At 43.5% G+C, this 51,438-nt stretch overlaps 1 protein-coding gene across 3 annotated transcripts; it reads left to right on the forward strand.

Moving 5' to 3' along the window:
• The first annotated feature begins 1,281 nt into the window (after positions 1 to 1,281).
• On the forward strand, positions 1,282 to 46,492 carry acd (ACD shelterin complex subunit and telomerase recruitment factor). 3 transcript variants are annotated; one of them, XM_070897959.1, is made up of 13 exons: positions 1,282 to 1,490; positions 16,117 to 16,241; positions 19,160 to 19,250; positions 20,159 to 20,238; positions 20,324 to 20,368; positions 21,512 to 21,555; positions 26,170 to 26,351; positions 28,509 to 28,590; positions 29,601 to 29,687; positions 30,968 to 31,048; positions 37,019 to 38,112; positions 39,771 to 39,850; positions 45,796 to 46,492. In XM_070897959.1, exons 1-13 carry the CDS (start codon positions 1,290 to 1,292, stop codon positions 45,860 to 45,862), a joined length of 2,259 nt encoding a protein of 752 aa, XP_070754060.1. In that variant the 5' UTR covers positions 1,282 to 1,289; the 3' UTR covers positions 45,863 to 46,492. The 3 variants fall into 3 exon arrangements, with proteins under 3 accessions (XP_070754060.1, XP_070754061.1, XP_070754062.1); XM_070897960.1 differs by lacking the exon at positions 39,771 to 39,850; XM_070897961.1 differs by lacking the exon at positions 29,601 to 29,687.
• The last annotated feature ends 4,946 nt before the right edge of the window (positions 46,493 to 51,438 follow it).

Below are 51,438 nucleotides of genomic sequence, written 5' to 3' on the forward strand. Positions count from 1 at the left end.
CAGGTACAGCAGGCGGTTAAGAAAGCAAATGGCATGTTGGCCTTCATAGTGAGGGGATTTGAGTACAGGGGCAGGGAGGTGTTGCTACAGTTGTACAGGGCCTTGGTGAGGCCACACCTGGATTATTGTGTACAGTTTTGGTCTCCTAACTTGAGGAAGGACATTCTTGCTATTGAGGGAGTGCAGCGAAGATTCACCAGACTGATTCCCGGGATGGTGGGACTGACCTATCAAGAAAGACTGGATCAACTGGGCTTGTATTCACTGGAGTTCAGAAGAATGAGAGGGGACCTCATAGAAACGTTTAAAATTCTGACGGGTTTAGACAGGTTAGATGCAGGAAGAATGTTCCCAATGTTGGGGAAGTCCAGAACCAGGGGCACAGTCTAAGGATAAGGGGTAAGCCATTTAGGACCGAGATGAGGAGAAACTTCTTCACCCAGAGAGTGGTGAACCTGTGGAATTCATACCACAGAAAGTAGTTGAGGCCAATTCACTAAATATATTCAAAAGGGAGTTAGATGGTCCTTACTACTAGGGGGATCAAGGGGTATGGCGAGAAAGCAGAAAGGGGGTACTGAAGTTGCATGTTCAGCCATGAACTCATTGAATGGTGGTGCAGGCTAGAAGGGCTGAATGGCCTACTCCTGCACCTATTTTCTATGTATGTTTCTATGTAATGGGCTGAAAACTGACTGGACACTGAAGAGTGGCTGGAAAAGAATTAAGGGTGGCGACCAAAAGAAAGATTGAAGAAGTAGGTTTTAAGAAGATTATTGAAGTGAAGCAGAGAGATAACAACATGGAAGAGTTTAGGAAGACCATTCCTGATTATCGGAGCAAGATAGCTGAAGAGAGAGCAGAAGGGAAGGCGAGAGTAAAGGGAAAAGCTCCTGCGCTAAACAGGATGGCTTCTGTGTTGTCAATATTGAGTTTAAGGAAGTTATTTCTCATCTCAGACAATATTGCTTAAATTGGGAATACACAGTGGTATTAGAAATGTTTATATGAAACTTTTAAGTGTATTAAAATCAGAAGTTTCATTTATTAGTAAAATACTTAAAAAATAAAAAAAGAGCAGGAAGTACTGAAATTCGTCGTTATCAGTCATATTCCGTGCCATTCAATATGCTTAAATGGCCTGGAATCCCTTGTACATTAAGGAACCTTTATAAATGCACGTCAAATAAAACTGGACGTTCAATAATTATTCTCAGCTCCACAATCTTCCTGCTGGCTTTGGATCGATCCGCGCGCATGCGCATTGCTGGGACCCGGGGGCACTGCGCATGTGCAGCGGGAGTTCGGGGCCTGGCGGTCGGGCTTCGCTGTGGTGGGAACGGCGGGAGGAACATGTCGGCTGCTCCGGGGGCCACCTGAACATGAGATCCCACACCGCGCACATCGGACGGCCGTGGATTGTGGAGCTGCTGCTGACACGCGGAACAGCCAAGAGCCAACACAGGCCGGCGCCAGCTCAAGTCACTAAGGTAAATCAGCCGATATTGGGAGTCAACGAGCTATAGCTTAAATCCGGCGGCAGGTAGTCAGTAATGTGCCACACCAAGCTTTGTCACTTGCCCTCACTGAAAACCTCACCAACTAATCACATTTGTTTTAGTACCCTAGAATCTCTTGCATATTAAGGAACTTTTATAAGTCCCCTGGTGGCTGGTTAAAAGGTGGAGTTCTGGGAGCAGGCTTCTGATGTGCATTGTTAACTTGGCTCAGTTGGTAGCATCCTTGCCACTGCTCGAAAGTTGGGAGTTCAAACACCACAGCAGGACTTGAGAACATAATCTAGGATAACACTCCAATGCAGCAAATACTGAAAAAGTGCACTATTGTCAGTTACTTTTTTTTTGCCAAGCCAAACTCTGGGCATCTTTTTCTGCTGGCTCAGCTGGGCATTTGAGATCTCAGCACAAATTTTAAGAATTGTCCTGATGTCTAGGTGAATATTTCTTCCTCAAACAACAAACAAGAAGCTCATTATTTGATCATTGTGTCAGCAATCTTGGCTCTGGTAGCATCCACCTCTGACTCTGGTTCAAGCCCCACTCCAGAGGCGTGAGCGCATAATCTAGGCTGATACTTAAGTGTAGTACTGAGGGAACGCACACCGTCGAATAAGATGTTCAACCATCTCAGGTGCACATAACAGATCCCATGGTAGGTAATACATGAAAAAGAGATGGGGAGTTCTATTGGTGTCCTGGCCAATATTTATCCCTCAACCAACATCACTAAAACAGATTAGTTGGTCAGCTACATCCTGCTGTTTGTTGTAGGGCCCGGTTCATGTCCGGACCGGGGTCAAGCATGGTTGCGTCATTGCCCAAACCCGATTCTCAGTCATCCTCGCTGCCATGCTCCACCTCACAGTTGATAAGCTCCCCGCTGGAGAACCAGTGGGAGGCTGTTCAACCGTTGCCGTCTCCAGGCCAGGTCCAAGATAACTCCAACCTCTGTCGTCGACCTACAGTACGCTGACGACGCCTGCAATTGTGCACACACACAGGCTGAACTCCAGGACATAGTCGACGTATTTACCGAGGCATATGAAAGCATAGGCTTCACGCGAAACATTAGTAAGACAGGGGTCCTCCACCAGCCTGTCCTCGCCGCACAGCACTGCCCCCCAGTCATCAAAATCCACGGCGTGGCCCTGGACAACGTGGACCACTTCCCCTATCTCGGAAGCCTCCTATCAACAAGAGCAGGCATTGAGGATGAGATCCAACACCGCCTCCAGTGCGCCAATGCAGCCTTTGGCTGCCTGAGGAAAAGAGTGAAGATCAGTCCCTCAAAACTGTCACCAAGCTCATGGTCTACAAGACTGTAGTAATACCCGCCCTCTTGTATGGCTCAGAGATGTGGACCATGTACAGTAGACACCTCCAGTCGCTGGAGAAATACCACCAGCGATGTCTCCACAGGATCCTGCAAATCCCCTGGGAGGACAGACGCATAAACATTAGCGTCCTCGTCCAGGCCAACATTCTCAGCATTGAAGCACTGACCACACTTGATCAGCTCTGCTGGGCAGGTCACATAGTCTGCATGCCAGACACAAGGCTCCCAAGGCAAGTGCTCTACTCTGAGCTCGTCTGCGGAGGACGAACCGAGGGCGGGCAGAGGAAACGTTACAAGGACACCCTCAAAGTCTCCCTGATAAAGTGCGGCATCCCCGCTGACACCTGGGAGTCCTTGGCCAGACTGCCCTAAGTGGAGGAAGTGTATTTAGGAGGGCGCTGAGCTCCTTGAGTATCAGCGTCGAGAGCATGCAGAAATCAAGCGCAGGCAGTGGAAGGAGCGTGCGGCAAACCAGGCTCCCTGCCCACCCTTTCCCTCAACGACTATTTGTCCGACCAGTGACAGAGACTGGTTCTCGTATTGGACTGTACAGCCACCTAAGAACTCATGCTAAGAGTGGAAGCAAGTCTTCCTCGATTCCGAGGGACTGCCTATGATTGTAGGACCTTCGTGCATTCAAATTGGCTTCTGTATTTCCTGGCATTACAAAGTAAGTATATTTCAAAAGTACTTCTTTGGCTGGTGAAGTGCTTTGGGACGTCTTGAGGACGTGGAAGATGTCATAAATGCAACTACAACAATATGCATTTATATAGCACTTTTAACATAGTAAAATGCTCATAGATGCTTCACCGGAGCATTAGCAAACAAAATTTAACACAACCACATGAAGATATTAGCAGGTGACCAAAAACTTGTCAAAGAAGTAGGTTTTAAGGGGAGTCTTAAAGGAGGCAGAGAGGTTTAGGGAGGGAATTCCAGAGCTTAGCGCTTAGACAGCTGAAAGCACAGCCACCAATGGTGGATTGATGAAAATTGGGGATGCGCAAGAGACCAGAAATAGAGCGCAGAAATCTCAGGGTTGTAGGGCTGGCGAAGGTTACAGAGATAGGGATGGAGTGAGGCCATGGAGAGATTTGAAAACAAGGATAAGAATTTTAAAATTAAGATGTTGCCAGAATGTGAGCCAATGCAGGTCAGCGAGCACAACAGTGATGATGAATGGGACTTGGAACGAGTTAGGATACGTGCAGCAGAGTTTTGGATGAGCTCAAGTTTATGGAGGGTGCAAGTTGGGAGGCTGGCCAAGAAAGCATTGAACTAGCTGAGTCCAGCGGTAACAAAGGCACGGATGCGATTTCAGCAGTAGAAAATGAGCAGGGAACATAAAAATGGCGGACAGGAGTCAGCCATACAGCCCTTCAAGCCTGTTCCGTCATTCAATAAGATCATTGCTGATCTTCGACCTCAACTCCACTTTTCTGCCTGATCCCCATAGCCCTTGATTGCCCTAGAATCCAAAAATCTATCTATCTCAGCCATAAACATACTCAACAACTCAGCATCCACTGCCATTTTGGTAGAGAATTCCAAAGATTCACAACCCTCTGAGTAAAGAAATTTCTCCTTATTTCAGTCTTAAATGACCGACTCCTTATCCTGAGACTATTCCCCCTAGTTCTAGACTCTTCAGCTAGTGAAAACAAACTCTCAGCAACTACCCTGTCAATTCCCCTCAGAATCTTATATTTTTCAATGAGATCACCTTTCATTCTTCTAAATGCCAGAGATTATAGGAAGGGGCAGAGACAGACGATGTTACGGAGGTGGAAGTAGGTGGTCTTTTCATTCATGGGATGTTGGCGTAGCTCGCGAGGCCAGCATTTATTGGCCTTGAGAAGATGGGGGTGAACCGCTGTAGTCCGTGCGATGAAGGTACTCCCACAGTGCTGTTGGGAAGGGAGTTCCAGGATTTTAACCCAGTGACGATGAAGGAATGGTGATATATTTCCAAGTCAAGATGGTGTATGACTTGGAGGTGATGGTGTTCCCATGAGCCTGCTGCCCTTGTCCTAGGTGGTGGAGATCGTGGGTTTGGGAGGTGCTGTCGGAAATGCCTTGGTAAGTTGCTGCAGTGCATCTTGTCAATGGTACACTGCAGCAATGGTGCACTGGTGGTGGAGGGAGTGAATGTTTAAGGTGGTGGATAGGGTGCCAATCAAGCTGGCTGCTTTGTCCTGGATGGTATCTAGCTTTTTGAGTGTTGTTGGAGCTGTACTCATCCAGGCAAGTGAAGAGTATTCCATCACACTCCTGACTTATTTCTTGTAGATGGAGAGTATATGTGGTCAGAATGCAAGCTTGTTCTTTCCTTCATCTCATTTCTCCTTCTGGGGTCTTGGTGCAAAATGACTCAGCATTTCAAAGTGCTTTGATACTTTTCCAAGAGCTGTAATACGAAAGAAAGAACTTGCATTTCTAGAATGCCTTTCATGACCTCAGGACCTTCCAAAGCGCTTCACAGCCAGTGAAGTACTTTTGAAATGTAGTCACTGTTGTAATCAGGAACTAAATGAAAGCCTTTATTTTACTTGCCCAGCCTCTTAGCAGCAAAGATGTGAATTCAGGCTGGCCGAAGAATTGTGTTATCGAATCTAACACACAAAATTACGAATCAAAGAAATGCAGACCTAAGTCATCAATCTGGCAGTTTGCAGTTCTTTTTCTGCACATGATGCTTGATATTGTAATTGAGTGTTAAAACATTTATGTGATTATTTAATTATTTCTATGTGGGCTTTGATAGTCTTGTGCTTGTTCAACCATTGGTAGACTGTGGATGAGTGTTCAGATATCAAAATACTGATTCCTTGAAGGTCAAGTATGAGATGGCTGAATATGATGAGGAAAACCTTCATCAAACTGCCAATGGTTCAGATACATACTGGCACTCGAGACTAAGGAATGGGATTTATATAGCAGCACTCCCATCTCAACTGTCAGACAATTCACATTCTCCCCCATCTGTTGCAATTAGCTTTCCACAGCTCCTACAATTGCCAAGGAATTGGCTTTAGAATACAATACAATTCCACAATCAAATTATTAATGATATGTCTGCAAAAAAAAAGTGTTGCCTTCAGGCAGTGATGGATTTAACAAAACCACAGCACAATGGACAACATTATTAAAATGTAACTTTATGTGCTGTACAAATTAAATCAGTGAGCAGAGCAGTCTCCAAACAGGCCATTTTTTTGCAAACAATGAAATCCCTGGCATTCTAGATTTTCATTGTGGAGTCACTCATCTCTTAAAATGACGCAATACTTTGGGTGACAAGAAGATATGTTTATACTTCTATCCGATCAGTCACTTAAGTTGGGTAGCTGAGGACCTGTTGCCTGGCCTACAAGGATTGAAAGGGAGGAATGAGAAAAACTGCCAGAATATTTCATACTAACTTGTGGCTCATAATTTGCTTATGGGTTCTCTTGTGCTTGCTTGTGTAATTAACTCTCTGCATCAGTATGTAATGTAATGTAATTGGCCTGTCTCAAGATTTCTTGGCCTTGATTGGTGTTAATTTAAGTCCCTGTGATATATAATAAAATATATACATTACTTAAGCATAAATACACATTTTCCTTTTTGTCTCCTCTTATAGGACCCAAGTTTCCACATGATTTGCGCCTGATTTTTAGGAGCAACTGGTGGAGAACGGACTATCTTAGAAATTGCAATTCTCCACATTTTTTTTTCTGCAGTTCTAGTCAGGTAGAACAGTTCTACTTTGGAACAGAATTTTTTCTTCAAAAGGGGGCGTGTCCGGCCACTGACGCCTGATTTGAAAGTTTCCACAGTGAAAACGTACTCCAAACTAAAGTAGAATGGAGCAAGTGAAAATTTTTGTAGAACTGAAAAAACCTGTTCTACACATTAAAAAATCAGGCGCAGGTTACAAATTAGGCGTCCAGAACGAGGTGGGGGGGGGGGGAGGGAAGTCATTAAATTCTACAATAAATCCTTATTTATACTTCTACAAATATTATATAAATATATCCAACCTGAATAAACATTTATAAGCAAAGAAAAGATTAAATAAACCATCTTCCTACCTGTGTGAAAGTGCTTCAGGCACGGAGAATGCTGCAGTCAGCCTGAGGCGCCCGTTTTTCCCGCGGAGGGGGGGGGGTAGGAGGCGCCCGTTCTTTCCCGTGGGGGGGGGGGGGGGAGGCGCCCGTTCTTCCCGCGGGGGGGGGGGTAGGAGGCGCCCGTTCTTCCCGCGGGGGGGGGGGGGGGAGGAGACAGTGAGAAGGCTGCAAGTGCTGATGTGCTGATGGCAATGTGCTTTTATTAAAAAAATGTTCAAAAATTAAACAGCTACAAAGAACTACAAAAATGGCCGAGTGCCAATTTTTTTCACACTGAGCATGCGCCAACGCACACGCGTAGCGTTGCCGGCAGGAAAAAAAACTAATTTAAATAGTACCCGCCCCCTCCCACTTACAAAATCGGCGCGAGTGTAGGCTCCGCCCCCCCTGGGCGCTGCGCCAGGCAGACAAGGAGCTGCAGAATGCTCCAGAATCGCGATTTCTTTTTTTTAGGTGCGAAAAACGGGCGCCCAGCTCGGAGGGGCGCCCGTTTTTTATCGTGTGGAAACTTGGGCCCCAAATGTTGACTAGTAGCTCTAAGGTTCCACAGACGCCGGGCACTCTGTGGTACCTCACACAGGTGTCCATTATTCATTCTTGAGCTTTTGTAGTGCATTTTGGCTGGTATTTGACCAGAGCTGAGTCTGATCTGATCCACGCATATGCATTCGCAGCCATGATCACTGTATAGTGATAGGGAGAGTGCATTTGGTTAGAAGCCTGGCCTGGCCTTTGACCTCTAACCAGGGTTGAACCAACTGAGGTCCTCTTAATGAGTTTGGGGCAATGTTTAGACAGAGTCAGCCCAGTTCCTTGTAGAAGTGGGTCCACACGACAGAATTGCCCATGATGGCAACCTTGGAAGGGGTGGAGAGGGAAGGGGAGGTTAGACTCATTGTTGTGACCTCATATCTCTATAGCCTCCTCCAACCCTCCGAGATCTCTGCATTCCTTCAATTCTGGCCTCTCGCGCATCCCCGATTTTAATTGCTCCACCATTGGCGGCCGTGCCTTCAGCTTCCTAGGCCCTGGGCTCTGGAATTCATTCCCTGAACCTCTCCGCCTCTCTCTCCTCCTTTAAGACTCTCTTTAAAACCTGCCTCTTTGACCAAGTCACCTGCTCTGATATCTCTTTATGTAGCTTGGTGTCAAATTTTGTTTGATAATGCTCCTGTGAAGCACCTTGGGATGTTTGCTACATTAAAGGCGCTATATAAATGCAAGTTGTTGCTGTTGTCTGACTAAGATCATTTAATTCATCATAGACCAAGGAATTAACCTGGGTCCTGCTTGGTTAGAATAGCTGAATGAATAACTTGTTAAAGCATTGTGAAATGAATTGTATGCATTAAAATTAAAATATACACAAAAACATATACCATATGTTGAAAATTCTTCATTATATATTTATGCATGTAGTACAAGATGAAATGCTTATACTATGTGCCAAAATATAAATATCCCATTTTAACATAGAAACACAAAGAGCAGAAAATTAACAAATACTCTTAAGTATGTCAAAGTAAAATGTTAATAAATTCTAATCATCTATAACCGAATTCAATTTGAAATCATGGCCTTGCAAAATTGAATTGTAGTTTTGGATAAAGATGTGAAAGGAAATCCTATGTTATTTACCTCGATGAAAGGTTCTCACGGGATACAAATCTCGGCTTATGACTTAGGGCTCAATTTTTCTCAGTGGTTTGTGCCGTCTTTTTGCCATGCGCCGCTTTTTTTGCCATAAGTTAAAAAAAATTAAAGTTTCCCCAAGGAATGTGTGCCAGCGTACTCAGTTAATTACAGTTTTTTAAAGTTCAGTTTTTGTTACGTCATACCGGGTGTAACCTGATGTATGCGGCAATTTTTGTCAGTTATGTAAGTTTGCCCCCAAAAATTTCTCCTAGGTCGGCGTCTGTGACCACTCGAAAAACCTGGTGCGTTAAGAAACCAGCGCACGTTGAAAAATCGGCGCAGAAAGACGCCATTGTTTTTCAGCTACGTTTTGGAGGGAGTCAAAAACATTTAAATGTACATAATAAAGATGATTTTTGTTTTACCTTATGCATTAAATGGAAGTTTGGTGGAATTCTGTAAGTTTTCATTTTTTTTCAACTGACGTGCCACCACCGAATGTCTGCAAACAAGGGTCGGAGCGTCAGCCAGCAGAATCGGTCCCGCGCCCAGACATGGGCTCGGGGCTCAGCTGCAAAAGAAGCCCGGTGAAGGGTGGGAGGGGGGCTGTGAAAGGCACGGAAGGCATCAGAAGCCTGCACTGCCCATCAAATCAGGCCCGGGTGGGTGGGGCTGTGGAAGGTGGAAGGCATCAGAAGCCTGCACTACGCATCAAATGTAGCCTGGGGTTTGGGGAAGGGGAGGGGTAGGGTGGGGGGTTCCTGATCACTGCACTTGCTCAGACCTGGGTGTGGTCCATACAGATCTTGTGGGGATAGAGAACAAGGAATCTTGTCCTGCCTGCCTGCCATTTTGAGCTTCTTGCAAAGGTAAAATTTAAGCATGAGGGCAATACTGACACTGCCATACCTTGTGCATTCCTTTTGCATCATGGTGCTGCGAAGGAGACAATTGATTCAATGTTATTGCATGAGGAACCTCAGAGCCAGTAGGGTGATGGGCAGGAGGCCTTACCCACCTCGGGTATATCGAGACAGGCGTTCGTACCTGCACCTGAGTGATGCAGACTGTGTCAGAAGGCTGCGTTTCCGCAAAGAAGTTGTAACTGAGGTCTGAGAGTTAGTAAAAGCAGACCTGCAACCTAGAAGCATCAGGAGGACTGTTTTGTCAGTTGAAATGAAGGTGAAAGCTGCACTTTCATTCTATGCATCTGGATCATTCCAAGCTACAACTGGGGATGTGTGCGCCATTTCTCAACACGCAACACATGTCTGCATTCGACAGGTGACTGCTGCAAATTTTGCCCGGAGGAATGACTACATAAAGTTCTTCATGACCGTCCAGGCAATGTGTGACGGGGCTGTGGGCTTCTCCAGGATTGCTGGCTTCCCAAAGGTACAGAGCTGCATTGATTGTACCCACATCGCCTTGCGAGCACCTTTGCAGGATTCAGAGATGTACAGGAACAGAAAAGGTTTCCACTAATGTGCAGCTCATGTGTGACGACATGCATCGTATCATGTCAGTTGATGCAAGATAACTTGGGAGCACCCATGATGTGTTCATCCAATGCGAGAGCGTTATATCTGCCATGTTTCAGCAGCAGCCAGAAGGGCAGAGCTGGCTACTGGGAGACAAAGGGTATGACCTCGCCACCTGGCTCATGACGCCCCTACGCGCAACCTGGACGGAAGCTGACCGGGAATACAACATATCGCACATTGCAATGTGCAGCATCACTGAGAGGACCATTGGCATCTTGAAACAGCATTTCTGAAACCTGGACCATTCCAGGGGCTACTTGCAATACACCCCTGAGATTGTCAGTCACTTCACTGTTGTGTGCTGCATGCTACATAATATAGCCATCTTGAGGCAGCAGCAGTTGGTAGTAGAAGACCCACCAGAGGTGAGAGTGGCTGATGATAATGATGAAGAAGATGCAGATGACTAGGAGGAGGACGAGGAAGCCATGCAACTACCTGAACCCGGAGCATGACGGCGGAGGAGGGCGGGTCGTCGTGCCCCTTTAACGATTGCTCGAGCCTTGCGCCAGCAGCTCATCCGTGAACGCTTTGCTGCTGAAGGCTCAGTGGCAACTATTCCACATGGACCTTGTTTACTGTTTGGACCTGTTCCGTAATGTTGTGTTGTGTTAATGGAACAAATGTTGGAAATGCTGCTTGTTTACTTCAAAAAGTTGTTGTTAATGGAACAAATAATGTAAATGATTCAGTTATAATTTAAAATATATTTTATTAAAAGTTTAACAAACATTTGTTTGTACTTAATTTTAATAAACATATTCTTGCATCAAACATTAAAGTTTTCACTTAAGTTCACTTACAAACTTTAAGATCACTTACAAACTTTTACTTACTTGTAAATTTACATAACTTTAAAAAAACTTTTAATCTGAACAGTAGCAACAATAATAATAACTACAACAGCAAAGAAAGGCTGCACCCATCTCTCCTCTGCCTTATTCTAAGACCGCCCGCTGCGCTTGGTCTTGGTGACTTCAACAATGCCCGCAGGCGGTGGCGCAGCGTTTCTCGGGTTGGTACCAAGCTTATTATTTCGAACATCTTGGGTAATGCGCACTTCTTGATTGGGGAGGCCGGGGGGGGGGGGGGGGGGCAGGCAGTAATGTGGAAGGCCTGGCTTGGGCCTCTTCAGAAGCTGGTCTGGGGATTGGAGTGGGAGTGGCAGTTGATTCTGTCAATGGGTACGGGGTCTGGGTGTGTTCCCTTATTGCAGCAGCTAACTCCAAAATTCCCTCCCTCGTGCCGTGACAGTGTCTCAACTACCTCCAACATTCCCCCTTTCAGGTTCGCCGACAGTGTCTCATCTATCTTTGACATGCCCTCCCTCATGTTGAGCAAAAGTGTCAGCTACCTGCAACATTCGCTCCCTCATGGTTACTGATAGTGTTTGAACTACCTGCAACATTCTCTCCCTCATGTTCACTGACAGCGCATCAGCTAACTGCGACATTCCCTCCCTCGTGCACCAACATTGTTTCTGCTGACAGATATTCCCTCCCTCATGTTCCCAGACAGCATTCCCATTTCTTGTGAGTGTTGTTACGTCTTCCGACAGTCCCGATACCTCATCACCTATCCCACTGATGGTGTCCAGGAGTGATCGGATAAGGTCAATGCTCTCTGCACTCATTGCCATCATGTGAACCACATCTGTTAGATCCTGCACCTCAGGAGAGCGCTGTCGAGCTCTCCTTCCCGTCTTCACTCTGGGTGTGGCTCACAGCATCCCTGTCGGACCTGCAGCCTGGGATGGTGGTGCCCTGGGTGTGCCTCGCTGCATCCCACTGGGACCGGTAGCCTGGGATGGTGGGGCCCTGGGTGTGCCTCGCTGCACCACACTGAATCCCCAGCCTCGGACGGTGGGAAACCATGGAATGTTCCACCGCCACTCAAACCACTATTAGGGGAAGGGGCTAGCACTTCAATGGGCGGCACCTGCACCTCCTCCAAAGTGAGTACAACAGTGTGGACTGCATCCCCTCCCCCTCACCCCCATGCTCTTGGTCTGAAAGGTGGGATTGGAAGATGTTCTCTTCAGGCTTGTCCTCGTCTGAATCTTCATCAGGATTGGCCTCAAGTTCTGCAAAATATAACAGAACAGACAAATGGTTAGCAGCAGAGGAGGGGCAGGGTGGGTGGCATGAGTAGGCTCTCACAGCGCAGGCAGCAGGTTGATTTGAAGGACCACAATGAATGATAGCAAATTGCATCAACCGAAGCGTAGCTGACGGAGACGTCCCCATGAACCGAAGCATGGCTAGCCTGTGCAGTATTTAACATTTAGGAAAACCAGACTGGAATTTGCAGGACGTAACCGCTCCCTCGAGTGTGGACCCAGCTTGTGCAGTGGTGGTTGCTTTTCTCTTAAGTTAGGACCCATGAAAACAGCGACCCTCTTTTCCAAGGGTGTCAGTGGGTGTAGATTTGTCGGGGTGCAGATTTGTCGGGCCTCCTCCTGTTGGAGTTCTTTTTGTTTGGTGTGTGCCACTTTCCTCTGCACAGATGAAAATATAACTTTTTAGGGAGGGTGTCTTTCTGCTGGGTGGGACATATACAGATGGTCACATTTACAATTGCAATTCCATTGAAAAATGAAAATGTTGCTTACATTAACTACTTGATCAAGGTCCTGCCACTTTTTTGCACTGGCCTCCAGACCTTGGGGTGGTCACCATTGCACAGTAATCTTCTGCAAGTTGGTTCCAGCGTTTCTTCATTTCTTTGTATCTTTTATGTGACCTCTGCTGGTATCCAGCTCCTGCCATCTGCCTTCAATCACAGTAACTAGTGCCTCCACTTCATCCTGTAAGAAATTCTTGGTCCTGGCTCTGCGTTGCATCCTGTATTAAAACTCCGATTTTTCCAATGATAATTAAAGTTCTCACACACGCAATTGGCTCTTTAAAAATGGCCGATTGCGGACCGAGAGCTGTACTGCGCATGCGTGTCCATAGGAATCATGTCAAAAACGTCCTTTTTTTCCCCCCATGCATGCGCAAAAGGGGCGGCATCATTTTTTCAGCGCAGACATTACACATTTATTTTGTAAAACCACAGGTATAACCGTTCACAGGTAGCGCCACTGTTTCGGCAACTGCATAAAATTTTAAACGGTACAACTCCCTCCATTTTTTCATGAAACCCTCAAATCACTGGCTTTGGTCATAGGATTTTACGATAGGTTCCATTCTTGCTGGGAATGACTTATTTTTGTCAACACAATTGGAAAGAAGCATAAGATTTTAAACAAGGAAAATGATAGAATTGAAGAACATTTCTTGATTAATTTAGATGAGGTAGGATTGTTTTTCTTTCTTTACAAGAATGTGTCTGCCCTTTTCACTCACCAATATACATGCTTCAACTGTAAGAAACAATGTCTTTCCACACAGGATCAGAAATTTGTTTTTGATCGCCATCATCTCTACTTCGCACCATAATCTTAATCAGCTTTTGTCATTCATATTGGCACCCTTCTTAGTTGTGTAAAGTTTCTGTTTTGTAACAAGCAGTGTGTGAACATTGTGAAATAATCGTGATGGTAAATAAATGCCAGAAATGAAACACTCCTTTGAGGTGAGCTCTCCAAAGATTGACCCCAGTGTACCTTAGCCTCAATCTCCATCTCTGAAAAGTGCATTATATTACAACATTTCCATCTTGCACATCAGTTATATTTGCCAGCCTGCTTGGAGCCATACTGGTCAGTTTTATGTTGTGGACTTGTCTTCTTGGAATGGGATTGAGGTGTAACTAAATTGATCTTGCTTATGAGCTGGAGCAGAGAGTCAGGTCATCAGTTTGGCTGGATTCAAACCTAAATTATAGTGATGGCAATACATTTTGGCACTCAGTGCATGTATACCATCTTTATTAAATATATTTTGAAAATGTATGTGTACCCATGTTCAAATTGTGTTAAATTGGCCAACTTAGTTTGGATCAAAAATTTTAATTTGACATGGCCCTGTAGATGCAATCTACTCTGCAGCTTATTTAATAACCATTTCAGAAATGGGACCAGATGCTTGCTAACAGCACATGCTGAGCTGAAGTAGACAGCCATCTGCGAGTCTCAATCAGTAGGATTCTATTCCTGTTTGAATCTGCATTGGGTGGTTGAATTTTTGTTGAGTTTTCTTTATTAACGTTGAAGTATTCTATTAGTGGAAACACTGTTTATGGTGCAGTTGGTAGCTTGATGTATGTATTGCAGTTCATTCAGGCTTTGAAAATGTCTTCTGCCATTAATGAGCTGATATCATAAACGCCATAATGTTATGCAATTATTTTTCCAATTAAATTGTGCAAACATATATTGTCGACAAAAATGCCTTGCCATAAACTACATATTAAACAGAAGAAAGATGTAGACATAACAGATACTGTACTGAATTTCAACAAAGTACAAAAATCATCCATCAAATGGAACTCCTAATGATTTTAACTGTTAAATGCATTAACCTCAGATTGTAAATTGCATTATGCTTGCCAACCAGTTGGTACTTCTGATGTGCACATTGATATCTTGTAATAATGCCTCAGTGTATTAAATGTTCAGATTATCTGAGTATATGACTGAAATGTGGGTGCTGACTGTGTTGTACAATTTGTTGATGATGGCTTGGAGTTCGGCCTCTGAGTGTGCGCAGACGCATACTGTAGTTCGATGACAGAGGATGGGACAACCTTGGATCTAGCCTGGAGGCGACATAGGTTGAACAGGTTCCCATTGATTCTATAGTTTAGTTCCACTCCAGTGGGAAGCTTGTTGACAGTGAGATGGAGCATTGCAGCGAGGAAGATCGAGACCCTAAGCAAGTGCTCTACTCTGAGCTCCTACACAGCAAGCGAGCTCCAGATGGGTAGAGGAAACACTTCAAGGATACCCTCAAAGTCTCCTTGATAAAATAGAACATCCCCACCGGCACCTGGGAATTCCTGGCCCAAGAGCGCCCAAAATGGAGGAAGAGCATCTGGGAGGGTGCTGAACACCTCTAGTCTCACCGAGAGCATGCAGCGGAAGGAGTGTGTGGCAAACCAGACTTCCCCACCCACCCTTTCCTCCAACGACTGTCTGCTCCACCTGTTAGAGACGAATTCCCACATTGGACTGTACAGCCACCTGAGAACTCACTTTTAGAGTGGAAGCAAGTCTTCCTCGATTTCGAGGGACTGCCAATGATGATCATTTGTTTTATAGGTGTTCTATATATTACTGATTTGGAAAGGGCAGGCATTTATATTCCTTGCACTTGGAAGCTTTTGCAAATCTCCGACTATGGTGACAGAAATCTTGAGTATCTTCCTTTAACCATCTAAACTTTTGCTGGAAATGTGCCGTCTCAGCTTTTGGCCATAGTCAGATGCCGATGAGATTTTTGATGCTGAGTGCAACTTTATTCATTATCTACCACCTTTAGTTAATTCATTTGTGTGTTTATATACCGATCAATTAGAATGTTGTCTCCACCTTGACTTGTGTGAACGAACAGCTTGGCTGCTGTCTTGTTATCCTCTCATAGATGTTTGAGATACTGTGCTGTCAAGTATTATTGATGGTCTGTGTAACTTCCGAAGAATATATTGACTCAAATCATAACTCATGCCATAGAGGTAGCAGGAAAATACAGTACATTTTAGGAAGTTACTGTTATCGATCACAGATCAAAGTAATTGGGAGTGATTTAATTTGGAGCTGTTACTGAAATTGTATAGCACCATATTAGATTCCCTGTCTAGATTTGGTGCTCTTCACTATATACATTTATAGAATCCTGCTTTTCTCACTCATGCATTTAACAATTTGGTACTATATTAGTGATTAATCAAATTGAGTTAAAGTTGTTTGTCAAGTAGGAGCTTTGTTGTGAAATTAATACTCCCAACTGTCAGATTGCATTGTGAGTTTTTGGAATATAACCTTAAGTGAGATTCAGTTACATGTGTGTTTTTTTTTATAGTTAGTTCCACCTGAGAACTGGATGAATGAAGCTGAATATGAACCTGCTGCCATTGTCCACATATCAGATCTCAAACACAGCATTAAGGCTGTGGTGACAAAAGGAGCCAAAAGTGACCTGGAGCAGTAAGTGATTACAAATAAAAATGTAGATTTCTGTTACTTTGTCGTAATTACATTTTTGATGACCTTAGAAAGACCAACTCCTTAGACAGTACAGTACATAGTTAATGCAAAAATAATCCAACTGAAGGCTTATCTATCTCTTCCTGTAAAAGAAAATCTTGTGTCCATCACACTTGAAAAGTGTTACTCCTCAAATTGCAATGTATGAAAGTGTATGTCACACTAGCGCTTGCTCGATTGAAATACCATATTCAACAGCAACAAATCACAACTGAACAGCTAGAACATGTGCCATTAGGCAAAAGGAGCATCTTTTTTTGAAAAGAGAATTTAAAAAGGAAATTACCAACAATTAGCCTCTAATTGAGCTCCAATTTAATTTTTTTTTTACCTAGTGTCTTCTGGTGGGCTTTCCAGTCTTAAAATTGTGCCCTCTAACACATGTAATTTTCTTTTTATTCATTTTTTAAAATATTTTCTTTTACACTGGCTCAGTTATGCATGCTCAACCTTCAACTACACACGATCCTCACTTGCACGTTTGTAGGAACATCCCTGTCGTGATCTTCTAACTCTACAGGAGATTGTCCATTTCTATTTCTAATTACATAACAATCACCAGAGGCGCAATGATTTATTTATATCCTTCTGCGATACATGACCAACAAACATTTATTTATGTAATTACATGGTATTGCTTGCATAGATTTATTTATGTAAGTAACAGCGATATGTGAGGGGCTGATTTATTTATCTGTTGTAGGTGAGATGAATACAATTTATTTACATATCACTTTTTGTTTAAACCCATAAGCAACACTTTGGAAGATGTGCTCCAATTTTTTATTTACTGTGGCTCGAGTCTTCAGACCAGTTGCTCGTGTAACGCGCAGAGGTTTGTTTAGTCCATGCAATGAAGTCATGTCCACATAAATATCTTGTCTTTTTCTATTAATTTATTGGGCCGTAAATTGCGGCCTCTCCGAGTGCGTACAATGTGTGCATGCACCCGAAGAGACGTTGCAAGTGCCAGTTCTCAGCATGCAATGCACATGCGCCGAGAATCGGCATTTGCGAACTGTCAAAATGTCTCGAGACAGAGTACACGCATCCTCAGGAGAGGGACTTTGGGTGAATATTTGGGCTATTTACCCAAACTCCTGCCGAGCGAATGTCCTTAAAACTCTTACACCTGGTAAAAGTAGGCATTACCAGCGTAAGAGTTTAAAAATTAAATGTTATCACTCATTTTTATATTAAAACCCTGTCCATTAAGGTAAGTTTATTTTTACCCCTATTAAACATATTTTTAAAAAAATTAAACATTTTTTATTTGTCTAAAACATTTAATTAAATTCAATTTCAATTAATTTTAAATATGTGAGGTGTCTTTTTTATTTATTGTGTTGTGTTTCTGTGTTTTTGGTGGTGTTCTCATCGATAGTAATGGGAGCTCGTACAAACGGAGCTCCCATTTATTATCAATGAGAATACTCCATGTTCATTGGTGGTCCAGGCCCACGTGATCCCAGGTTGCGCTTGTGTTCCTGGGATGTGTGAGCCCATACGCTGGATTGCGAATGGAGCCCTCAGACGCAAATATATGTTCCTCTGGGACCACCAGGTACTTTTGTTTTTTTTTAAAAATTTGGCCAGAGGCATCCTCCCGCTGGAAGCCTTTGACCGCAATTTCTGTGCCATTATTGTTTGATTCATACCAGGGTCACCTGGTCACTTTGGACCAATCAGATCTTGGAGAATCAACTCAAGAAACCATATGGCACGACCATGTTGCACTCTACCTAGCCTGTGTGCTCCATTTTCTTTCCAATCTGTGTCTGCTCCCTTGCTCCCACCCAAGTGCTTGTTCTCTAGGTTTACCACTTTCTGATGGCCTATGCGCTTTATTGCGGCTACCACGCTGCTTTCATTCGACTTCCCTAATGCTTGCACCCAAGTCTGCACTCTTCAGACTGTTTAAAGAAAAGCAGAAGATTTACTGCTCGAGGTCACTCACATTTTATATAAATAACTGATAGGATAAATTGAAATATATTGTTAACTGTACCTACGTAATGCACTCTTGGCTTTTCCACTTTGTTTGGATCATAAGTATGGGCCACTTGTGGAATATCTTTTCTGTATTTGTGTAATCTTATCTCAGTTGGTAGCACTCTTGCCACTGGATCATATAGTTTAAACCTCATACCAGAATTTGAGTGCATAAGCTAGTCTAACAACCTAGTGTAGTACTACGGGAATACTGCATTGTTGGAGGTGTGCTGTACTTGGAATGGAACGTTAAACCAAGGTCCCATTTGCCTTTCCGATGTCTGTTAAAGATACCATGGCACCCTTGAGTTTACCTGGTGTGGCCAATGTTGCTTCCTCAACCAATACCAGCATAAACAAATTAACTGCTTATCCATATTTTTTTGTGGGATATGTTGGTGTCTGTGACAACAGTCACTGCACCTAAAGTGGTTAGAATCATAGAATGGTTACAGCACAGAAAGAGGCCATTCGGCCCATAAGCTTGTGCTGGCTCATTACAAGAGTACTTCAGCTAGTTACACTCACCTGCCCTTTCCCTGTAGCCCTGCAAATTTTATTTCCTTCAGGTACTTATCCATTTCCCTTATCACGACTTAATGTGCTTTGAGGTGTTTCAGAGATGTGGTAAAGGGACATATAAATGCAATTAGAAAAAATCTTTAATGTTATCTGATTTAAGTGTTTGTTTTTTTATGGTTTTTACCGTACTTTATGTAAACTGAGTTCAGACACTATAGATTCATGAACTAATATAAATTTGAATTTTTTATTGTCGTGTGTTTCTCTGACACCTTCAGCTCATTGCATACACCCTGGTAAAAGCTTGTATATCGGCTACATGTATTTCTGTTCTCAATTTTCAGGGAGGAGGAGAATTATACATTCAATGATATCAAAAACAAAATAATTATTTTGAGAAAATTCAGTGTTGAGCTCAGATTGGAACTGGAGCTGGTAAGTGATGAAGTTACGGTACATTAATTATATTTGAGTTTAATTTTGGCTTTGACTTGCAGTGTAGTAAGTGGGACAGAGGTCAACCTGATGCCCCACAAGTCTTTCTAGAAATTCTTGTGAAGGTAAAAATGTAAGTAAAATAATAGTGGAGTATTTTTAAAATGATTAAAGATTTTGTTTGGATGCATAAAGATTGCTGCAGTGAAATAATGCTTTCAGACAGCAGTACAGTATGTTGGATGTCAATGCAGAAAATCATTGAGTCATGAGATTCAGGCTTCTAACAACAACAACTTGCTTTTAACATAATAAATGCCCCAAAATACTTCGTAGAGGAAGTGATGCTAAACAGCGGTAAAAGTTACCTAAAGCATGGCTAAAGAGAGATTTTGAGGACAATGTTGAGAGAAGTGGCTAGCGAGAGAGGCTTAGCGATGGAAATTCAGAGTAGGAGCATGATGGCTGAAGGCTTTGATGGAGCAGATGGAGGGGTAGATGCACAGGGTGCTGGTGATGGGAGAGCCATTTAGATATTCTCAATTGTTGAGATAAGAAAGTTGCACTTGGCTATGGCGGTAACAATGGAGGGATGGAGAAAGGGTCAGAGTGGTGGGTGGTTCTTGAGAAGATGATCCTTAGATTGCCCTTACTCTCTCGGATGATCTAGGAGTAATTGGAAAATTTGACTCAGCAACTTGGCCAGTCATGTACCAGATATGCTCAAGCCTTGTGACCCTTAGACTTAAGGGTGCAGAGGTCATGGTGGGGGTGGATTTCTCAAAGTGATTTATCAATCTTGACTGGTGAACAGAGACATCTAGGGATCACCCTATCTATTAGATGCTGTAACCTCATGAACTGCCTTCTGCAACTACTAGTAATGTTAATCTTTTTTTTCCCTTCAGAAAGATTGTGAATTCTATCTTGTAGTTCAGGAGTTGAAGATCTTGCCAGCAGAAACGGGGTTTTCTGATGCATGTTCCTGGTAGGAGATGTTCTGTGTATATAAAGCATTACAGTCATTGTTTTTATAATGTCTTTTGTTAAATAGCTAAAGTTTCAAATTTCAGCAACTTGGATCCTGCTGTTCAGAAGAAGTTGAGAGAATTTTGGCAGTAAGTAAACAGTATTTTTAAAGCTTGTGAGCATCCCAGGAATTTTATAAGAATAAAAGTTTAACTGAAGTAAGAATTGGTGAGAGTTGGTAAGAGGGCTCCATCAGTTTCACCTGCAGCTGGCCTCTTAGGATGGGATGGATGCCAGGGATGGGTGACTGCCTCTGAGTTATTTGGATTTCTGTTCCCTCAACCCTCCACCTCGCTACATCTCTCCTACCGTCAAAATTCCCCATATAATCTATCTCTTTAACCAAGTCTTCAATCACCACCTTTAACTCCTGTTCGGTGACAATACCCGCCGCTTCTTTTTGTGAAGCCACTTGGGACATTTTGTCTAGTTAACTTGCTATACAAATGCAAATTGTGTCACTGTCAGTTTGCTTCTCATTATAATCACCAGCCTGGACTGAATAAAGGAATCACAGGGCCATCTCTTGTATCTTTCCACGTTGCTCCAAGATATTTTCGCATTAGAATTCACCAAGGGTACTTTGTATTTCAATGTATCTTGTTCTTTATTTGATTGTCCTGCTATTTTGGCAATTCCCTGTGGAAACAGTTCAATTAAGATTTTAGTCTGAATATAGCTCCTTTTAAAATCTCAGCCAATTTCTGAAATCATTCTTTTATCTCCTTTGTATTTTTTTTCTGGTTTAGGGCAATGAAGATCAAATGATTTAATAAAAATTCTCGTGAGAGGGATCCTGAGGCACAGTGCATTGATGTTTCAGTGTGCTGTGCTACAGAAAGTACAGTTTTCCCAAATTCCCCTCAGTCTCAACTAGACTGTCAAGTAGTTGACGAGCATAATCAAGTCACTTTCCCAAAGGAGAGATGGAAAATTACAGGACATACAAACCCCAGGCTTTCTTGCATAATTTCTGTGGACTGTTTATCGAATGGCATTGATGAAGGCCTTGAACCAAGTGGAAGGAGCCCTGAAAAGAGGAAAAATAATGAGAAGGGGGCACTACTTATTTTCCTCAAAAGTCTTACCAGAATTTTTCAGATTTCAAAATTAACAGATCTTTATTTTCATATAAAATTATGGTTCTTCAATTATTATATAAAATAGAATTAGAAAAATGTATAACATTAATGATTGATGAATTGAAACTCAACATTCTTATAATTTTACAGAAGTCATGTGAATAACATGAACGTGCAAGGGGGGTCATTTTCTGGTAAGTTTCCTCTTGATTCCCTCTCTTTCCACACCGCCCCCCCCCCCCCCGCTATATACACTACTACATTTTGATGTTAAATGATGTCTTACTTTGGCAAAGTTTGGTTTTAAAATGTGTAGCTGTTATGACAAAAGCACTGGTGTCAAAATCCACACCAATTCAATGGTCAATTGATGTATAGCTTCAGCATGTAACTTGAGTGTAATTGAATTCACAGTGTAAAGTTAAACTTGGAATATGGAAACCTCTGCACCTTGTTTTTAAAACAAAAACTAATTATCGTATGTAGAGGAGACTTGAGCATGTTTATGCATGCATCAGTTGTGTTTTAGTTTGCTGTGGCGGGAAATAGCTTTATCAAGACTATTTGACATTTTACAGCAGAAATCAGCGCTTAAATTTGTGGATATTTTTCTAATGGCCCAAAACTTACCGTCCTGATGATGGCGAACTCGCAGTGTTTGCCGTCAGTTCACCTTTGAAACTGACCGCATCTTTGGGATTTAGCACACGCATAGCCTAACGCGGAAATCTGTAGACGTCCCCCGGAGCTGGCAATCAGGGATATCAGATCTAATGAAAATATTCCCTTTTCCGAACAAATATTGCTGTGATTATTTGCGCGAACATCTTTGCGGCCTTCTGTGTATGCGCGCTGTTTACTGAAGCCATTCATGCGCACTACCCAACAATTGTGGCCTGCACTGTGGGCCATGTTTTCCTCCGCTCTGTAAGGAGAAGGCCACTGGATCCTTTGGTGGCTGAGGGGGGAGGGGGAAGGGGGGAGAGAGAGAGAGAGAGAGAGAGAGAGAGAGAGAGAGAGAGAGAGAGTGGGGGGGAAGAGAGAATTATTATTTTTAAATTAATTCAATTTGTAATTTAAAAAAAAAAATGTATTCATGATATTTCAGTTTTTACCTTAACCCAATGTCCCAATTTTTCTTTCTTTCTCTATAATTAAAAAAAAAAGATTATTTTTAATGTTTTCTATTTCCTGGTTCCATGTCTGAGAATTCTACATTGTGATTGGCTGCTTAGACAGCTTGTTGACATCACACCAGCTCGCACAATGGGATTCCCACTATACAACAATAATTTCAACTGCACATCGGAAAAGCTGAACATCTCGGCAGAGATTGTGAGATCTTTGTGAGAAACCTACTTCGGGGCTGGCGGCAAACACATTTGCTTCGCCGCTGACCCGCAAATTACGGGCATTGTTTTTTTTGTGAATTTTGTACTCCTCAAAGTGGAAGATGTTAATGCTGAAGAATGGAACACTTCCCATGTCGGGCACCCAGTTTCAGCATTAAGCATTCCCAGGTCAAATCATCATCATCATAGGCAGTCCCTCGGAATCGAGGAAGACTTGCTTCCTCTCTTAAAATGAGTTCTTAGGCGGCTGAACAGTCCAATACGAGAGCCACAGTCTCTCTCACAGGTGGGACAGATAGTCGTTGAGGGAAGGGGAGGGTGGGACTGGTTTGCCACACGCTCTTTCCGTTGCCTGCGCTTGATTTCTGCATGCTCTTGGCGATGAGATTCTAGGTGCTCAGCGCCCTCCCGGATGCATTTCCTCCACTTAGGGCGGTCTTTGGCCAGGGACTCCCAGGTGTCACTGGCGCACTGGAAGCAGTGTTGAATCTCGTCGTCAATTTCTGCTCTTGTTGATGGGAGGCTCCCGAAATATGGGAAGTGGTCCACGTTATCCAGGGCTGTGTTGAGGATCTTGATGACTGGGGGGGTAGTGCTGTGCGGTGAGGACAGGCTGGTGGAGGACCTTTGCATTACGGATGTTTAGCGTAAGGCCCATGCTTTCGTACGCCTCAAAGGGCATCTAACAATGCCACAAACGGTATGCCCAGCATCAACTTTAGAGGAGTTCCCATGACTACACTGCTGTGGTAATTTTTTCTTTTTCACGCACCAACTATCCTGTGCCAATTAACACCAACGTCGGGCGCTTTTATGGGACCATGCTCACCAGTTGCTGGTTTGAGATGGCCCAAGCTAACTTCATGTACAATCCTTAAAGACAAAGTAGACTTTTGTGCCAGTACTTGAATCCAGATCTGAAGTGAAAGACTAGCCCTCCCCATCTAGTCTCACAATGTAATTTGTTAAGCAAGTAAATTCACAGTCAATTCGTGATCACAGATGTCCAATCTGGTGTTGAATAGAGGACTGGTTCTTCCTAACGGGATTAGGCAGATAAGCCATTTCATGTGGCTCGTGTACATCTTGCAACTGACTCAAGAATGACATTGCCAGAGGCCTGGTAGAAGGCCACTTGACCATCTGCTCAGCCAGCAAAAATCTGACTAGGAGATGCCAGTGCTTGATGGCCTGAGGACACGATTTTTTTAAGGTAAATTTGGAATTATATTTTAAATTTTGCATCGCAGTGACGCAGTGTATTAATGCCAGATGTTTTTTTTGGTGTGCGATCTATATTGGGAACACACAGAACTACAGTGGAAATTAAATGCCTTATTAAGAACAGCAACTTTGTACTATGTACATTTCTGTTTTTAAAAAAAAAATTGCTCAATTTTCCTATCCTCTTCTGCAGATGCTGACTTATGCTGGGTTTAATTTCACACTCACTTGCAGCCATCTTTTACTTTGCCCAAGTGGCTGTTCTTTGTGTGTGACGCTAGACAGTGAGCACCTGTAGGCAATTCACCTGCAGGGACATCTTCTTAAGCAGTCTCTCGGAGTCGAGGATGACTTGAAGAAGAAAAACATTTCCGTCGTTGATTTTCCTGCGGCATTGCTTCTGTTGCTGTCGCTGTTTGGGGGCAATATTGATGGTGATGACAGAGCGAATTAGGCGGTGGTCCGTCCAGCAGTCATCAACTCCTGTCATGACGCGGGTTCTGCGTGCCCCCATGGAGGTGGCATTCTACTTCTAGTTTGTCTTTCCAGAAGAAGATGTAGCCACCACCTTGTTCTTTGAGCTGGCCTTCCCCTGCCCGCTGGGTCTCGCTTAGGGCAGCGATGTCTAAGTGTCCGAGTTCCCAGGCAATGATAGCGGTGCGGCGTTCCGGTCTGTTGCTGTTGGGGTTGTCCATGAGGATCCTAATGTTCCAGGTCCCAAACTTCATTTTAAAGTGTAGAAGATGCCTGTGCGTGAATTTTTTTAACGTGAGGTGGCCGTTGCACACCAGCTACCACACAGGCTTGACAGAGCAAGGTGTTGGTCCAGTGGCAAGGGGATCCAAAATGACTGGAGACCAGGCTCTGCTGTATGGATCTAGTTCATACACACATGCATACTCCTACTGTCCTCCTTCCTCCTTTCCACAGGAACTCTCTCCTTGAGATTCACAGTGTAGTCCTCGCAGCACCTCACCACTCCTTGGCATCGACCTCGCCGCTCCTGGGCTTCCGACCTCCGCTCTAGGTCCCGACCTTCTCTCCTCCCGCTCTGGGTCTCGACGTCTGACTCCACCTGGGCCTCGACCTCTGACCTCCAACTTCTTCTGGGCCCCGGCCTCTCCGCTGGGCTCGGCCTCGCTTCACGACACCCCACTAATCCGCTCCCTGGGCTCCTGTGACGTCGAATGTAGTCACCCTCTTAGCTTTTGTTGCCCTCTCTGCGCTGCTTGTGCTGCTCCACGTGGGGGCTGGCTGCTACTCTTTATCCTCGGCCGCCAGTGGCGGTATTCCCTCCCAGGTCGGGGGGTCGGTGCCCCTGCAGGGGCTTCATTCGTGCACTTTACAGCAGGGGTCAGCAGATAATAATCAGGACCGGAAATCATGGTTGATTTCCCCATCTCCATTGTGTCATATTTGTAGCATTCAAACTCCTCAAGTTAGTTAACTGAGCACAGACCAGGAATAAAATCTGAGCCCTTTTGGTTTGTATGGTTTATTGCTACACTCCACAGTGCCTTTATCCATATAGCCATCAGGAGAGCTTGGCCACATCACACTCTGATTAAAAAGATTAAACACTCATTAAAATTGAAGCCCAGGTTGATTACAGGACGAGCACCAAAAGAAACAATTACATTTCACAAATTTATAATCTATACCAGCTTGTTACAAATTAATTTAGAGTATGATTTTGAAATTATATTTCACAATATGCTATATTTTAGATTTTTACTACATTTTGGTTATCCTCGAGGCTCAGTAGTAAAATGCCAGTGTTTCCCTTTGCTGGTATTGAACTACTTCATTTGTTCAGAGATGTAAATAAGCTGTTTCATCATATGATCATAAATCCCTATGCTTACAATTGCTTTTAATCTGGAAAAAAGATTGTTTACTCTGAAACAATTTCTGTAACCTAGTTTTTTTTTCATTTGTTCCTGGCATCCATAATGCCTCTGTCCAGCCCAAGGACTTTTCCATGAGCATCGTTAATCCCATTTGGTAGATGTGTCTGGGAGGTGCATTTGAACAATAAGAGATTGGACACGTGCCTGCCACTTTTGCTCTGTGATTACCTGACCTAGGCTGGCAAACCATTGTTTCTTTGACAAATATTAATGGCACTTCACATTTGATGGTTTCTTGTAAATAGGCTGAGTGACTTGGAAATGGTAGTTTTGCTGGTAAACCATGACAGAATAAAGGATTTTGTTTATGTTGTATTTTTAGATATCTGTCTGTCAAACCTGATAGATGCAGCAGTGGAGGACGAAGTTAATTCACTAAAAAGTACTATTAAACTCTGCCTTGATCTAACTGATAGTTCCAAAGCTTCAGCATCCACATCACCCTTTCTTTTACCATCAGTGAATCAAACTACAGGATGGAAAGCTATGAGTATAAAAGATAAGGTACAGTATTTTCAATTGTTTTCTTATTTATTTTCAGTTCATGCTATTGTGTGTGTTGTGTGAAAGCAAAGTGAGGAGGATTAGAGTTCAGTCGGGGTTCAGTGGGTTATAAAATTTCGACCTGGGTTCATGTTCAGTTCAAATTTATGGAGTGAAAGTCTTCTAAAACTCTGATGACTATAAAGGTCTGAAGTGAAATCCCTTGCCCCCTCCTATTTCTCATCTACAATCTGCCGCTCGGCGATATCATCCGAAAACACGTCGGGTTCCACACGTTCACTGACAACACTCAGTATTACCTCACCACCACCTCTCTCGACCCCTCCAATGTCATGAATTTGAATACGGAGATTCCATACAGGCTGAGCCTGTTATCAAGCCTCAATCCAACTTCTGTTTAATCGTTTGAACAATTAAAAAAAAGAAGTGATTATTGGCTGTAAAACATTTGCGGCGTGTAAAAAGGTGAGATTCATTCCAGCAGGATCGTGATCGCCCTTTTCAGTGGGGGGCAGAGCTATGAAAATTAGCTTCCAACTGTAAAAGTTGCAAGAGAATATGCAGCGCCGAATAGCATGTCTCCAAGGAAACCTAAGCCATTGTTCTAACTACAGCCTAATCAATGATTTGTGTAGGTTAAGCATGACTGCTTTGCTTTTGTACTGTATTTTTTTAACAGCTTCATCAGCTTCTCATCTCACCTTTTAAAAATTGATGTATCTTAACCCCCTAAGTTTCTCTCCTAGTCTACTTCCTTTAAAGTTTTATATTTAGTGCCTTCTCATTCTTCATCTTGAAATGAATCACTTTACCTGCTTTAAATTTCATCTGACATTTATCTGCACAATCTCACCTCTCGATGTGCTCCTGAAGTCACCTGCAGCCCTCTTCACAGTTAATTGTGCTCTCTATTTTTGTCCCATCTAAAATGTTAAGATTGTACCCCTATACTTCAGTTCAGATCATTTATTTGTGTATATTGAGAAGAGCAAAAGTCCCTACAGTGACCTGAGGAAGACCACTGTTTATATCCCTGCAATCTGAAAAACATTCATTAACCACTATTCTCTGTTTTCTATCCATTTAATCAGCGATCCTATCCATGATGCCATCTTTCCTTTAATACTGTGTACCTTAATATTTGTCAGCAATCCTATACTGTGGCACCTTATCAGACACCGGCTAAAAACCATTTGCACAGCATCCACTGCACTTCCTTTATGAATACTTTGTTATTTCTTCAAAGAACTCTATTAAATTTAACAGACAAATTTGCTCTTTTCAAATCTGTGCTGGCTGTCCTTAATTAATCCATATCTTTCTTAGTGAATATTAATTTTATCTCATATTATGGTTCCATAAGCTTACCAACTAATTTTAAAGGTACTGATTGATGACCCTCCTATACTTTGCCCAAGCAGCCATTTTTCACGTGAGTCTGGGCAATGTGTTGGCTAACTCAGCACATAATGAGGATCAAACCTGTGACCTCTTGGCCTGCATATCTCAGTACCACATCATTTAACCATTGTCTTGGGAGTTTCATGATTTAAGGCATTATAATTGTGCAACATTTCACTGAACACACCTGCTTCAGTTATATAATCAACCTAATTGTTCCTTTCCCCTTAAAAGCCTGGCACTACAGTCATTTTTCCATTTGGGACTCTGAGTTGCCAATTTTTCCTGTTGTTTTGTCTGAGTTTTACACCAGTTAATATGATCAGCTGATCAGTCAATGCACTGATCAGAATCACACATGGCTGAATCACTCAAGTATCTGCTTATTGTTGTTTGATATTGCACTGGGGAAAAAGGTATGATTCTCTAATATGATTCTCTTAGCATAGGCAGTTTATAAATAGGTGCACATTTGACGCACCATTTTCAGAATGCAAGAAAAGCAGGTGAGTGCCATTGACTCTCTGCAATTCAGACATTGGAGATGAATGAAACCAGAGCATTGAAGTGTTTATTTGGATGGTGTTTTATATATTATATGGTAACCTCTTCTAGTCACTTATGAGAGAGTTGATCACGTTTCTGCAAAAAATTGTTGTAAATTTGATAATAGATGAAAATAATCAATGTTCTAAGATAGGTAGTAAAGATGGTACTTATGTAGTCATCATTTTAACAGTTACTTTTTTTCTATAGAACAGTAGAAACATTTTCACTATTCCTGAAGCTATGTTTGTGATTTCTTCTAATCAAGAACAAGTCCTAAATAATATAAAAGGTAAGCAAACTGAACACTACCCATAATTTACAAAAGCAAAATACTGGAAATACTCAGCAGGTCAGGCAGCATCTGTGGAGAGAGAAACAGAGTTAATTAATGTGTTATGTTGATGACCTTTCGTCAGAACCCATAATTTATTCGGTGAAAGAAAAACTTATCCGGATTTTATAATTCTGCTTTGTGTTCTCATTCTTTGTTTTAAAATATATTGCCCCCCACATTCTTTCCTATTCGTGTTCTCTGTCCCTTAGTAGCAAAGTGAGATTGTTGGGTTGCAGACTTTGTCACTTCTGTTTTAAGTGATTACCGGATACAGTGGTGTCATGTCGCCAATGAAAAATTGGAGACGTTCTTTGTGAGAGTGGTGCTTTCTACTTGAACAAAGTGATTGAGTTACTGGGCTGCCTTTATTTCTGCAATTCACATTAAACATGTACGGATACAGTATCTTGTAATCCATCCAAGCCCACACTTACAGGGACAGAAAAGATAGGAGAGTAAAACTGCTAATAAGCAATGTGTTGTGCAGCTATTCAAATTGACTAACATTGTAGGAAAGCAACGGGAGTATTTATTTTATATCGGCGCGTCTCCTGTTTTAAATAAATAATTTTCCAGATTTAAAGAAAATTGAAAGCATTTGCCTGACTGAACTTGCTCGCCCGCTCTCGCTCTGTCGCTCTCGCTCTGTCGCTTCACTTAAACGATAAGGGGTTATGGGAAGCGGGCAGTGAAGTGGAGCTGAGTCCATGATCAGATCAGCCATGATCTTATTGAATAGCGGAGCAGGCTCGAGGGGCTGTATGGCCTGCTCCTGTTCCTAGTTCTTATGTTCTTTCTGGTATGTATGACTCAGGCACTCAATAGATAATCTCCCTACCATTGGAAGAGTCTCCCTTTATGCTTTTACTTTCTAAAGTTCCATTTGTTTGATCTGATCAAGAAATCAGAAATTAATTTGTTGTGAACTGGCAGGAAAACGGATCTCTTTTCCGTTTTATCATTAGAATGGAAGGATGATTTTGTGTGCACTGAAGATTCAGGATCTGAGATGGAGCATAATAGCTGCACAGATGCATTCTTACATAATGCAGGTATGTTTTCACATAATAAGAACAGGAGCTTTTGGAAAGTCATGTTTAAACATGATAATTAGAGTTTGGAATCTTCGAACACTGGTATCTGACAGACAACTACTGATGGCAGTAGGAGGAAAGGAGAAGCAAATCTCCATCGAGGTTGATGGGACAAAATGAAATGTCTTATTTCAACTTATGCATGCAGTCTGCACTTGTCAATTCCAGATTCCTCCCTACTTTACCTTAACAGTGTGACCTGACTACAGCCTCACAAGACCCCCCCTCCTGTGGCATTTCATTTCCCACAGCAGCCTTGTGTTGGAGTGAACTTGCCAGTTTTGTGCCAATTAATATAGGCACTTTTGTACCGTGGCCTGAGCCCCATTAGAGATTAAAATGAGACAATTCAGTCTCACTTCATGTTATAACCTTACAGCTGGCAGAGGAGGGATAGTTTTATCAGTCATTCTAGGTTTGGATTCAAACCCATGACTCAAGTGACTATATTATGGATCACTTGTTTAATCCACTGAAGCACTTGGTCCTGAATCAGATATATTCTTAATCATTGCTAAATTTGATAAAGGCATCAAATGGTAGGCTGGTGAATTAATTAATTCACGCTTAAATCCAACGTATTTATAATATGCTTTGAATTTTGTAAATAGTTGCATGCGAGTAGTTGATGGGGTTTTACACCAAGACTTAGTACTTGGGGAATGGAAATGTTTATAGAGCCTTCCTATATAATAATTGTTGTGGAGCCTGATGGTACCCGACTCAATTACTAGAATATTCCCACTATGATTGTTCATAGTTACCTAGATTAAGTAGTTAACTAAAGTCCTTAAAAATTTTGGATTATTTACTTAAATTAAAAAAAAATGGTACCACAAGGGACATTGCAGTTATTTTCCTCAGTCTAGAGGGAGACAAAGCAGCTAGAGTCCAGACTCCTGTTCATTATCAAGTGATTGTTGTTCAAAAGCATGTGTGTGTGGGTGTTGAGTGAGGACATGATTGTATTGGCTATAAACTCATGGTCTAAAATTCTGCAGACATTTGCTGCCTAAGCACATCAGGAATGGTCACTTGAGTGGGGTATTGTAAGGCATCGATGGGACTATACTTCAGTGTGGGTCAGCATCTTTGAGAGGAAGGGAGAAGATTGAAGGGGTGGGAAAGAGGGATATCACCAAATCCTTGAAAGAAACATGCATCAGTAATGTCTCATAAGATATTTAAAACCACGTAATATAACCGATAAGTAGAATTTGTTGTAATGTGTGTTACAGAGGGGCAGGAAGCTATATCTTCACAGAATCCTTGGAATGCAGTATCACCTGTGCACCTTGGTGGAGTTCCATCTTCAGGGGGTGAGTAATATGCTTGGATTGATGAAGCTTTTCAGCTTTAAAAAATAAATTTCCCAAAAGGAGAATGAGGGAATTAAAGGTTCAACACCAATGTTAATTGCACTGTTCAAGTGGACACTTGAAGTGATCAATCACGCTACGTTACTCACTCATGCATGTGGCAGAACCAGTCTTTGAAGTCTGACCAGTTTAATATTTTCTTGTGTTGAGCAGTGAGTCTTTTTTTTCCCACTTATTTGGTAAATGTTTGCAAAAAGTAGTGTTGAGTCCTGTGGGCTAGCAGTTGGTTACAAATATTACTTCTGTTTATAGATGATGTTTCTACTTCTGGATTCAACTTGAGAGATTGAGGTCTTACCCTGTGCTATGGAAACTGAAAATTGTACTGTAACTTGTTACCTGGGAATAACATACCGTACGGCTAAATGGTTGTGCATTTGCATTTAACAGAATTCTTTCTTTCACGCATTAGAGGGGAGATTTTCTGTTTTAATGTTTCTGGAGCACATATCGGGAATTGTCTCACCCTCATTCAGGGATTTTCCATTTATCGAAAGCAGCAAATCTCCTCTTGCCTTCCATGTTTTCATAGGGGCAATACTGCTTGTGCTTACAGTTTAAAAGATTGATGAACTTGCTTTTGATTGAGAAGTTGTGTGTACCTTTCATCAACGTGGATATCATCTGGAAAGCATTGTGGGAAAATGCTGCTAATTTTGATTCGACTCAATTAAACACCAGGGATATGGAGAACAAAAGGAAATATATAATGAAAAGTTCTGAGTTCAGGGATTTGGGTTCACTGCCTCTTCTCTTAATGTACAGGTAAATAATATGAAATGCACAACTATAAAATGGCAGAGTATTTGGTACCAGTCCAAGAGCTGAGAATAAGTGAATGCACGAGTGACACTTTGGAGAGACAAATGGTTAGCAGCAGAGGAGGGGGCAAGGTAGCATGAGTAGGCTCACACAGCGCAGGCAGCAGACTTCTTTGAAGGACCACAATGAATGATAGCACATTGCATCAACTGAAGCATAGCTGATGGAGACATCCCCATGAACCGAAGCATGGCTAGCCTGCGCAGTACTTAACATTTAGCAAAGCCAGACTGTGGAATTTGCAGGATTTACCCTCTCCCTCAAGTGTGGGCCCAGCTTGTGCAGTGGTGGTTGCTTTTCTCCAGGCAGGACCCATCAAAGCAGCGACCTTGTCGTCCACAGGTGTCAGTGGGTGCAGATTTGCCGGACCTCCTCCTGTTCGAGTTCTCTCTCTTTTGTTGTGTGCAACCTTCCTCTGCAAAGATGAAAATGTAACTTTTTAGAAAGGGTGTCTTTCTCCTGGGTGGGACATACAGATGGTCACAATTGCAATTGCAATTCCAGTGAATAAATTAAAATATGACTTGCACTAACTGCTTGACCAAGGTCCTGCCATTTCTTTGTGCATTGACCTCCGGACCTCGGGGTGGTCACCATTGCACAGTAATCTTGTGAAAGTTGGTTACAACGGAGCCAAGTTTCGGCCTGAGTTGCTCCTGTTTTTTTGGAGCAACTGGTTTAGAATGGAGTATCTTAGAAATTGCAATTCTCGGCATTTAGTTTGCTCCAGTTCTAGTCAGTTAGAACAGTTTCAGTTTGGAACAGATTTTTTTTTTTCAAAAGGGGGCGTGTCTGGCCACTTACGCCCGTTTTGAAAGTTTAGGCAGTGAAAACTTACTCCAAACTAACTTAGAATGGAGTAAGTGTAGATTTTTGTACGCTCAGAAAAACCTTGATCTACACTTAGAAAATCAGGCGTAGGTTACAAATCAGGCGTAGGGAATGGGGGGGGGGGGGGTTTAAAGGGAAGTTTACAAACATTAAACACTTCAGTTTTACAAATAATGAGCCATCATCAATAATAAATGATAAAAGCATCAATAAATCAACCAATAAAAAAAATTAATAAGGAATAATTTTTTAAAAAAATCAATAAATAAAACATTTTCTACTTACCGACTGCAGCACCGGGAGCCCTCCAACAGCGTGCTGGGATGCCCCCCCCAGTGGGCCCAAGTTTCCACATGATTTGCACCTGATTTTTAGGAGCAACTGGTGGAGAACGGACTATCTTAGAAATCGCAATTCTCCACATTTTATTTTCTGCAGTTCTAGTCAGGTAGAACAGTTCTACTTTGGAACAGAATTTTTTCTTCAAAAGGGGGCGTGTCCGGCCACTGACGCCTGATTTCAAAGTTTCCACAGTGAAAACGTACTCCAAACTAAAGTAGAATGGAGCAAGTGAAGATTTTTGTAGACCTGATAAAACCTGTTCTACACATTAAAAAATCAGGCGCAGGTTACAAATTAGGCGTCCAGAACGAGGGGGTGGGGAGGGAACTCATTAAATTCTACAATAAATCCTTATTTGTATTATACAAATAAATCCAACCTGAATAAACATTTATAAGCAAAGAAAAGATTAAATAAACCATCTTCCTACCTGTGTGAAAGTGCTTCAGCCAGGGAGAATTCTGCAGGCGTTCGTTCCCACGGAGGGGAGGAGGGGGAATTAAACAGCCGTTCGTTCCCGCGGAGGGGAGGAGGGTGAAGGGAACAGCCGTTTCGTTCCCGCGGGGGAAGGGGGAAGGAGACAGTGAGAAGGCTGCAAGTGCTAATGTGCTTTTATTAAAAAAATGTTCAAAAATTAAACAGCTACAAAGAACTACAAAAATGGCCGAGTGCCAATGTTTTTTTCACACTGAGCATGCGCGAACGCTCCAACGCGCACGCGCAGCGTTGCCGGCAGGAAAAAAAACTAGTTTAAATAGTACCCGCCCCCTCCCACTTACAAAATCGGCGCGAGTATAGGCTCCGCCCCCCCTGGGCGCCGCGCCAGGCAGACAAGGAGCTGCAGAATGCTCCAGAATTGCGAGTTTTTTTTTAGGCTGGGAGCCCGTTTTTATCGTGGAAACTTGGGCCCACTGTGTCTCTGTCAGTGTCTCTATCTCTCTTGTCTGTCTCTCTGTCTGTGTGTGTGTGTGTCTCTCTCTCACTGTCTGTCAGTGTCTGTACTTCTGACAGCAAGGGGTGGAGGGTGGGGTGGGAGGGAGAAGGGGGGGGGGAGAGGGGAAGGGTGGGGGAAGGAGAAGGAAGGAGAAGGGAGAGGGAGGCTGAACGGGCCGGGCCCAAGACTTCGGGCCGGGCCCAAGACTTCGGGCAGGGCCCGTCCCCAGCACCGGATTTACAGGTAGGTGGTGTTGGTCGGGGTCGGGGGGGGGGGGGCGGAGGGAGGTCAGGTCGGGGGGGGGGGGGGGGGGCGGAGGGAGGTCGGGTCGGGGGAGCGGAGGGAGGTCGGGTCGGGTCCGGGGGGGGGGGGGCGGGTGGGCGCGGGGGGGGGGGGGGTCGGGTCCGGGGTGGGGGGGTCGGTTCGGTTCAGATCGGGGGGGGGGGGGGGAGCGGTGGAGGTCAGGCTGGGTCGGATCGGGTGGGGGGGGAGCGTGGGTCCGGTCCAGGGGCAGGCGGGGTGGAGCGGGGGGGGGAGCGGGAGTCGGGTCGGGAGGAAGCAGGAGCTGGGCGTGGGAGGCAGTCTTATACACGCAGCCCCATACATGCAGCCCCAGTGAGGCCATTCTGCCAGGGCTAGGGGCTGCGTGATTCGGGCCCCTCCCACACAGTTTTGGGCACCTGGAGCTACTGCACATGCGCGCTCACTGTAGCGCGCATGTGGAGAGGTCCCGGCACTGTTTTCAGCGCAGGGACCTGGCTCCGCCTCCTACAGCTCGTACTGCGCCACGTCCAGCTCCAGAGGGCCTGCAAGGAGCCGGAGAATAGGTAATTATTTTTTAGGCGCACTTTGCGGCACAAAAATCGGCAGCCAGGTCGGGGCTGCACCGTTCTCGGTGCGGCCCGAAACTTGGGCCCAACGTTTCTTCATTTCTTTTGGTGAAACTTTTATTTGACCTCTGCTGATGTCCAGCTTGTGCCAACTGGTCTCAATTACAGTAACCAGGGCCTCCACTTGGTCCTGTGAGAAATTCTTGGTCCTTGAGCCACGTTGCATATTGCAGCTCTGATTTTTTTCCACTCAGAATTAAAATTCTCACACACCACTTAGAATTAAAGTTCACACACACAACTGGCTCTTTAAAAATGGCTGAATGCAGATCAGGAGATGTTCTGGGCATGCGCGTCCATTGCAGTCACGTAAAAAATTTCTTTTTTTTTCCCCCATGCATATGCAGAAGAGGGGGGGTCATCCTTTTTTTGGCGCAGACATTAGGCTCCACCCCCCCAAAACGAAAGAACAGGCTGCGCGGCGCCAATTTCAACAATTAGAATGGGGAAACTTTCAAGTTTTTCTTTAGCGTAGTCGGGCCCCAAAAAAACGGCAGTAACTCTTCAAATACGCCAAAACAACGGCATTGGGGAAAATTGATCCCATAGGCTGAACAAAATTGTGCAGAAATGACAAGAAATGATCATTTTGATTACAAGTATTCATTTGTATGAACAGCTTCAGAAAATGCTTAGAACTTTATTTAATATTTTTCTCATTACTGTTAGCTTGGCTCAGTGGGAGCACACTCACTTCTGACAGAAAATCCAGGTTTAAAGCCCTACTTCAGTACTTGAGCATGTAATCTAGGCTGATATTTCAGTGCAGTACTGAAGGAGTGCTGCATTGTCAAAGGTGATGTCTTTTGGATGTGGGATTAAACCGACATTCTGTCTGCCTGTTCAATGTGAAATATCCCAAGGCAGTCTTTAAAGACGAGGAAGGGAGCTTTGGTGTCCCGGCAAAATTTATCCCTCAACCAACTCTGCCAAACCAGACTGTCATTTATCTCATTGTTGTTTCTGGGATTTAGCTGTGCGCAAATTGGTTGCATTTGCTTTTTTAACAACAGTAATTACATTTCAAAAGTAATTCCTTGTCTGTGAAATGGTTTGGGATGTCCTGAGAATTTAAAGGTGCTAAATAAAAGGCAATTTTCTATCTATTATTACCATGATCTGACTTATCATCTCTATCCTGTAAAATCAGCTAATGCAGCTGGGGGGAGGGGAGAGGATGCAACAATTGGCTTCAGCACTCCTTGATTTAGGCTGGTGGGGTGTTCTCGTTCTGATCAATATGTAGTGACCTCGACTAGAGGTGCATATTTGTGGATACCAGGTCAGGTTGGGGTCAGGCTCAACTGTGATCCTCTGCAGTTGAATAGCCTGCCAGCACTCATCGTCAAGCTAAGACATAGCCAGGTAGCAGAGGTTAACCAATGGATCAGTACTCGAGCAAAGATTCAATAGTTTCAGGAGAAGAAGTGGGGAGCATTGGCTCTGTAAAGAACAAATAAAGGAAATATGTTTGTACGTTCATGTCCTCAGGAAGGTGGCAGATTCAATCCCTGGTCTGCTCTAAGTTGATTATTTTGAATGTTTAGGCCACGACTACTGCAACCTCTTTGTAGTAGATTGTTGTAGTAGTTGTGGAGTTAATGTAGTTTGGTACTATTGAATAGACTTTCAGTCACTTAATATGTGATATCATTAAGAAGCTTGGCTATGTATAGATGGATAAACACATTTCCAAAGTGCTTGTGATTTAGAAATTACATTAGTCAATCTCCTATGACATTGTACATGGGAGTAAAACTCATGTGTAATCTTCAGGTGAATTGGGATCAGAGGATGGGAGAAAGTGAATCGGGTGTATGCAGATGTAATTCAGTCCCCATTTTTAATCATACATTCTGTTTTAATCATAAATTCCTATGTCCATCTTTATAATGGAAACTGCCAATTCATATTTGTCCTGCAATAAAATTTGGCTCCAGTGGTGGCATTGCAGGTTCCATTATAAATGTACCCATTGGACTTTATAATGAAAAAGGTTGACAGGTAGCATGTGCAGTTGTAAGGTTTCTAATATGTAGATTGAATGAAGAAGCACAATTAATATGTACCTGATCTTTCAATTTATTACAGAAACTTGTGTTTCATGTACGAGTACTTCAGAACTTTGTAAGATGCATGTTGACAAATGTGATGGTCACCTGTCTTCCACATTCGTTGATACTCCTGCCTGCAGCGGGCCAGCCATTGAGCTTCGGCTTCCAGATAGCAGCACACAGGATGACCCAGAGAAATCGGTAGAGTTGTACACAGACGAGTCCCAACGAGAACAGTCACATTCAGAAATACTGTGTGCTGAAAGCCCCTCGCTCACAGTAATCACGTCTGTAGAGAGTAAAAGAATGGACACAGCGAATGTGGCAGAGCCTGAGGAGTCACCTGTTAGACTTGATGATGACAACAGAGAGAAATCTGTAAACCGCAGCAGGACTGCTTGCAACCTCTTGTTTAAAAATATAGCCCCTCTATCGGTTGCAGCTAACAATAACAGAAATTTGAATTGTGTGGGCTTGTTCAAAAACATATCCCCTGTGTCATGGACAGCAAGTAGTAGCCACACAAATTCAAATGGTGGCCAATGTAAACCAAGTACAGTGGTGCATAATTACACAACAGCAGCTAAAAACAATATGCTGGAAGCAGGAGAACAGCGATTAAATGATAGTGGAGATGACGAACCTGATGAGATCCTGAGAGCTGCAAAAAGGAAACGGCAATTTGTGGATTCAGAGGATGAACCAGATGGAACCAGTGTTGACCAATGTACTTCCTGGAAGCAGAGCAGGGCTGTAAATGGGGCTCCGAACTCGTGGAACTTCAGTACTGATGAAACTTTCATTGGATCAGATAATTTTGAAGAAACAGCTAATGATGTTTGTCGGATGAATACCATTACTAGACACAAAGAGTCTTGTAGAGAGCAAGAAGATGGAAGGAATACAATGTTTAAAGATACTGCTTTGAGAAATATACCAGAAAACAAAATGACAATCGTGTCAGCACAGTATAATAAACTTGATTTTGTTTCTGAGAGGTCATCTCGACAAGTCAGAGATTGTAGAGGACAGGCATCCTCAGCTCCTATTGTGCAGCCCGCAGAGGATGTTGGTGCTGGTGTGAAACGTGCACTTTCACCCCATGTTGAGCAGGACAAAGATGAGCCTCTGGTAAGCTATCTAACAACAAGCTCCATAGTCCATATTTACAGGATTTTTGGGTCTCTTTGAATTATAATGTGCTGATTATACTGTCACTTAAAATGGGAACTGTTCTTCTGAATTTCTGTTCAGTCGGATTTTCAGGTGGTTGTGTGAACTTGCCGACATGTCCACAGATTAGCACAATTTGGATTCCAGACTTGCATGTGTAGCGGGATTGTTGATAGCTTCTGCATACTAACCACTTTTGCACCTTGTACTCCAATTCTTGTTTACTACAAATTAGTGAAAAAAACAAAAATATAATTAGTGTCTGTTAAAAATGAGGCATCCAGGAAAGTATCTCCCTTCCCTGCCACTGAGTGCTGCACTGTCACACATACTGATGTTAGACAGTACTGTGGTGTAATAGCAAGCTATGTGTGGCGATTTCAAAGTCTGGAGGAATTGGAGCAAGTTTGCAGGTAATTTTGCAAACTGCATTGGGTGAACTGGGATGCAAGTGAATTCTTTCTGGATTAAGCTGCATCTGAAGCCAATGTAATGAAGTATGAGAATCAGCCCACAACAATGCTGTATTTAATCCTTCAATTATTGAAAGACCATTTTGTTTCTAACAAATGTATCTTATTTCTTTACAGCCACTACAATCGTTATTCTCTTGTTATATTATCCAAAATATATATACTTTTAATTAAAGCAATGTAAAAGAACCTTCGAGGATATCTTAACTTGCATTAGACTAATTATAAGGATAGACTGATTCATGATTATATTGCCAGATTACAAATACAGGTTGAAACCTCCCTTATCCAGAACCACCCCTCGTCCAGAAAAATCCCTTTTCCAGAACAGGCCAGGTCCCGAGGGTTCTGGACAAGGGAGGCTCAACCTGTAGCAGAAACTCTGAAGTTAGTGGCAAGTTCACAGTGTAAATGTTCATGCCAACAGATTCAACATGCACCATCAAAAGAGCTGGTTTCAAACTGCAATTCATCCTGGAGTAAGTGTACAGTGGCTTGAAGGCAGAAGTGTCCAAATTTTATGCTGCAAGTGAGCTAAAGTGCTGATATCTTCCCTTTAAAGGCCAGTGAAGTGACTTTGCTCTCGCTGATCTTGCAGTTTCCAGCCAATAACGTATTCATCTTCCTAAAGTAAATCAAACTTCTAAAAAATGGCTAGGCCAAGGTGGTTCCTACAGCAGTGGGAGTGGCAGCTGGTGCAGCAATCCCCCTTTCAGGAAGCAGTTTTCTGCAATATAAATGCAGCATAAGAAATGCATTAGCTTTCAGTAGCCTTGGAAACAGTTGTCATATAACACTGACACTGCACCATTATTAGAGGACAGGATACTTCATCCAACATGTATTTGTAGTAATCTGGTTTAAGCATAATGTTGCTAGTAATGTTAGTTACGTTGTGAGCAGGTAGTCACTAATAATGAAGATGAACATACTTAGGAAGGTTTTATAATTAATGTTTTTTTTCTAGCTTGTTTTCTTTAGCTCTGCTCAATTCCTTCTATCATTGCCAAGTTTGTCTCTTACTCGGGTGAATACTCCTTTGATCCTTTGCTTGTGAACCCAACACCTCACTGCAGGAGCTTCTGTAAGGTTACAGGTTTCTTGTATAGTATGAATCATAATATCTTTCTATAATCTTTGCAGAGACATCCTGATGGAAGCCAATTTTTGTATAGCTATCCAGCACCCAATGTTGAGCTGATCACTCGGGTGAACTCTGTAAGGTTTGTAATCTGCAAATGCAAATTGCTTTTTATTTTTTTTAAATGTCTCCCATTTCTATCTCTGCTCTGCTCCCATTCAGTGAGTCTCACCACTAATGCCATTAACGTTCTTTGGTTAACCCACTTGCATGTACACATATAGCTCCTTGACCAATCATTTTCCTTCCCTCTGTCAGGTAGCTACATAAGAGTGATAAAGCTGCCTCTTGGTGTAGTGCCAGTATGAATGCCAGTTGCTAATGAGCCCTCTTTTCATCCTCTGCATCGCACATCATTACCTAAGCCTATGGTAGAAACTACTTTTCTAAGGTGCTTTTCAAGTATAGAGAAATGTTTGACAGCTTTATAGGATAGTGGACGCCGATCAAAAGACAAGAGAAGGATTGCAAAGGTGAAAACTTGATTGAACTGGAGGATCTTGAGGCTTTTGAAAGTTAAGGAGAGAGGTGACAAGGTGGAGAATGTTCCAGAGGGCGAGAGCATTATGGTTGAAGCAGCAGCTGCCAATGATGGAGTGGGAATCGCGGAGTAAACTGGTGGTGGAGGAACAGAGGGTTTATGCAGGGGCATGTAGTTGGAGTAAGTCACAGATAGGATGGAGTGAGCTCTTAGGGATATTTGAAAATGATTTTAAAATTGATTTCTGGGGACATGGGGAAACCAATGGAGCATGATGAGGTTATAGGTGAGAATGCAGGCTGCTGGAATCTGGATGAAGGGCAGAAGTAGAGGCGAACACGGAGAGCGTTGGAGAAATTGAGTTGCGAGGTGATGGAAGTATGTATATTTTGGCAGCAGAAGGGGAGTGGTAGGGACAGAGGTGGAAGCAGGCAGTTTTGGTCATTGGATGTGGGAAGAGGAGCTGAGTTCCTGGTTGAGCTGTTTGCCAAGGTTTCAATCTAAGCCTGAGGAGGAACCTGGGGAGGTTGATGGGGTCACGGCCAGAGGCATTTAGGTGTATTCGGCAGTCACAGAGTCTTAATGTGAATTGGGCAATTGGTGAGGGTGGCAACAGCTTTGATCTCAATGGCAGAAACAACAAGAACATAAGACATGGGAGCAGGAGTAGGCCATTCGACCCCTCAAGCCTGCTCCACCATTGAATAAGATCATGGCTGATCTACATCAGCTCCACTTTCCTGCACTATTCCCATATCCCTTGTTTTTCTTAATATCCAAAAATCTATCGATCTCTGTCTTAAATACACTCAATGACTGAGCCTCCAAAGCCCTCTGGAGTAGAGAATTCCAGAGATTCACCACCCGCTGAGTGAAGAAATTTCTCCTCATCTCAGCCCTAAATGGCTGACCCCTTATTCTGAGACTGTGACCCCTGGTTCTAAACTCCCCAGCCAGGGGAAATATCCTCCCTGCATCTACCCTGTCAAGCCCTGTAAGAATTTTGTATGTTTCAATGAGATCACCTCTCATTCTTCTAAACTCGACAGAATATAGGCCTAGTCTGCTCAATCTCTCCTCATAGGACAATTCCCCCCCCCCCCCCCCCCCCCTCCCATCCCAGAATCAGTCTGGTGAACCTTCGTTGCACTCTCTCTATGGCAAGTACATCCTTCCTAAGGTAAGGAGACCAAAACTGTACACAATACTCCAGCTATGGTCTCAACAGAGCTCTATATAATTCGTACTCAAATCCTCTTGTAATAAAGGCCATTTGCTTTCCCAATTGCTGTACATGCATATTAACTTTTAGTGATTCGTGAATAAGGACACCCAAATCCCTCTGAACACCAACATTTCCCAATCTTTAACCATTTAAAAAATACTCTGCTTTCCTAATTTTCCTACCAAAGTGGGTAACTTCACATTTCTCCACATTATGGCCTCAATTTTGGCCCAGCCCGTTTTTCGGCACACTTACCGTAGTTGCGCTGCTTTTCTCCGTTCAGAAGTGTGGCAAAAAATTCCTTCCCACTTTGGTCGCTATCCGGCCTCTTCCCTGTGGTCGCATAGCGTGGCCAGTCGAGTCGGGGGTGGAGCCAGTGTCCTACGCCAAAAACTGTGCCGGGACGTCTGCACATGCGCAGTGGAGTATCCGCACATGCGCAATAGTTCTTCGCCCCCCCAGCCTCTCCGTGTGCTTGCTGCAGCCGCTCTGTGGGACCTGATGCTGGCCACTGTAATCACTCCCAGGCCAAGTGGCCTCCCGGTGCGATTTCTAAGAAATCAGTCGCACCGGGAGGCCACTCGGCCAGGGCTAGGGGCGGGCAGGAGAACTGATTTCTATCAGTTCTCCTGCCTGCCCCTGGCCGAGTGGCCTCCCACACTGGCTGGCCCGCTGCCTTCCCGGGCTGAGTTTGAAGATGAAGGTAGGACTTAATTCAATTTTTTATTTTTTATTGAATTCTTATTACTTTTTGTTTGCACGGTTTGGTGGTTTGTAAGGCTTGGTTGGTGGTTTAGGTGCATGTCCTCTCCGCTTCCCTTCCCACTCCTATCTCAGACCGAATGGCCTCCGATGTACCTACCTGAGCCGATTTCTTTAACTCTCCGCAATGGTTTTCTGAAGTGGCCACATACGCTGGCCTAAGTAGATTTGGCGTAACTATTAGCTGGCCAAAGTTGCCTAAATGGGCAGAACTGGTGTAGGTGGCTGGTAACACCCACTTTTGAGAAAAAAAAACTAAAAAATCGTAACCAACTCCGTTACACTGGTGCAAATTCATTAGGGAAAATGGGGATTTTTAAGTTACACCAGAAAAACCAAGTTACTCCAAAAAAAACGGAGCAACTAATGGCCAAAACTGAGCACAATATTCCATTTGCCATGTTCTAGAATCCATGGAATTTTGGAAGATGACAACCAATGCATCCACTATCTCTAAGCCACCTTTATTAAAATTCTATGCTGTAACTCATCAGGTCCAGGGGATTTATCGGCTTTCAGTTCCATTAATTTCTCTAGTACTATTTTTTTACTAATACTAATTTCCTTCAGTTTCTCATTTTCGCTAAACCCTTGGTTCTCCACTATTTCCAGGAAGTTTTTTGCATCTTATTCCATGAAGACAGACACAAAGTATTTGTTTAATTTCTCTGCCATTTCCTTAGTCCCCATTATAATTTCTCCTCTCCCACCAATGTTTTTTGGCCAATGCTGTTTCTTAGCTCCACCCAAACCCATTCTACTTCTTGATTTTCGGAGTTAACATAGAAACATAGAAAATAGGTGCAGGAGTAGGCCATTCGGCCCTTCAAGCCTGCACCACCATTCAGTAAGGTCATGGCTGATCATTCACCTCAGTACCCCTTTCCTGCTTTATCTCCCTACCCCTTGATCCCTTTAGCTATAAGGGCCATATCTAACTCCCTCTTGAATATATCTAACGAACTGGCATCAACAACTCTCTGCAGTAGAGAATTCCACAGGTTAACCACTCTTGAGTGAAGAAGTTTCTCCTCATCTCGGTCCTAAATGGCTTACCCCTTATCCTGAGACTGTGACCCCTGGTTCTGGACTTCCCCAACATCTAAGATCCTTTCTCTCTACTGTCTTTAATCCATCCTTTATTATCAGGGCTACCCCTCCTTTTCCATTTTGCCTATCTGTTCTAAAATTTAAGTATCCTGGAATATTTAGTTCCCAACCTTGGTCGCTTTGCAACCACGTCTTCGCAATGGCTATTGGATCAAACCTATTCATTTCTATCTGCGCTTTCCATCTATTTTGTTGCAAATGCTTTGTGTATTCAGATATAGTGCCTTTAGCTTTGACTTTTTTCTATTTTTCCCTGATGTCACTGATGCCTTTGTTGCATTCTCTGTCCCTTTCTGACTCACTCTGCTTATTTTTACCCAAAGCTCTACTCTGCTTGAGATCCTTGACATTTCTCTTGCTGCTTTTAAATATATTCTTTCCTGAATCCTCCCACCGCCTTAACCTCCTTCATTAGTTTAAAGCCCTCTCTACTGCCCTAGTTATTCGATTCACCAGGACACTGGTCCCAGCCCGGTTTAAGTGGAGCCTGTCCCATTGGAACAGCTCCCTCTTTGCCCAGTATTGGTGCCAGTGCCCCGTGAACTGAAACCCCTTCCTCCCACATCACTCTTTGAGCCACGCATTTAAACCTCTAATCTGTTTACACCAAGCTTTGTGTGATCGGTGCACATATAGAACAACCTCCATGTTGTTGTTGAGAGGGAGCATATAAATGGAAAAAGGATAGAGCTCTCAGTAGACAAGTGGCCACCAAATGAGCATAGGAGGAGAAGCTGTTGTATTGCCTACTATTTGACTGGCAAGAGCAGAATCATGAGAGAGCAGAACCATAGATGTGCCCTGTAAACAGATATTTGAGGAGGATGGAATGGTCAACTGTGTTGAAGACGGTGGAAAGGTCGAGGATGATATTGCAAGGAAGTGAACCGCAGTTGCTCTAGATGTTTGACTTTGACCAGTGCTATGAGCCAGGAAGTAGCCTAACCTGGGGAAATGGCAGTGAGGTGTTCCAGAACTTTGGAAAGGAAGAAAAGGTTGGAGATGGTGCAGTAGTTGGAGAGAATGGTGGAATTGAGACTAGAATTTTTTTTTAAGAAGAGGGTTGACAGTTTGGAAAAACGTAGGTACCATGTCAAAGGATAGAAACATGATGTCAACCTGCTGAAAAGGAAAAATCAAATAGCTTGGAGGTGAAGGTTTCGAGGGAGCATTTTTGTGGGTTTCATAGACAATATAGGATAGGAATTGACCTCCGCCCGATACGGGGCGCACCCTCCGTTTTATAAAGTTGGCGGAGATTCAGTCGATATTCGGGACTTTGAAGTTTTTTTTGCTCAGGGCACTTCCGCCCCTCAGAATGTCGTGGCGGCTGAGGGGCGGAAGTGCCCTTGCAGCGGGTCCACCGCCCTGGCCAGTCATAAGCGCTGCACTGATAACACCAGCGTGACGCGGACGTGCCATGTCACGCTGACTTGTCACAGCATCTCTCCCCTTCAGCTAAAAGGGAGGGCCGTTATGAGCTCTGCATACTTTTTAGTTGGGTCCACTGGGCCACCGGGGAGGATTTCGGCCGGGCCAGCAGCCTGACACCCAAGAGGGGGTGCCAAACTGCCTGTTGGTGGCCCGGTCGAACGCGGGGACGTAATTGTCGGGCCGACCTGGTAGTAAAAAATTAACATGGTAGCTGCGGTAGTGCACCCTCCCCTTTAAGGATGGCTGGGCCGCCATGTTATAGAGTGTATACCGACAGCAAAAGTCAGTCGAAAAGGGGTTGGTGCGTACACGCCATAGCGGGAAAACGGGTGGAGCGGTTCCGGGCACCACTCCAAACCTAAGGTTGGGCAATTTACAAAATGGCGGCCCCTCCTTGGCGACCATTCGGTGACCGGTTTCAGGTGGCAAGACGCCTTATCGGGAGGGGCAATTTCGGCCCCTATGAGTTTAGTGGAGGTTGTGTCAGAGGAACGATTGAAACATTGTGGCATATGGAAGTGGGGACTCAGTCAGGAAGAGGACTGGTGTGTGGAAAGGAGCGATTCGAGGAGGTAGTTGCAGCCTTGATTTTATGCACCAAAGTCCATGAGATTCTCACATTTGTTGTTGTGATGGGAAATGTAGTGGGGAAAAGTCAGAGGAGATGATTGGTTGTAGCAAAGAGGAGTTTGGAGTTATTTCTCTTTCCAGAAAGATCTTGGAGTGGTTTTTACTTTCTGTTCATTGCACTGCTAAATCCTTGCATTCCAAATTTACTTACCTGTAATTTAAAAACTTAGATTGGTACCCCCCAAAAAATAGCAGCAACACCCCCAGTTTCAAATGAATTGCTGCCTGAATAGAAAACAAATGATAGCAACCAGAATTATTATTTCAGTTGTGTATAACACTTTAGCTTCATTCTTGCATTGCCATTCAAAGGTGGAAGCAGAAACTGCTGACATTTGCTTGTGCACTTAATTTCAACAAAATCTACATTGTTTATATTTTCCAGGGTTTCAAGTGGGCTGCTGAAATGGGCAGTTTCGTATCTTTCTGGACCAAGTTTCACACAAGACTGACTGCTGTTCATTGCCGGCATGCAATTGGCCACTTATTTTGTGTTATTATATGTTATTAGCACTGTTTGAATTATTTTAAAACACATTAACATTATTTTTTTTGTGTGTTTTTAATGGTACATGTTAAAATGTATTAATACTTTATTACAGTATTGAGTATAGCTGCTCCAAGTGTAATAATAAACCAACACATAGCAGGGGTAGGAATACAGGTATGACACTGCATCCATGGGCTGCTCTTGGCACTTCCTAGCTGTTCACTCAGAGCAGTTATGACCAGGGACAGGCAGCCTGCCCATCCATCTTCCCAGCCACAGATGGTGTACGGCCCTGGACGACCAAGAGAATTGGAGAAACATTAAGAGATTTCATGCCCTCACCAAAAATAGTAATTTAATTTCTGAGGGGAATTTTGCAGCAGACTAAGGATTAGCCTGTATTGGAGGTTATATAATATAGTAGACTGGCATTACCTCCTATATTAGTGCCTTGGTTGATCTCAGCTTAACTCCTAATTGTTAATTGTACTGTTCAGAGCTGTTCAGTGATGTAATGTTTTGTATGTTTGTATGTGTACATTCAGAGAAGGACTTTATTATTAGTAAATAAAAATCTAATATTTTTGGTCAACATTTAATTTTTAGAAAGCTGATTTGCTATTAAATAACCTCAACTGTATCAAGATTTATTGTGCATTTGCTCACAACTGTGCTCTCAAAATCCTAACCTTTGACCCTAAATTCGCCATGGTAATTCTGCAGCTAGTGATCTGCTCAAACTCTTGGTTACCTCTACTTTTGAGATTCTTAATCTCAGCAAAACCTTCACTGTCTCACATTCTGGTCATTCACCAGTGTAGCATTTTCACTCCCTTAGGTCCAAGGGGTGCAAACATTTGAGCATAGCTGGTGCACAACTAACTTAGCCATCCATTACTAGATCTGGCTGTACCACATCAAACACTACCTCACGTTGCTCCAATAAAACCACTCACTATTCTAGGATTATCCTGAAGGGCAAAGGCTCCTTTTCTCCACTACCAACTCGCACTTTAAACCCATCTCCTTGCCCATCCATTCTCAGCTCTAAAAACAAGTGCTTGTGGATTTGTTTTGTCACCAAGATAGAGACCATCAATTCAGCTGCCTCTGTTGCTTACTCCACCTCCACATTGCCCATCAATGATACCCCAAGTCCCCCCTACACTAGTTCTTAATGCCCCTATCTCTCCCATCCACCCCAATACCCTCTCTGAACTTCACATCCATGAGACCTACCTTCTGCTTCCTGCTAAACTCATGATCACCAAGCTTCCCTTCTTCACCCCATGCTAGCTGAGATTATAAAATGACGACGCATTTATATAGCACTTTTAACATAGTAAATTGTCCCAAGGCACGTCACAGGAGCATATCAAACAAAATTGACACCAAGCCACATAAGGGGAATTAGGACATGATCAAAAGCTTGGTCAAAGAGGTAGATTTTACGGAGCATCTTAAAGGAGGAGGTAAAAAGGCAGGGAAGTTTAGGAAAAGCTTAGGGCTTAAGTCAGCTGAAACCACAGCCGCCACTGGTGGAGCGATTAAAATTGGAGAGGCTCAAGAAGCTAAAATTGGAGAGGCTCAAGAAGCCATAATTGGAGGAATGCCAAGATCTCGGAGTGTTGTAGGGCTGGAGAAGGTTAGAGATAGGGAGGGGTGAGGTCATGAAGGGATTTGAAAACAAGAATGAGAATTTTAAAATTGAGGCGTTGCCAGACTAGGAGCTAATGTAGGTCAGCGAGCACAGGGGTGATGGGTAAACGGGACTTGGTGCAAGTTCATCATAGGCAGTCCCTCGAAATCGAGGAAGACTTGCTTCCACTCCAAAAGTGAATTCTCAGGTGACTGAACAGTTCAATACTGGAATTACAGTCTCTGTCACAGGTGGGACAGACAGTCGTTGGAGGTGGGGAATCTGGTTTGCCGCATGCTCCTGCAGCTAGCGCTTGCTTTCTGCATGCCCTCGGCAACAAGACTTGAGGTGCTCAGCGCCCTCCCAGATGCTCTTCTTGCACTTAGGGCGGTCTTTGGCCAGGGACTCCCAGGTGTCAGTGGGGATGTTGCACTTTATCAAGGAGGCTTTGAGGGTGTTCTTGAAATGTCTCTTCTGCCCACCTGGGACTCGCTTGCCGTGTAGGAGTTCCGAGTAGAACGCTTGCTTTGGGACTCCTATGTCGGGCATGCAAACAATGTGGCCCGCCCAACGGAGCTGGTCGAGTGTGGTCAGTGCTTCGATGCTGGGGATGCAGGCAACAGTGTTTTGGATGATCTCCAGTTTATGGAGGGTGGAAGATGAGAGGCTGGCCAGGAGAGCACTGGAATAATTAAACCTAGAGGTAACAATGGCGTGAATGAGGGTTTCAGCAGCAGAGGCAGGGGAAATCGGGCCATGCTACAGCGGTGGAAGTAGGTGGTCTTGGTGATGGAGCGGATATGTGGTCGGAAGCTCATCTCGGGATCAAATACAACACCAAGGTTGCAAATAGTCTGCTTCAGTCTCAGACAGTTGCCTTGAAGAGTGATGGAATTGGTGGCTATGGAATGGAGTTTGTGGTGGGAACCAAAGACAATGGCTTCGGTCTTCCCAATATTTAGTTGGAGGAAATTTCTGCTCATCCAGTACTGGATGTCGAACAAGCAATCTGACAATTTAGAGAAAGTGAAGGGGCCGTGAGGTAGTGCTGGTGGGTGTCGCCAATGTACTATGGAACCTGACCGTGAGTTGTCAGATGATGTTGCCGAGGGGCAGCATGTAGATGAGAAATAGGAGGGGACCAAGGATAGATCCTTGGGGTATTCCAGAGGTAATGGTGCGGGAGTGAGAAGGGAAGCTATTGTAGGTGATTCCCTGACTACAACTGGATAGCCAAGAACAGAACTGGACCCACCCAGCTGGATGACAGAGGAGAATGATATGGTGAACCATGTCAAAGGCTGAGGAGGAATTGTTTACCTTTGTCACAGTACATAGGATGTCAAATTTGTGACTTTGATGAGAACTGTTTCAGCACTGTGGCAAGGACGGAAACCTGACTTGGAGTTCCGAGGAAGATGGGCTCGGAGTTGAGAGGCGATAGTACTTTGGAGAGGAAGGGGAGGTTGGAGATTGGGTGGTAGTTTGTAAGGATAGTGGGGTCAAGGGTGGGTTTTTTGAGGGGAGATGTGATGATGGCAGATTTGAAGGGAAGGGTGACAGTACCCGAGAAGAGAAAACTTAACAATAACAGCTAACATGGAGGCCAGGAAGGTAAATTGTGTGATCAGCAGAGTGGGAATAGGTTCGAGGGAGCAGGAGGTGGATCTCATGGACAAGATGAGCTCGGAAAGGGTATGAGGGTAGGAGAGAAACTAGAGAAAGATGTGAGTTCAGGGTTAGGGCAGGGGGGAACTGGGGAATCTTAGAGAAAGTTTGGCCTGGTGGGCTAGGGGAAGGGAGGGAAGCATCAGTAACAAAGAAGTCCATGAGCTCCTCATACTTGTTGGAGAAAGGGGTTTAAGAAAACTTTTTTTAGTGGAGAAAAGAAGCCGGGAGTTATCTTTGCACTCCAGAATTATCCTGGAATAGTGAGCAGTTTTGGCAGAGGAGAGAGACCAAGACCCGATACTGCTTAATGTAGTCCAGCCAGGTATGACGATGCCTGCCATAAATGTTCAAGTCTGGGTCCCTTGGACTTAAGGGAGCAGAATGAGGGCCATACCGGGGGAATGACCAGGGTGAGCGAGGGTAATGGTTTTAATGGGGTCTAGGCCAACAAAGGTGGAGGTGAGGGTGTAACTGGTTCTCTCAAGTACATGCAAGCTACTTACCTGCAATACTTCTATTGACTGTTGTTTTACTAGGAGTAAGTACTGAAAACTTTTAAGTCAAAAGCCACTAAAATATACTTGGATGTGTGAGCACTTGAGCCCTTCACTATGCACTCCCATTGTGATATCACCAGGTACAGACCACATTCACTCTTCACAGATATAATATCTGGAATTTTTATGGGATCAGTATCTGCAATTGCAATGTTGTCTTAGAGTTTGAAAAAAAATTATATTATCTCCTCGTCAACTAGGCCTAAAAATTTGGTAAAGCCTGGAAATGGGTGGTGAAGCGCAGGCTGAGGTTAACTCCCGCCCGTAAAAGGAGTGCAGGCAGTACTGCTACGTTAGTGCTGTCTGCTGATTTAAATGAGCGCAGTGCAGAACCTCCCGTGCAACGCACTATTCCAGGCAGTATGCTCAGGAGGGGGCCAAAGATTGGGTTTAAACTTTGTGTGCTGTGTTATCAGGAAATCGCCATTTATGAAACTGAAGTGGAATGTTTCTGGTTATGTTTCTCGTGTTTTATAGCTTGACAGGGTATGCATGATAAATCAAAGCCGAAAAAGACATTAATCTTTCAGATTTTAAAGAATGCAACCTGCAGTTAAGCTGAAATCTATGTTTAATTCAACTGCTGACACTCAAATATTGAGCCAGCTAATCTGTCTAGTACAATTACTAATAAAAAAAAATTATTAATGATTAAATGACTGCAATTTGGATTAAATTTTTCTCGCAGTTTGAGGTTCCAAATACTTGACGTTATGAAAACACAAGCTATATGCACTCTAGTGCAAACGATTTCAAAATTATTTGAAACAGTAATCAGTGAAGAATGCAAACCTGTCACAGAGCCTGTTTGATGGGGCTGCACATACTCTGCATAGTTATTGAAGACTCAGCGATCTATAAATCTCCTCTGCTTTTTCCCGGGTCTATTCGCAACGGCTGCACGCACGGGTGTGGTTTGAAGAGGGCGTTAAAAGGAGTGGCGACGTCCAAAATTAGCCAGCGTGTATCACTTTGGCGTTGCATGCCAATTGTTGTCACGCTCTTGATCATTAAAATATTTGAGGCGAGCGCAGGCAATGGTAATACTGCTGACCTCAATATGACGGCCGCTGCATTGCATGCACAAAGTGAGCAGAAACAAGGCAACCACCACTTTTTCTTCAAAACCGGCCTGGAGTACTGTGCAGTTTTGATCAATGTACTGCAGTGGGGATACTGTTCTTTTAGAGCGAGTACACTGGAGGGCAACTAAATTGGCACCAGGATTTAGGTACCTGAGGCATGAGAACAAAGTAAAGCAGCTGAGGATATTTACAACATAGAAAAAAAGGTTCAAGGAAGACCTGACTTAAGTTTTCAAGATTCTAAGGGATATAAATGAACTGAATCCTAATAAATTACTATTAATAAAATAGAATATTAACGATAAAATAAACAGCCTAATTGTGGGGTTTGTCAGTTGTTCTGAAAACAAATTTTAATGTCATTAGAAACTGCATCCTGCTGTTTTATGATTTTCAAAATTTTCTTAACGGTGTGCTAATCATTTTCAAAGGCCCCTACCATTCAGGCTTGGGCTTTTGCTGACTGATCAATACGTGAAATTAATTCTCACTGACTTCCCATATGTTTTAAGAGAATTTGCCCATCGTATTTTACAGACTGATAAACAAGGTCAGAGAATACCAGGGGACAAGTAGCAGAATGGAT

This window comes from Pristiophorus japonicus, chromosome 13, assembly GCF_044704955.1.
Source record: "Pristiophorus japonicus isolate sPriJap1 chromosome 13, sPriJap1.hap1, whole genome shotgun sequence".
Lineage (NCBI taxonomy): Eukaryota > Metazoa > Chordata > Chondrichthyes > Pristiophoridae > Pristiophorus > Pristiophorus japonicus.

Excerpts from the sequence above, each read along its gene's own strand:
- acd (XM_070897959.1), top strand. The coding sequence starts at position 1,290 with ATGTGCAGCGGGAGTTCGGGGCCTGGCGGTCGGGCTTCGCTGTGGTGG. Across the intron at positions 26,352-28,508 it reads CTATGAGTATAAAAGATAAG|AACAGTAGAAACATTTTCAC; the intron begins GTACAGTATTTT and ends TTTTTTCTATAG. Across the intron at positions 31,049-37,018 it reads TGGAGTTCCATCTTCAGGGG|AAACTTGTGTTTCATGTACG; the intron begins GTGAGTAATATG and ends AATTTATTACAG.